Consider the following 72,089-nt stretch of genomic DNA (forward strand, 5'->3'; position numbering starts at 1 on the left):
TGCCTCTGTGGTGCAGGGTTCATGGGTTCTGGGTGCTAACCTAGCACTGCTGATCAAGCCATGCTTTGGCAGCATCCCTCATAAAATAGAGGAAGATTGGCACAGACGTTAGCTCAGCGACAATCTTCCTCAAGCAAAAAGAGAAAGATTGCCAATAGGTGTTAGCTCAGGGCCAATCTTCTGCACAAAAAAACAACACAAAACCCCTTTAATTGGAGAAGTATATGGCTTACTAAAAAGCTTAAAACTGTCACAATTTGGCTCTCATTTGGCAAAATCTGTAATATTCAAGATATGGTGAGTGTTTAAAAGAGTTTATAGATTCAGACTTGAATGAACAGGGCATGTGAATCCCATAAACTCTTCAAAATTGACTTCTTGCCTTGATCTATAAATGTCCCTGTGTAGAGCCACTCGTTTGGAGAATCTTATTTGCCTCAATCTGACTAATGGTCACCCTAGTCCTGCCCCAGAATACTGTCATATTTGTCTTGGGTCAATCTTATATGCATCGAGTTTTGGAGCTCCAAAAAGATTGAGACTAGAAGTCACTGAGCTTACTCAGGGGATTGTAAGATTGGCTTTTTCCTGCTTTGTTAAAAGTGTGTGTGCAGTAGAGTTTAATCTGATGCTTGCTTTCATTATAATCTATAAAGGAGCTTACGGAGGAGAAGCTAATGTTCACACACCATCAAATATTGTTTACCACCTATATTTACCAAAAGGACACAATAATTGTGCATTACAAATTTTCTCTTTCAGCTTGAAACTGCATGTGTATTAAGGCATATTTTCCATTAATTAAACACAGATAGAATTTTGCTTAGGGAGCTTTTCTGAAATATAAGTGTTTTCTAAGAGATTTGAGACCAGGGAAGTTATATCACTTGACGATATTCCATGATTCTAATTACCCAGGAGGAATTTCACTAAAAATTTATTTCACATCTCATCTTTTTAATGTTTTTAGTGTTTCATATATATATATATATTTTTTTTTTAAAGATTTTATTTTTTCCTTTTTCTCCCAAAGCCCCCTGGTACATAGTTGTATATTCTTCGTTGTGGGTCCTTCTAGTTGTGGCATGTGGAACGCTGCCTCAGAGTGCCTTGATGAGCAGTGCCGTGTCCGCGCCCAAGATTCGAACCAACGAAACACTGGGCCGCCTAAAGCAGAGTGCGCGAACTTAACCGCTCGGCCACGGGGCCAGGCCCCATATATATTTTTTTAATTATACTCTTTTTAAGAAACAAAATACAGTGTCAAGGTTCTTACCTACCTTGATGTTTTATGCTTTGTAATTACTGGCAAACTTCTTAATCAGTCATCTGAAATATTTGTAACCACATACTTCCAACACAACAAATTTACTTTTAGATCTCACTCAAGATTGGACACCAATCCTTTAGATATGTCTAAATAAAAAGAATGCTATTAAGACCAGTGAACTTTTTTTACATATCTTCCAAGCATGTTTTTGGAGATTTGGAATCCTTACATTATTCCCTAACTCATGGAGTGGATTAATCTGTTTTTTGTAATCTGTTTCATTTGGTTAATTTTAATTCCACACTAGGTTCATTCTATTTATTTACTTATTTTTGTTATCTTTACTTATTTATTTTTATTGAGGTATAATTGACATATAACATTATATTAGTTTCAGGTATATAGCATAATGATTCCATATTTGTATACATATTTATTTTAATTTATGTGCTCAAACCATAGGATATTATAAATAAACCTCTTTCCAAGTACAGCTTAACTCTAGCAGCACTGGACATTTCCAAAGCACTTTCAACAGTAATCTAGAATTTGCTTGTGACAATTTCCAAATCCATTAAGTTCCTAAGAGAGTTGTGTATATATGTAAACTATTATCACTTCACACAGCAAGCATTCATCAGAAACAAGAGCTGAAACTTGTTCCTGGGTTCCTCTCTTTGAACGATAAACTGATGAAACTGTAGAGAAAGATATCTCAAACAGTTCATAAAGATTCTTATCAAACTGCAGACCTAAGTAGGAGTGAACGTGTCCAAACATATAGTTTGAAAATATTAACCCTTTTTATATAACTTACTTTACTATTAATCACTGGTTGATCCTAATCTGTAGTTCAGAATTAACATCAAGAAGTATTTCTCCTACCTAACCCCAAAGGTACTGAGAAACAGCACCAGAATGCAAGTTGCTGAAGAGCCAGATTATAACTAGTTCAAATATTTATCATTGGTGCATAACACAGGGATGAGTATAAATGATGTTAGGTGCAACCTAACTAAAAATAACCAAAACAATATGGAAAATTTATTCACTTAGCCAAGGTCCAGGGATAAAGTAGCTCTAGAGTGCGTTAGTTCTTCAGCAAAATGAAGTCATCAAGAATCCAACCTTTTCTCCACCTTTTTGTTCTGCCATGCTTAGTATGTTGGATTTCTTCGTGGGTAAAAGTGGCTATTTTGTTTCCAGCCAACACTTGCAGACATAACAATACTAAGTGTGAAAAATAATCCACTTCTTCCCAGGTGTCCCTTTTTAAAAGTTAATGAATCTTTCTTCAAAACTCCCTAAAATACTTTTTTTCTCTTTAGCATATTTCATAGGCCATAACTAGGTCACACGCCCACTCCTAAAATAAGCATTATGGAAGAATTTACATTATTGATTTACACATCTTTGAGGGGTGAAATCTCAACACAATTAGGGTTTTGGAAACAAGGGGTTAGGGAGAATTTTCCACGGGCAACCATGGGTATCTGCTACAGAATCTAGTAAATATTTGTTCTCTAATACAAATATTCAGTCAGCCAGCCATGTACCAGGAATCTGCAATAAACTAGTAACTATGCAAGCATTTATATGAGGTTTTAAAATAAAGGAGGAAAAGAAAAAGAATTAGCACCTATACCAAGAACATCATAGTTTAAGCCAAGTATTTTTGCACAGCTAGATTTTACAATTACAGTGGAGAAAGGCTCGAGTCCTGTAATGTTTCTGGATTCTACATCCTCTATTTTCCCCTTGAGGGTCTTTATCACACAAGTGTCTTAGCAAGAGAATCAGCTTCCATTAAAAAAGAAAAAAAAGTAACTCTAAAAACTTGATGTAAAAGCTGGCAGACACAGACCCTTTCCAATCATCCCTGGTCTGTAAGTCCTGAAAACTCAATTATATGCATTAATTGTTGAATATTTTCAGCTTTTGAATGGTGTTTCATTCATATGTTTAACCAGAGAATACTCAATACTGCGCATATCTTTTGTCATCAGTGTAAGGGGATTGGTATGGGGTATGATTTCCAGGGCTAGGTAGTTGCTGTTGTTTTCTACTCTGATTTTTTATATTATCATTTTCCATTTTAAATATAATTGTTTAGTTCTACCTTATGTGAAAAGAGACAGAATAAGGATAGGAATATATGCAGTAGGTGATGACAAGAGGCAGGGCAGTAAGGAAAGATTTTGAGAGAAAGCAAAGAGATGGGTTTAAGTAAGCAAATATTTCAGGTTAATCATCCTTCTTAGTCTTTGACTCCTAGTGTGGTCCCAGGTCTGGTCCACAAATTGCTAAATATTAACAAAGAGAAAATAGAGAAAGTAAGAGCGAGACTTTAGAAACGCGTGGCAGCAACAAGCAAGTGAATCTCCTTATTACAGACCAGTTGTAGATCTGTTCAGGTGTGGTTGAATTTATGTGCTGAATAGCAAGTCGGATGAACAACATATATCGGTGTGCCATGAATTGGACACTTAAAAATTAAGAACAAAAACAGAAACTTACCTTCTATCGCAAAGAACCTGAGAAGGCTTACTTTAGAAAACATAACCTAAGAAGACAAAGGCACCATCTAGTCTTAAATATAACTGATAAGAATGTGTTTATGAATTAATAAATGAATTACATAACAGTAGCTGTGGCTGTAAGACATAAGACAGCATACATCATTTCTAGGTAATGAGCAGAGACCACTCAAAGGTCAAACCAATTGTGTTTCTTTCCAACTTGTAACAAAATATTTTCAAGTTACGTGACTGAGCCCTACCCCTAAAGCTTTTGTTCCAATAGTTTGTGAAGTAGGTCCTATCTAGGTGATTAAATAAAGAAAAAACAACAAACACCTCTGTGCTTATGGTGCTGGAGACCACAGCCTGAGGCTCAGTGCGCTACATACACATGTGTGTCTCCACATGATATTTGGTTGTTTATTGTTGGAAAAGAAAACAAGCTGAATTTCAAACAGCTGGAGAAATTGTTGAATGAAGAACAGATCATTCCATACAACAGGATACTGAGGAACTAATGAAACAATTTCATTATGAGCAATTTCTAAACGTATTAAACTGATATCTTATATGTGTGTCAATTTCTAAACGTATTAAACTGGGCAGATATTGTTGAGGTATTGATCCAAGGTACAGAGTAATGTGCAAACAATAAATTGTTTGTGAAAACTAACAAAAATCTTATATGTGTGTATTTGTGTAAACATCTACACATATATTTGGCTGTGCATGTGGCAAGGTGTGGAGTGATGTAACTCTTCTGCTTACATTTATTAGCTCAGAAGAAAAAGAATGGAAGGAGAGAGTAAGGGAGAATTTATTAACTTTCTTTTACACATTTTTGGAAGATTTTATTTGTTACAAAAAGAGCATATTACTATTTCAATTTGAGAGTTTTTGTTAATGTTTGTTTATCTCAAAATAATTTTAAACTTGTAAATTTGCAAGAAAAGTACAGATAATTTCTATTTATTATTATTCATCAATTGTTAATATTTTGACACAATGCATGCTGTCTCTATCTATACACATGCACACAAACACACGTGCATATTTCCTAAGGACAATCTGCTTTCTTTTATATGACAATGATCAAAATCAGAAAATTTAACATTGATATAATGCCGTTATCAACACACACCCATCTGCAAAATTCAGCAATTTTCCCAGTGTTATCTTTCAAAGCATGTTTCCCTATCTAAGATCCATTCCAGGATCTCAATGCTACATTAAGTGTGTTAGCTCTTAAAGTCTCTGATGATATGAAAGTGTTCTAGTCTCTCTTTGTACTTCGAAACACTTGTATTTTTTTTTTTTTACTTTTTTTCCCAGTTTTACTGAGAAATAATGAGACACCTATCTTTGACGATTGCAGGTCAATTTTGTAAAACGTCATCAAAATTAGGTTTGTCTGATGTTTCCTCTTGGCTAGACACAGGTTATACATCATAGGAACATCATACAGATGACATTACCCATAGAGTTAACTTAGATCACTTGGTTAAGAAGGTATCTGTCAGGTTTCTCTACTATAAAGTTACCATTTTCTTTTTATTATCAACAGCTAATTTGTTGGGTGGGGAGATATTTTGATAGTATATGAACATTCTCTTCCTCATTAAATGTTCACTCACTAGTTTTAGCATCCATTGATGTTTCTTTATCACCAAAATAGTTTCAAAATGTTGACTTTTCAACTCTATCATTTTTATACATTTATTTATTGGTGTCCTACTGTAATTTAAAAATTTTAACAATTTTTAATAAAGCAAATAACAATAACAAGCAGCATAACACAAATCAAGTGAGATTTAGTCCAAGAATCCAGGATGGTTGAACATCCACAAATCAATCAATGTGACACACCACATTAACAAAATGAAGAATAAAAATCACATGATCATCTCAATAGACACAGAGAAAGCATTTGACAACATATACCATCCATTTATGGTAAAAACTTTGAATAAAATGAGTATAGAAGAAAGTACATCAACATAATAAAGCCCAGATATGACAAACCCACAGCTAATATCATTCTTAATGGAGAAAAACTAAAAGCTAGCCCTCTAAGAACAGGAACTAGACAATGATGCACACTTTCACCACTCTTATTTAACATAGTATTGGAAGTCCCAGCCAGAGCAATCAGGCAAGAAAAAGAAATAAAATGGATTCAAATTGGAAAGGAAGAAGTGAAAGTCAAACTGTCACTATTTGCAGATGACATGATTTTATATATAGAAAACACTAAAGAATCCACTAAAACACTTTTAGAAATAATAAATGAATATGGTTAAGTTGCAGGATACAAAATCAACATAGAAAAATCAGTTACATCTCTATACATTAACGACAAAGTGGTAGAAAGAGAAATGAAGAATACATCCTATTTACAATTGCAACAAAAAGAATAAAATACCTATGAATAAACTTCACCAAAGAGGTGAAAGATCTGTACACCGAAAATTATAAAGCATTGTTGAATGAAATCGAAGAAGACACAGAGAAGTGGAAAGATATTCTTTGCTCTTGGATTGGAAGAATTAACATAGTTAAAATATTCATACTTCCTAAAGCAATCTACAGATTCAATGCCATCCCTATCAAAGTTGCAACATTTTTCACAGAAATAAAACAAAGAATCCTAAAATTTATATGGAACATCAAAAGATCCCACAAAGCCAAAGGAATCCTGGGAAAAAAGAGCAAAGCTGGAGCTATCACACTCCCCAATTTCAAAATATACTGCAAAGCTATAGGAATGAAAACAGCATGGTACTGGCACAAAAACAGACACACAGATCAACGGGACAGAATCAAGAGCCCAGAAATGAACCCATACATCTACGGACAGCTAATTTTCAACAAGGGAACCAAGAACATGCAATGGAGAAAGGAAAGTCTCTTCAACAAATGATGTTGGGAAAGCTGGACAGCCACATGCAAAAGAATGAAAGTAGATCCTTATCTGACACCATACACAAAAATTAACTCAAAATGGATTGAAGACTTGAATATAAGACCTGGAACCATTAAACTTCTAGAAGAAAACATAGGCAGTACACTTTTCGACATTGGTCTTAGCAGCATATTTTCAAGTATCATGTTTGAATGGGCAAGGGAAACAATAGAAAAAATGAACAAATGGGACTACACCAAACTAAAAGTCTTCTACACAGCAAAGGAAACCATCAACAAGATGAAAAGATAGCCTAACAATTGGGAGAAGATATTTGCAAATCACATATCTGATAAGGGGTTAATACCAAAATATACGAAGAACTCTGTAAGGCTGAAAGCCTAGCTGGGGCTAGGGCAGCAGGATATTGCACCGAGAGACGGAAGAAATGACCCAGAGACTGCAAATGAGACATATAGGTTTATTGGGACTGACTTACAGGGAGTATCCAATGGCGGCCTGCTGCATGGAAGTGTGAACCCACTACTGCCCCCTAAGAGAAGCTTGCTTAAGTAGGCAGAGGAACAAAGGCTCCATGCTTGCCAAGGGCTGTCCTTGGTATGACCAGAGTTCCCAGGAACAGTAGCTCACATGAAGGGGCTTTGTGTTCCTGTAAGACATGATGTTCTTCATGTGGGATAAGGGAGGATCCAGGCTGGCCAGGCCCAGATCGTTATGAATCCCAGTAGCTGAGCTGCCTGCTCAGAAGGGAGCCAGAAGAACACATGGTTGCAATGGGCCTGGGAGTTTCTTCTGAGCAAGCAAGGTTCAGGCCCTACAAACTCATACATCTCCCACAAAAAAACCCCTAACAACCTGATTAAAAAATGGGCAAAAGATATGAACAGACATTTCTCCAAAGAAGATATACAGATGGCCAAAAGGCACATGAAAAGATATTCAATATCATTAACTATCACGGAAATGCAAATCAAAACTACAATGAGATATCACCTCACTCCTGTCACAATGGCTATAATTAATAAGACAGGCAATGATAAGTGTGGGAGAGACTGTGTAGAAATGGAAACCCTCATACACTGCTGGTGGAAGTGCAAACTGGTGCAGCCACTGTGGAAAACAGTATGGAGATTCCTCAAAAAATTAAGAATAAATCTACCATATGATCCAGCTATTCCACTGCTGGGTATTATCCAAGAAAATGAAAACACGAATGCATAAAGATGCTTGCATCTCTATGTTCATCACAGCATTATTCACGATAGCGAAGACTTGCAATCAACCTAGGTGCCCAAAAAGGGACAAATGGATAACGAAAATGTGTACGTACACAATGGAATACTACTTAGCCATAAGAAATGATGAGATCTGGCCATTTGTGACAATATGGATGGAACTAAGTGAGATAAGTCAGTAGGAGAAAGTCAAATACCATGTGATCTCACTCATAAGTGGAAGTTAAAAACAACAACAAACCACGTAGAAACAGAGATTGGATTGGTGGTTACCAGAGGGCAAGCGGAGAGGGAGGAAGGTGAAAGGGGACTAGGCACACGTGTGTGGTGATGGATTGTAATTAGTGTTTGGGTGGTGAACATGATGTAATCTACACAGAAATCGAAATATATAACAATATACATTTGAAATTTATATACTGTTATAAACCAATGTTATCACAATTTAAAAAAATAAGAATACTATTAAGCCTCCTGTTAAACACACACACACAAAAGAAAAAATAATAGTAACAAGTGGCATAACACATATCACAGGTTGTTGAGGATTAACCAGGTTTAGGACCAAGTGAGGTCAGGGATCAGCAAACCCAAGCCTTGGATCAAGCCCTGGCTGTAACATGGTGACCTTCAGCACATCGCTTAACTTTTGTGTGCCTTTGTTCCTTTCTTGCCAAAATAAGGTAAATTACTGATAAGGCGCTATTCAGAATTATGATTCTATGAAATCTGCTGCAATTGATTCATTTCCAGGAATTACTGCACTGAAAAAGGTAGCTTAGGTTTAAGAACTTTAGATGAAAAAAGATGGAGGCAATTTGCCTCCTTACTATGCTTCAATGGCCATGACTTCTCATGTGGCATTATGCACAAAGGAGTGTGATTCTGGGTAACGAGGGCATAGTATAATTTTTCAGACAATTGATCAAATTACACCTTTTGTACCAGAGCCAAAACAGTAATTTGGAGAAACAGGGGCAATCTGAACATTCAAATATTTGTTTTAAAATATTACAGTGATTTTTCCTCCTAGCCCCTCCATGCTTTTAAAAGATTGAATTGCATATAAAGGAAGCATTTACTGTGAAAAATAAACCTCCTCTCCATGTAGAGGATAACAATAAAGTGATATCACACCTCAAAGGAACGTCTTGTTAGCAATAAAGTTTAAATTATCATCCTACAAATAAGAAAGCTGATACTCCACATAATTATACAGCTAGAAGGAATCTTAGACATCAGAGGCCTAAACTCTTTATTTCACAGATGATGAACTGAGGTCAGTTGAGATGCATTTTTAAAGGTCATGGAGATGAGAATGCAGATTCTTTGTTGTCTAGTTTATGCCAACTCTAACGTTCTGTGCTTCCGATCATAACTAAAGCTTAAACATTATAAGGTTCCAGAGACAATATTTTACTATAAATACATTAAGTCCTTTCCCGAGTGGCATGATATAAAATGCAGCAAGGTCTAACAATCCCCCAACCAGATGACATATTTTTTTCTGAAATTCCAAAATTAGAGTTTCATTTTTTGAAAATTCATTCTATTTATTTCTACTCCTCTCTGTTAAAATTCTTACATTTTCCTATGAAATCTTCATTTCACTGGGACTTGCTAATTTATTAACAAAATATTGTATATTCCTCAAGGATTGTTGAAAGTCTTCTTTATATCGCCTTTATCATTTTTAATGTTTGCTTTAGTTTGTTAACCCTTTCTTTTCCTTGATTAGCCTACAAAGATAATTCATTATTTTGGTCTTTTCAAAACAATAACTTTTGGATGTGTTTATTAAATGTATGGATTTTAATTAATTTTTAAATTTTATGTGCAGATTTCTTCTAACTTTCCTCAGCTTTAGCGTTATTTTTCTAAATAGTGTCGAATATCTACTACACTAATTTTCACACATTCTCAAATGATAATATACCTCATATTAAATTATGATAAAACTCTGAATGTAGCTTTAGCTGTGTCTCACATGTTTAGAGAGACATCTAATTGTCATATAGCTTACAAATTAATAATGATCAAGAATACAACTTTCGGTGTCAGATGGGTTGAATCCCAGCCCAGTCCTTACTTCCAATTTATTATTTAGAGAGTTACTTTAATTTCGAGCCTTAGTCCCACCACCTGGAATGTTTTGATATTGATGGTAGACGTAGAGAAATAAGTGTGAGCTCTCCATTGCTTCTTGGCCTTTTGGCTAAGATCAAGTGTAAAAATGTGAGCTCTAGAACCAGACTGCTAGGATTAAAGTCTGAGACCTGTCAGCTATTAGTTCTGTGACCGGGACCATTTACATAACTGCTCTGTTCTACAGTTTGCTTATCTGTAAGATAGAGCTGATAGTAGTGCCCACCTCATAGGAGAAGTTTTAAATGTGTCAGTGTAGACAAAACATTGTAGAACATTATAATGAGTACACAATAAATATGTTGATAATTAAATTAAATAGTCCAGGAAAACTTTGACTCACATTGCCGTGCATGTAGCAGACATTCAACAAACGTGTTATAATTTTTACTGCTAACAATAATTTCTCACACATAGTAATTAAAATTTTTCTTCTTTCTTTTCTCCTTTGCCTTCCTTTCTTCCGTCCTTCTTGCTTCTTCTTTCCTCCTGTCTGCCCACCTCCTTCTTCCTCTCCTACCCTTCTTCCCTCCTACCCTTCTTCACTCCCTTCCTTCTCTTCTTTCTTCTTTCCAGTGTGTGATCAAGGAAGCAAAACTGGAATAAGTGTCATGAATAAGGGATTTGTTATGGAGATTTGATACCATACAACTGTGGAAGCTGGTGGAAACATTCGTGGAAGGTTAGTGACAATGTACCTGAAGTCAGCATAGGTCAGTAGGGCTGGCAGTCAGGAAGAAAAGATAAAAGTAAAGCAGGGGAGTGAAGACAAAAAAACTGGAATCCATAAGTACCAACTAGAACTTGTAGCCATTTCTCATCATCAGCTCCAACCTCAGCAAGAACTATGAGGCTTCCCAGGGGATGTTTTGTATTTCAAACTTGCTGCCACTTACTCTCATTGCATACTGACAATGCAATTTCCCCTTCATTGTCAACATAGAAGACCCAAACCAGGGCAATATCCCAATTTTTAAAGTTGGCTACAGAAGACTGTGACTTTGATTTTGCTAACAGAATCTCCCATTTGCTGACTTTGATGAAGCTGCCATATTGGAGAGATGCATATGTCAAGGAACTAAAGACACCCTCAAGCCAAGAGCCAGTAAGGAACCAAGGGCCTCAAGTCCAGCAGCCCATGAGAAACTGACTGCAGCCAACAACCACTGAATGAGCCCAAAAAGATCTTTCTCTAGTTGAAACTTGAGATGTCTGCGACCCCAGTCAACATGTAGTGTGTAGCCCTGTGAGAAACTCTGAAGCAGAGAACTCAGATAAATCATAACTGGACTTCTGACCAAGAGCAAAAGTGAGATAATAAATGCACATTGTTTTAAGCTCAAAAGTTTGGGAGTAATTTACTGTACAGCAGTATATAACAAATATACTTCTCTTAGCACTAAACCAGTCGTGAGGAATGCAGTGAGGTGAGTTTATAGAGAAAAGAAGTTTTTCAAAAATAAGACTTCTTTTTCAGTTTATGTGAAGCATCTTTAAATATACCTGGAAATGCAAGACATAAATGTTAAAGGAGTAATGAGAAAAATAGCAGATAATTAAAAGGCAATTAAGACAATTGTGTTGCAGCATTATTCACAATAGCCAAGACTTGGAGGCAACCCAAGTGCCCATCAACAGATGAGTGGATAAAGAAGATGTGATATATATATACAGTGGAATACTACTCGACCATAAAAAGATGAAATTGTGCCATTTGCGACAACATGGACAGACCTTGAGGGTATTAGGATACACAAAATAAGTCAGACAAAGACAAATACCATATGATTTAACTCATATGTGGAAGGTAACCAAACAAACAAACACATAGGTAAGGAGAACAGATTGGTGGTTCCATAGGGGAAGTGGGTAGAGGAGGGCAAAAGGGGTAAAGGAGCAGATATGTATGGTGATGGATCAAACTAGACTAGTGCTGGTGAACACAATGCAGTCTATACAGAAACTGAAATATAACAGTGTACTCCTGAAATTTATACAATGTTATAAACCAATATGACGTCAATAAAATAGTTAAAAAAAATTAAAGAATATGCATACTAATACATTCAATTCCCCATTGATGTCAAATAGCAAGGGCAGATAGACAATTCATATCCCTCCTCTCTCCTCTACACTCTCCCGTCGAATTCAATTATGTCTTTAAAAGAAATGTAAAGAATTGTGTGCATGTGGAGGAAGAGAGATAACTTAGTACTTTGTAAAATAATTTTTAAAATAATCTTCACTGAGGTGTGGGTCTGCAGAGCTCCTCTTGCTGTCATACAGGACGTGGAACTCCTCATTATGGTTGTAATTTGCATCGAGTGAGCGACAGGGCTGAGCATCTATTTATGTGCTTACTAAACTTTTAATATATGAAATACTCAAGAATTTCATGTTTTTTTAATATGTGTTGTTCATAATTTTTATTGACTTGTGAAGTCTTTTTTATTTTCCCGAGTGCAAGTGTTTTGGAAATATTTGCATTGTCTTCTCATTTGTGGCTCACTTCTTCTAATAAGATCTTTCAATGAATGGAGGTTTTTAACTTTAATAAAATTCATTTAATCCTTTTTTCTTTAGGGCTATTTTTTTATGTCTTATTTAAGAAATAGTTGCCTACTTAAGGATATGAAGATATCTTCCTAATCTTTAGTGTTTTACCTTTCTTTTTTAGGTCTAATAAAGTGATTCTGCAGTATGATTCTAGCACAATTTATTTAAAAATCGTCCATTCCACCATGGAATTTCAGAGAACATTTGGTATAAATCAAGTTGCTTCATATGTGTAGATGTTCTTCTGTACTCTCATGTCTGTCCTATTAATTCATTCACCTATCCTTCCACCAACAGTCTGTTTTGTTGCTATAGTTTTATAATAAGTCCTGAAACGTAGTAGTATTATTCTTCCAAATTGTTATTCCTCTTTAAGATTATTTTGGTCATTCTATTTTCTTTGCATTTCCACATAAAATTTAGAATTCAGCTTGTCAATTTCCACCTAAAAACTGAAAAGTTTGCAGAAAATTTCCATCCTAACAATAAAGAGTCTGCCAAACCTTATATTTCCCCATTCACTTGTCTTTAATTTTCTTCAGCAACATTTTTATTAAATTTATGGATAGATATTTGATTTTTTCCTTTTATATTATTATAAATGGCATGGTTTTAAAATTTCATTTTCCAATGGTTCCTTGTGGCTTTACAGTAATATAAAATTTTTTGAGGTATTGATCGAGTATGCAACAAACTTCCAAAATTTTCTACGCTAATAATTTCTTTGTATATTATTTTGGATTTCACACTTAATCACATTATCTGTGAACAAACACATTTTTGTTTCTTTATTCCATTCTAATCTTCATTATTGCACTTACCTTTAGTAGAATGCTGAATGGAAGTAATAGAAATAAATGTCCTTATTCCTAACCTCAGAGACAAAGCATTTCATTTTTTAATTTCATATTATGTTAGCTATGCCTCTTTTTGCAACTATTCTTTATAAGAATAAGTGTATTTCCTTCTATTTCTGTTCTGTCGAGGTATTTGTCACAAGTAGATGATAAAATTGTCAAATGCTTTTCTCGTCAACTATGAGATGATCATTTGGTTTTTCTTCTCTATTGTCTTAATGTGATGATTATCTTGGTTTTTTGAATGTTAAACAACCACTTTGTTCTGCTGTATAATCTTTCTTTCAAAAATATTTCAATATATTTGATTTGATACTTTTGCTAAGGTTATTTGCATCTACATTGATGAGAGAGAATCATTTTCAGGGTTTTTTCTTGTAACAAATTTTGGTGTTGATTATGCTGGCCTCACAAAACAATTCAGGAAGTGTTACATCTTTCTCTATTCTCTGAAAATGTGGCAATCTGTATAATATGATCTATGCTCCACCTCTTTCTCTCTTTCCAAACCTTCCCCCTGGCCCTTTTGGAATACATGGTCCTACAGTAGAAAAATTCCTTATCCTTATTTTTCACACAATATAAAAATACCTTTTCTTTGAAAGTCTTCTTCCACTTCTTACCCTATCTGAAAGCTGTTTTCTACCATGAAGATACTCTTCCACTGCAATACTCTCACTTGGAGATTATTTTTATGCCCACACCCTTCATATCAATGGCGCTGAAGTAGTGTTTAATTGTTCCTTTTTTTTGATTGACTGTTTCAGAGCATTGTCCTTCCATACCTCACCTCTCTCCACCAAAAAGCAAAAATAACAATACAGCAAATGTTAAAAAGCATTGAAGCTCAGGTTTTCCTATTATAACACCTGCTGTCTCTCCTTGTTGCAATCTTCATCATATAAAGCACAAATATAACAACTCTCTATGTGTCACAACTTTGCTCATAAGACTTACATAGTTCCCAATTGCCTGCAGAACATTCTACAGAACTTTTAGTCAAACATCTAATCTTCTCCATAACTTCATCCCAGACTAACTCTATAATGTTGATCTTTCGATAATATCCCAGGAGCAAGTTTATTTTATTTCTCTAAACACATGTAATTATAATATATCCTTACTCATGCCATTTCACTGGAATATACTCTCTGTTCTGCCTATCCAGATGCTGCCCATCATTCCATACATAATTTTAATGTGATCTCTTCAGGAAGCTTTTTCAAGCATTTTAAAACAAAATATTCTAGTTATACTTTTGAACTCCTGTGGCAGTGACATCAATCAGTCATTGCTGCTTATTATTAGTTAAATTTTCTTGCATATCAAATTTTTCAACCACATTATATATTCTAGAAGAAGAAGTTCTCTCTTATTTCTCTTGCCTAAAAGAGTGCCCATGATATATTATATACACAAAAGATATTAGTTACTGAAATGAAAGTGAAAAAAGTGATTACGTTTGTTTTCAGGTTTTAAATCTTAATAAAGCTCATAGAGCATTCCAAGTATAAGAATCAGGGTTTTGGGCTTGACTGTGCCACCAACTTTCTGCATAGCATTAAATAAATATTTCCATCTATGTTCTTCCTCTGTGAAATGAAGTCGATTAGCATCCATCTCTATATACTGCATAACCTAACCAGATACATCCTTAGAAAATTTAAAAATCCAATTTAAAAGGAACAATCTCTTATGTAAAAAGAATAATTATTTAGCTTAAAATTTAACCAAGGACTAGTTGACAGGAATGTCTAAATATAAATATGACCTTTAGAAATCATAAGGAATACCAAAGTAATTATAGAAGGGAACACAGTGTATTTTATTACCAGTGTTAAAAAGAACATTTGCATTTCTTCCCAATTGTGGAGTTTCTGAGTAATTTTATTCTGTTACTATTATTTTCCCCTTTTTTAAAAGCCTTCTTTACTGGAAATCTCAGAGGTAAATAACTAAAGGAGAATTTTGGGGAAAATGTATTTTCCTATGCTCCAGTACCCAGTGTAGGAGAGGAAAAATTATTCCTTTACCCTGTAGTTTCTTCTGGCCAGTCTAAGAATTAAATTGACATAAGATGGAGTAACAGGAGAAAATCAAACACAGTTTAATAACATGTACACATAGAGGAAACTAGGAAAACTGAGTAGCTCACCAAAATGACCACAGCCATCTCCTTAAATAACATATTCAGCTGAAGACAAAGAAAGATGTTGAGAGTTCTGGTTTAGGACTTCAAAGGAGAGGCAAGTAATTCACATGGAGATGAAAAAGCAAATGTTTGGTAAACAAATGTTTCCTATACCTTACAAAAAACAATGGGACATGGGGAGGATTTTGATTATGGGAGGCCTTGCTAGGTTCCTCCCTGTCTACCACATCCAGTTTGTATCATACTCTAGCTATCTTATGGTATTAACTCCTTCCTGAGACAGGCCTTCTATCTTAAGTTCTTTTAGGCAGTTAAAGGGAAGGTCAAATTTTCTTTCTGAGTCTTTTGTTCTTAAAAATAATCATGCTAGAAAGACACATTTTGGGGTGGCAAATTCTGATCTCTCACACTAGGAGAGACAGAAAAGAGAGTAGATTTGGCATTAAATAAATAAATAAAAGTGAGATTTTCTGCAAAAGATTTCTTGATGATAATTTTGTTAAATGTTTCACTCTCAAAACAAAAAGGAACTCCAAAATACCCCAAAGAGAATTTGCTCAGTAATTATATGATATTTCTGTAGAAAACTTATTTTAATGCAAATTGTAAAAGAAAATACTTTCTAACTCTTTGTCACTTCAAAGCAAACAACCAATGACATTCAAGTTCTAGATACCGTAGAGGCCATATTGATTGTACATATGTGGGAGTCATGTGGACAGATTGGATTTGAATAGCTATGCTCACTTGGGGTCTGGGTGGGAAAGAGACCAACACAGATACTGAATATTCAGACAGTCAAGAAACCAAAGGGAAATGGAAATTTTCTTCCTATTACTTTGTTGCTGAGTGAGTGTTCCAAAGACTGAATAATAGCATAAAGTCTGCTCACATAATTGGGTAAATGAGGGCAAAGAAAGCTCAGATGCTATTTTGTATGACAAATAGAAATGGAAAGCAATAGGATATATTGGAGTATATGAGGAAGCCATTTGCTACAAACCTAATTCGGCCTGACTGTTTTTCCAAAAGGGCCTGACTGTGGCCATTGAGCATGTATTCTATATCTGCTTTAAACATTTATTATGGCAAGAACAAATGGCCTTAAGATAAAGGTGCACCTTCCCCCCACATTGGCATTTCCTTAAGGATAAGCATCTTATCTTAGGCTAGGAACTGATTGCTGTGCTAACCTTTGAGCACCCAGCTCACCTGTGACCACCCAGCTTGAGACAGCAGACCTGCCACCCTGCTGTATTCAACAAGACAGCAGACCTACTTGCTGTGTCCATCAATGTCTGTGCTGACAGAGCAGTCTCACGACTATTGTAAAAGGGGCATTTCAATCATATGTAAAACATCCTCTTTGGGGGTATATAACCACTCTGTACACTCCACTTCTTTGGTGCCCTTTCTTCCTTCAGGAAGATAGGCCCCAGGCCATGGTCCTCACAATTTAGCTCAGAATAAACTCACCCAAATTTTCATTTATAGATTGGTTATGGATTATTTTCGTCGACACCTAGAATGAATAAAAGTTATTTTGTTATATGGAAATAATTAGTGTGGAATTAGAGAAGGGAAGATAGCTAGGTGGATGTATCATTATAGAACTTGACAAAAGTTTAGGATTACATTTTTGGGGGGGAAGATTAGCTCTGAGCTAACATCTGCTGCCAATCCTCCTTCTATTTGATGAGGAAGATTGGCCCTGAGCTAACATCTGTGCCCATGTTCCTCTATTTTATATGTGGGATGCCTGCCACAGGATGGCTTGATAAGCAGTGAATAGGTCTACACCCAGGATCCAAACCTGCAAACGCTGGGCTGTCCAAGTGGAGTGCACGAACTTAACCTTTATGCCACCAGCTGGCCCCTTGGATTACTTGTTTTCACCTTCAATAAAGGAGTGAGTTGCTTAGATGCATGGACATGTGACTAATATCCAGAAGCTTTACAAGAGAAGCTTACAATTTAAATGTCAAATTGGTCAAACATATTATGTTTTTACCATCTTCCAGAAAACATGTTGGCTGCTATTGAGGGAGAATTGAGAGACAGTATAATTTTAAAAAGAATTTCAAAATTGAAAATTGTAAATACTTGGAATTGATTATGTATAGATTGATTATAATTCCTACAAAAACCCCAATAAGGTTCTTTTCTAGAAGCTGATATAAATTATTCAAAATTCCATCTGAAAAAGTAAACAGAAGCTTATAGATGAAAAAGCAGCATGGCTGAATCTTCCTGCTACATAATAAAATATATTCTAAGGCAAAAATAGTTCACAAATTTTCAGGCAGATCATTGAACTAAAACAGATTGCTGCGAAATTTACCTCATGGTAGCTCATAAAATGTCACAAATGTAAACAATTTTTATCTTTTTGGCTTTCTGCCATAAGATGACATTAGTAATCAATAATACATTGAGACTTGGAGATTTCAAATAAATGGACTAATAGCCTATTGAGACCTAATCTATTCATAGGTAGAGGCTCTCCTGCTTATACAAAGCCTTAATATATAAAAACAGACTTTTGTAACAAATAATTCAGTGAGGAAATTATAGTTTACCAAACATGAATATCGTGGGGGAATCTAAGCCAGGTTTCTTAATATATTGGATATGAAAAGACATGAAGAGAGAGATAGAGAGATGAGCAACCACAACTGAAAACTATTAATTTATGGATTAAAGGCTTGGTGATATCAGCAATTCTAATGAGAAATGAGTCACCAGAATTGGTTCCTCAATGAAGTCAGCTATGGAAAAGTCAATGTGGAAAAGGGAAGTATTTGGAAATCTTTGCTACTCAGACACTTATTAAATATTTTCTTTTGAGCACTCATGGGTTTGCATATTAAACAGAACCTGATTTGATTGTGAAAAAGATAATCCTTAAATAGAATTCAATTACTCATTCCATAGATTCCAAAGGGGCCCGAATTCTTGGGGTGTGCATTGCAACCTGTCTTTGTTCATTTATTTTGTTTTTCTAAATGAGAGTATTTGTAGATGTGCAATTCTTCAGTTCTCTTTATTGTTCTTTGATTGGGCATTTTTTTTGTTATAACTCAACAGACCCCCAAATATTTAATTCTCTCTTTATGTACTTTCCATTCATTGCTAGAATATTTTATCTTCTCAGCAGAGTTAGAAGAATCTGCCAGTGACCCATTTGTATGCCTGAAATTACAACAGTTGACTTTCAGTCCTCCGACCTCCTTCTGGTTATGTTGAATACCCGTGTGTCAAAGAGAGTTAATGACAGCAAGAGCATATAAAACAGAGCTCAGAGTAGAATGTTCTCTTTAGAAATGTTCTCTTTGGGGCCAACCTCACTATTTACAGCTCATTAGTGTTACTGACATCCTGTTCTCCAGTTTCTAGCTGCCTGGACTTCTAAAATCTGCCTACTCCTTCCTGCTCCAAGCAAACTTTTCTGAACTCAGACTTTTCCCTTTTAAACCAAGGAAAATAACAGGAAATTGATGCAATCCTCATCTCCTACTCTCAGAACCTGCCTTGTTGGTCTGGTTTCTGGATTTGTCCTGGTCTAATCTTATTCCTGGGGGGGGGGGGGGGGAATTCCTCTACTCTCTAGGTCCTTCTGGTTGATCTACAAATTAAATTGAAATGAGATAGAATAACAGGAAAACATCAAACAGAGCTTTTTAATGTGTATGGGTGGGAGAAACCAATGAAAACTGGGTAACTCATCAGAATGCCTGAGGTTTCCACCTTAAACACCATCTTCAGCTAAAGACACAGGAGGATGTTGAGAGTGGGAGACTCAATTATGGGAGATTACTAGGAAAAGCACAGTAAACAAGAGTAAACAAGGTTGCTGGAAACCCTGTAAAACAAGGTGCCAGGCCAATATTTCCAAGTAGCTTTATTTCACAAAGTCTAATCTTTGTTCCTCAAAAGATGTCTGGTCATATCTGAGTCTATGTATGTTTTTCTCAAATATGACATTCCAGTCAAAGTTTTGGTAATATAACCAATGTTTCCAATTATGTCTTATTATAAAGGTGATTAGATACTTATTGAACTTATGCAAATAACTATGTAGCCATGAAAATAACAGTATTCATTCACTAAGAGTTTTCAAATTCTGGAGGAATCAGGCAGGGAGAAAAAGATAATTCTGCAATTAATCAATTCTACATTCAAAAGTATAACTTACCAAATTGCTATGTGTCATAGTTAAGATTAAGTGAAAAATGTTTCCTTAAATCTGAAAAAATAAAACATTAAAAAAATCAGCAGTATTTTAAACAAAAAATCATAAAAATTAAAATCATCCTTATCAGTTAATTTAGCCCCATGTAATCAACTTTTGATCTTGATCTTTTGTTAGCAGTTTCATGAAGTCATCAGTTTCTCCATAGGAGTTCTGTAATTTATTTTTCTACATAGTTCAGTTTTATGATCTGAAAGTATATCAGAAACCTGTATTCTAGAACAAGTATGAGTCCTTTCCATGAATCTCTGAAGATGAGAGATATTTGCAAAAGCATGAGAGTAAAACAACTGTCTGTAAATGACAAGAGTCTTCAAAATGGCAATTGGCAAAGAAATTTGGTTATTTCTGTGACATAAAACACTCCACAGTAATAAATAGAATTATGACTCATAACTAGGACAGATAAGAATTTTAGGAATATTATATAATTTTTAAAACACTTGTATCAATACATCTACTGACATGATATCATAAGTCCCTATGAAACAATGCTTAGTTATCCATTTAAAGATCGTGACAGTTAAAGATGTTTAGGAGAATACAGAAGATTAAACAGCTATAAGAAAAACTTTAGCATCTGTGATTAAAGACTTGATAAAAACAATACAGGAAATTTATCTTGATAATACATGAAATCCCTATCCTTCTGGTAGACTACTCAAAGAAAAAACATTCTATAATTTCCTTACCAAGAGCAGACTAAAAGTTTAAGAAAATTATCCTTTTGAGAGATGGAAAAAGCCAGATCCTAATTTAGTACCAGCTTACTTTTGGTATTAAAACTTATTCACTCAATTAAATTTATTTCGATCTTAGCCAACTTGACCATGCACAACTCTTTTCTCAGGATTTCTCCTCCACAAACCTCTAAAACTTTTTTTTTTACATTCATAATTTTTCCCATGCCTTCTTTTTTCCCTTCCAGTACTTTAGGACAAATTTATTCTTTTTAACCAAACAAACAAAAATATTTTCATTCTTTATACCTTCTTTACTGAAAACATATCTTACTTTCCTTGAGTACAAACATCTTTTAAATTAATTTTTAGTAGCTTTAATCACATATATAGATTAAAATTCTTAACCCTTAGAAAGCTTAAGTTTTAGTGTAAACTAAGAATTGAGCAATTATGAACTGTCTTTTACATTAGCATTCTGTGGCTTGCAAAACTTATAAACACTTTTTGTAATTTCTAGAAACATGTTACTTTATAGTACAATCCTTTATTAAAATACTAGATATATTTACCAATAAACCCAAACATCTTTTAGTTTCTCTGTAAGAGGAAGCCAAAAGTGCATAAGGTTATATTTAATAATTAATGTCTAATATTTTATCTTATTTGGAAACGATCTACATACTGAATAAATTTTTATCATTTAAATTAACCTAGCAAAACTTCAAAGTTTCAGTTACCAAAGAGATTTTGGAAGTTATTTTAAATACACATTACTGCTAAAAGTTTATCTATAAAATCTTATATCATTTACATCTAAATCATTTGTCCTGAACAATTACGTTTATATTACCCACGAAAACTTTATGAGATGTTAGACAAAATCATCTATCGTTCTAAGACATTTTTGCTGACAAATTTGTAACAGGGATAATGGGAGTTTATTTCACTAGTAAACCCTGCCTGCATGTTTGCATCATATCCAATGCTGATAACTCTAAGAACACATCTATTTTATTTTTTTTTTGAGGAAGATTAGCCCTGAGCTAACTACTGCCAATCCTCCTCTATTTTTTGCTGAGGAAGACTGGCCCTGAGCTAACATCCATGCTCATCTTCCTCTACTTTATATATGAGACGCCTACCACAGCATGGCTTTTGCCAAGCAGTGCCATGTCTGCACCCATGATCAGAACTGGTGAACCCCAGGCTGATGAGAAGCAGAACATGCGAACTTAACCACTGTGCCACTGGGCCAGACCCCACATCTATTTTAATCAAACCAACAAACTTAAACAAGCATTCATTCACCAAAGATTATTTTTTATCACCTTAACTTGAAAGTCACATTTGGGTTAGTTACTATTATATTTAGAAATAATTTATGTAAGCACATACTTTAAGCCAATTAAACAGACCTCTTAATTTTTGACCATACTATCCAGAGGTAAAATACCACACATTTACAAAATATAGATATAGACACACATGACCACACAGGTAGACACAGACAGAGACCTTATAGCTTTTATTTAATTTCTGTTATGAATCAGGTAGAATACAAAGCTCACTAGTTTATGAGAAACATTTGCATCTCAAAGAATGGCTCTCAGATCCTAGAGAAGATGGGAGCAGAAAATTTACATCATAAAGACACAGGGAAAGCAGTCAAGTTTTCTTCAAGATGGAGTTTCTGGGGCACTTTTGCCTTATCAGTTTCTAATGTCTCAATCTTTTGTCTCAATCAATATCTAGGGGCATTTTGAGAGGAACAGGGGAGGTTTTGAGATTGGCACGTGAACTTTGAACTACTTTCCAGAGCCATACCTCCAGCCTTACAGAGATTTTTAAGACAAAGATGGTTGCTTCCAGTTCCCCAAAGAACCAGATTATAGCCTGAATGACAAAATGGAGTTGGCCCACCCTTCCAGCAACATTTTTCCAATTGCTTCTGTATATCAGGGAAATTTTTAGCTTAAGAATTGTACATTCTAAAGCTTCAGAACACTGTATAGAATCTGAAAAAGTCTGCACAAGACATTTAATACAGGTCCTTTTTCTGTTTCTAAGAGTACAATTTAACGCTAGACCAATTTACTTGGGGCAGGGAAGGGGCCCTTATTATCTTTTTATTAGCACCTAATATTAGCCTCTAGTTTTTATCTCATACGATGTGGGCTCAAACAACCTTATTGCCTTCCCTTTAGCATGTTTAGTTAACACTGGCTGAAGGGCAGATTTATGTGCTCTTGCAATCAGCATGGGAGATGTTCCCCTGTGAATCACAATGTCTATGCCTACAATACAATCTATAATACAATCAGGCAAAAAGAGATACAATCACTTCAGATAAAGCCCGTAAATATGTCAATTGTCCTACAAACATTTTTGGGGGGTGGGGGGTGGGGGTGAGGAATATTGGCCCTAAGCCAACACCTGTTGTCAATTTCCTCATTTTGCTTGAGGAAGATTGGCCCTGAGCTAACATTGTGTCAATCTTCCCTTATTTTGTATGTGGTTCACCACCACAGCATGGCTTGATGAGTGATGTAGGTCTGCACCTGGGATCCAGACTCAAAAACCCCAGGCAACTGAACCAGAGCACGCTGAACTTTATCACTATGCTACCGGGTCAGCTCCACCTTTTCCTACAAACTTTTATCTGAATTCTATCAACTCACATACCTCTAATCATAGTTTTCATCAGGATTTTATCAATAGGTCTCAGTCTTACAATTTTGGAAAGGGGAAGAATTCCCAGCCAAACATAATGTCCAATTTTAAAACACACTCAGGCAAAGTTGACATAATTTCTCTATAAAAGATCAGCTCAAACATTCAAAACTTTACAATTTTATCAAGACTTATACTTGTATATTTTCTCAATTCAATTGCAGCCCCAAGTCAGGGTCTTAAGGCTTTTATTTTATTATCTTTTTAGCTTGGCTTTTTCATAGGTACCAATAAAATGATTATGATGAGAGCTCTCAAAAAAATTTTTTTTTCCAAAGTGGAAGTTTTTCCAATTTAAATGATCCATTATCTGGTCACATTGATGAGTAGGATTGTAACAGCAACTCGTATCAATAAGCATAACCATGTATGCAAGAGGTGTCAGCAAAAGAGATCCAGAGAGTTCACTCCCAAAAATAGTCTAGGAAAGCAAAGGCCATTGTTGCAAAACAAGCAACAAAGGTTGACACAACAAAGGCCCCTTATGAAAGCAACTGGGACCCCCTTATGACAAAGTCCCCTGAGAGCTGACACAGCCAGACAAATAGTGCATCTCAGAATGCCAGTCTATTCCACTGGCTACCAGGATGCATGCCAGTATATGTATCCTCCAGATGGTGGAGACCAGAAAGGTCACAAAGCCAAGCTCTTAAGACGTAGAACAAGACAAAAGCAAAAACCTCATCTCATATGCACATTAACAGCTTTAGCTAAGCCTTAGGTGTCTTGGAGCCAAATGAATAGCTAGGAGAGAAGTGCCACAGGATTGGGGAGTGTGTGTAGTTTTACATAGCACCTCATCATTGCATGGATATTTTCCTGAAGTTGGCAAGGGATGTGTGTCATCTACCCCATTCTGTGACCCAACTTATCCTGTCATGAGAGACTTCTTGAGGTGGTGAGTGCCCTAATGGCTTTTAACTGCTTGACCCATGCCCACCAAATTTGCAGCCTTTTTGGCTTCCAAGATGCCCATAGCAGCAGTTTTCACCTCATGCACATATTCCCAGACAACAGACTTATGGAGATGTCTATGTCTTGTGACAAAGGACAAAAAAAGACAGCGACAAGGAAAAATAATAGCTATCTCTGGGAGGAAAAGGATCAATAAACCAATGAGTACTCAAACCAAATCCTACAGTTACTGAGTCCAAGAAGCTAGCTTCACCAACATTTTCTTCTGCTAATCTAAATTTAGAAAATAAAAATAACCTCACCACTCTCGCTTCCATTGGACACTGCAGGCAGAGATTTGAGAGACTGATGTGGTAAGAATTCTTATCTTCTGCTGGCTCTTGTCACTGGTTGAAGATCTCTCAGCTGTAGCAGTATTTCAGGAGACAGCAGTGTCCAGCCAGTGAAATTTTATCCCATTCTCATCACTGAACTGTAGGGGAGGGACAGAATTCCTCTATCCTCTAGGTCCTTTTGGCTGGGCTATGAATTAAACTACCATGAAACAGAATAACAGGAGAAAATCAAGCAAAGCTTTATAACATATATACATGGGAGAAAGCCAGGAAAACTGAGCAATTCACCAGAATGGCTGTCATCGCCACTTTAAATACCATCTTCAGCTAAAGACACAGGAGGATGTTGGGGGAGTCAGTTATGGGAGATTGCTAGAAAAAGCACAGTAAACAAGAGTAAGGTTATTAGGCAGATTTAGGTCTTCTTTCTAAAGACAACATCTTCCCTGTCTTCCTGGTACAGAAAGGGAGATATCTTTACAAATGGAATTTTGCTTACAAATGTAAATGTCTCTTGCAAAGAATAACTTCTACTTGATTTTCAGAGCTTTTCCAAAGTTCCCAGTTTTTTGTTTTGTTTTGTTTTGATTTTTTTAATGAGGGGCATTGGCCCTGAGCTAACATCTGTTGCCAATCTTCCTCTTTTTGCTTGAAGAATATTGTCCCTGAGCTAACATCTGTGCCCATCTTCCTCTAATTTGCATGTGGGATGTGAACACAGCATGGCTTGACAAATGGTGTGTAGGTCCACACCTAGGAGCTGAACCTGCAAACCCCGGGCTGCCAAAGCAGAGTGCAAGAACTTAACCACTATGCAATCAGGCCAACCCCCTCATATGCAGTTTATTTTTTAAAAATAGCCAGCCAAAAATAATCCTCACACCAGAGAGACACATCTTGAGGTGGCAAATTCTGATCCCCTACAGTGTCAACTATTATTTAAATCAACTACAACTACTACCTCTATTAAAATCTCACTAAAATATCATTTTGTACCAAGTGTCATGCTCTATAAACAATAGCTCATTTTGTCTACATGTTAACCCTGAAATACAGGTTTTATATCTCCACATAGAGGAGAAAACTGTCACAAAGATTAAATAACGTGCTGTAAGACATATGTAAATGATGAAACCAAGACTCCTGTCCAGGTATTCTGATTTCAATACTATTCTCAATTTACCACATTTGCAGACCAGCTCAACAGGAAACCTCATCAATAAATCCACAGGCCAAAAAAGGGATTACTCATCTCCTTACTTTGTGTGGGCCTCAAATTACCAGGTTCCAGAGAGAGCAAGTCAACAAATTAAAGGTATTAGCAAATTTGAAAGGGAAATTAAGGCTTTATGTTAAGTACCAAGGATTTTAACTATGTGAACAAAAAATTAAAAATTGAAATATATATACATGTACATATACATACTTGTGTATATATACATATAAATATATGTGTATGTGTACATATTATATATGTGTGTATAGAATTTTACAATTCAGACCAATATAGGAACACTTGCTCATTCATAGGCTTATAATTTATTGGCCTATCTCAACAGACAAGTTAAGAATAACCACACTATCTTATGAAGCAAAGCAACAAAATTAACTGATGGCAGAAAAAAAAAGCATGGAAGAAAAATTTTTACTTTTCTATTCATTCACTTACCATTAATTATTTCAATATAAAATTCACCTTCATAAAAACTTAGAATTGTGTGTATATAACTAAAGGAGATCTTTGGAAACTGTAAAGAACGTCATAAATATAAATGAAATTACTTTTACCTGATAATTTTGTCTGTACATAAATTTTTGAAAACCGTGGTATTTTTCATTCAATAAACTAAAAAGATAATATCCTCAAAAGTGCTAGTTACTGATTTTAATTAATAATGTTAGAATTTGAGCCTATTTAATGAGAAGCTTTTTATTTAACTTTGTCACCCACTAAATTTGCACATATTTTAAAGCATTAATTAACTAGCTAATTTACCAAATTAGCTAACTTTTCTTTCCTTAAAAATTTTTCATATTTTGCCTTCAAAAAAGAACTATACCTTATATTGGTACAAAATCTCAGACAGTCATTAAGTTTTTATCAAGATCTAGAAAATGTCAAGCATATATTAAGATTTACCTATGCTGGTAACATATTTTTCAAAATTTTCTGAATTATTTTGTGATGCTATTCTTTTCTCTGAAATTATTACTTCACAATTAACGTTTTGATAATAGTATTTTGTTTTAGGAGACTTGAAGTGGAGTTTAAATTTGAAATTGGCTATCACAATTATATTCACCTTAATGGCTAAATGTTTGTACCCTCTGACACTGGATACTGAATAATGGGGAAAAAATTTTCAGTTTGCTTTGAGTATTAGCTTTTCTCAAGCTGTTCAGTTTGGTGCACGGTTGTTCCCCTCACTTGGCTTCAGTCTCCGCTTCTGCAAAATGAAGATACACACAACAGACACGGCTGCTGTAAAATTACATGAGATCACATATATGCCAAATATCTGCCAAAATGTTGCTTAGCACAAAAAAGCTAAAAATAATAACTGTTATTGTCATCATTACCATAATTAATTTTTATTATTTTATTAATAGTCTGCCAGGACAATTTAATTATTCCGATTTCATTTTTACCAATTACATATTAATTTGGCTTTTTTTTGTTGCCTCAAATTCAATGTGGAATAAGGTAAGACATAAGAAATAAATTAACTGATTCAAATTTGTGACATACACTTGCAATACATTTTTTTCCTGTCACTACCATAATAATCAGCAATTTTCAAATTAAGAGCCAGTTTTTAACAGAATATCAGAATGTTTTTGGTTCATTAACTTATTCAAAAAAAGACTAATTAAACAACATTGTGTAACATTAGAAATTAATCTATTTTTCCTCTTACATACCTTCACAGTGAATTTTAGGTGGCTAAATATAAAATACATACATTCAGAGCTATTATAAAAATTTTTATTTATTTGTACCATCATTCCCTCCACTGTCATAAAATGGAAGCTGACAAAATGAAATATTTTGTGATATTTATCTAATTCTATTATCATCTAATATTTTCAAATCTGAGTATCATTTCGTTGGGAGCAGTAATATCTGATAGTGTATCCTTTTCTATCGATGTTGTGTCTCTCTTTATTTTTCATATTTTTATCTTGGCAAAGCTGAATTGTGTAATTGTTCCTGCCTTCCAATAACCTGACAATTATTATTAATGATCTTGATATTCACAATATTTTTCCCTACTACATCATAGGAGACAGAGATAGATATGTTAATATAATCATCAGTTTCTGAAGGAAGCTCCCATCTGTCTGCAGCAATTCAGGCAATATTAGAAAATATGCTGTGCTTTTTGAAATTAAATAGAATTCAAGCTCTTCCTTCCCCAATGCAAAACTACATGTATGGCATTTGAGAAGTTTCCACTTGCCGCTATATTAAAATATTTCTGGTCTCTTAGAAGAATATTTGCTTCCTAAAGAGTCCATCCTCTAGGCTAAAATGACAATTTTCATCCATGTGAATTTTCCCCTATTTCATGTTCAGCTTGATACTTTGAAACTTTGACCCCACGTATTCTTGACTGCCAAGTGATGGAGTGATCAGGAAATTTGCTCTGGAACTGTAAAATCTGGCACTACTACATATGTATTTTCTATTTCAGAATTATTTACTAATGGAGTAAAACTAGCTGGTGATTGGCTTTCCTTCACATGTTCTTTCAGTGGACTGACCAAACCCATTGCTCCCAGGCCCTGAAAACTTTCCTTAAGCTACTCTCCACCTTGCTCTTGAATATGCCTGTTAGAGCTTTGAGACAGGTCAGAACTTGTCTTTTACCTCATAGTCATATTTCCCTGGCATTTCCCTAACCCCTCACCCAAGTCTCATAGTCAGCTCTCCAATCTGATCCTCTGCCGTCTGTGTACATGTGATTTATTTATGATACAAGAAACATTTAGTAGATATTTGCTGAATGAACACATAAGCAAAAAGCTTATTTTAATATGTACCTCTCTCCTAAAATAGTTTATAAATTGTGTCAGAGAAAAAAAAAAGGAAATTCATTTTTGCATCCTGTGCACCTAATACAGTGCTTGAGACATAGCAGGGGGCTCCAAAAATGCAGATTATGAAAATGACGTAGAGTAAAGCGTTCTCTTTCCTTTCCACTCTTCAGTCTGTAACATTTAGGCGTAGGCTTTTGGGGTGATGAAAAATGAAGGCCACTTAGGGCTGGCTGAAGAGGAAAGAGAATCAAGAAGGATTTGGACTGGCCTTAAAAAGGTCGTTCAGACCATTGGTTTGTGTTATCAAAGTGAATGGCGAGGTAAAGACAACCTCATGAAAACTCTGAAATCCTGTAGATATAATCTGAACTTTCAGATCCTGAGCTTCATACACTTATTCTACACATGAATGTATACACATAATCAGTTGAAATTTTCTTTCCTTCTTTTGTTATGAAAATCACTTAGTTTTACTGTAAAAAAAATGTTGCTTATTACAGAGCATTTGTAACATAAAGGAGCAAAAAAGAAGAAATAATCATCACACCACTAACTATAAGTAGGAACTCTAGACATCATTTTTCCGTGCATATATATAGATAGAATATTAAATTAAAATTTATTTGAATCTCACCCAAGTAAAACAGAAAGGTAAAAGAAAAAGAAATTAAGTAAAATGTAGAACTATTAAATATCTTCTCATAAAAGATACTACTTCCCTAAAGTTTTCTCTAATGTGAAAATATTATGAAAAACATGAAGACTTTGGAACATTTTTTTATCAATCATTTCAATTCTCTATAGTAATTCGTGACTCTCTGCTATGAAAGGTGAGGGCATTAGTATTCAGATTCTTTTTCCACCTTCACTCCAGGAGCTGCTTCATTCTTGCTACTCTGATTGTGTTTAGTTAAATCACTGTTTTTATACTGCCAAATTTTACAACAGAAATTTTCTACTGTAAAACGGTATAATTTCAACAGTCGTAGATATTAACTGCCTATTTCCTGAGTTATTCATATTCAGAACCTATGCCTGGTCCTTATACCTGATATATATTATACTTAGGCTAGACAGAATATTTGTTCATTCAGAATTTGGCATGTATAACTTTCTAATATTACCTTCTGACGTTCAATGTTGTTCTAGAGAAGTTGGAGGCCAACTTGATTTTTTTTCTAACTGTAAGATTTATCTTTTCTACCTGACTTTATTCCTTCATTTAAAGAAAAATCATTCATTTAATTAGGCTGTGTTTTGGTGGTGATTGTACAAGTTTGCTGGAACATCTGTTCTTTTAATAAGCAGACCCTATTCTTTATTTCAGGGAAATTTTCATTCATTATATTTTTAAATATGTTTTTCTATTCCATTTGTTTATTTTTCCACATGAGCAAAAAAGCCATCTTTTTGTTTGATTAACTTTGACGTCTTTTCTGATTGTCTTTCTCACCTGTATTCACTGCAATTATTCACAGCCTTTCTCTGTGTCAGTAATTTGATTGTTCAGGCACATGAATTCTTCTAATTTACACCTTGATCTTTAATTCTGTTTGGTTCTTATTGTTCCTACTGGTGTCTCTTGGTTTGTCGCCTTATGTCTAACTTCTTTATTTTTCCTTATCTCATTTATTTTGAAATCATCTTACCCTTGTAAACTTGTAAAATTGAAATTATTAGTATGTTGTTCTGTACTTCCATAAATATGAGGAATATTTCCTTCTTTTTACCTGAGTTTTGTTTTCTTCTTGGCCAGGAAATGGTCTGTCATCATAGTTATGTGCCTAGATTCTAGAACCAGACCCAAACCCCAACATTTTCTTATTGGTAGATTTAATTAATTATCTAATTAAATTTAGATATTTAATTAAATTATCTTCTTGTTTAATTATTTGATTTAATTCAGTTGTTTAGTTAACTAAGTTATTTCATCTCTCAGTTATCTTGCTTTGTAAAATGGGGAACACCTCATAGTTTTTGTGAAGAGGAAATGGGTAGCATAGGAAGTTTATGTAAAGCAAAACAACTTTACAAGAATCTCATTTTTTTCAAGAACTATTGAAGCAGATAATGTAAATCCCGCCCCCCCCAAAAAGAACAGGTTACCACTAGAAAATAAGTGAGGAAAAATACAGAGATGAATTGCATAAATATCATAAAGCACAGAAGCCAAGATCAGAGAGCAAACTAAAAGATTCTAGAGTAGTAAATCACAATATGGCAAGATACATGCTCCTATTTCTTCCCCTCAGAAGGCAAACTGGTACCCTAAAATTCTAGATCCTGAGAACTTTCACTAATAGTCCCATGTCTTTTAAATAGAAAACTTTCATTCTTTCTGTGATGGGAGAGAAGTGAAATGGACCCAAAAGGAAAAATAGGTGAAACAGATGTGGCAGAATAAAATGCATATTTTCCTCTTCCTCCTAGTAACAGCTCTACTACATTGCCTAACATCCCTTGCCGTTAGGCGTGGCCATGTGACTAAGTTTCACCCAAAGGAACTTGAGTGGAACTGATTTGGACCACTCTAGTCCAGGTTCTTAGAAATACCCTTGTTTCTGTTTCAGGTTAGATGGAGAGGAGACCGCTCCAAGGAAGACCTAGAGAAACTACAGGTGGAAGTCAGGAGAGTCTCCGTCAGCCCAAGTTCCAGAAAGATGACACAGAGCAGGGGCCACCTCTATGAAGCCTTTATTCAGTACTGTAAAAGGAGGAAAAAGCGACTGCAACAAAAATCATTTTACTGTATTTGAGGGATTTACAGTTTTTATAATTTCCAGCCTATTTGTTATAAAAGTAAGGCTATTTAACTACAATTCATGTGAAATTTTAAAAAAATGGTGTCTCTGCCCCTCTGAAATCAATGAAGTTTCCAGAGCTACGTGCTGCTTTGGGAACTCATCTGAACCCTGGGGCTATACCCCGTGGGGCAGACTCCATCAACTCTGAGTGGCCAACCCTAACATGTGTCATCCACAGAACCTGAGGAATGAGGGATGGGCTCAGGTATCCTAAAAAAAATTGCACACCACTTAAGATGAACTTTCTCTACCCCCTGTCATTCCTTCAGATTACAGAAAAAGTAGAAGAAATAACCAGCCCGCCCAGATGAAATCTGAGAAGGAAAGGAGTCTGGGTATCTAAGGAATGGAAAGGATGTCAAGTGGGAGAGAATCATGAGTAAGAAGGAGAGGTGTGCCTGAGTCAGAAATGATATTAGAAAAACTGGAGTGTGCTGATCACATATGGTCTTGTAGATTTTATTTTTAGATATTATTATAGACTTTATTTTAGATTTTATGCAAAGAGCTGTGGGAAACACTGAAGAATTTCAAGAAGAGAGTAAGAAGACGTAATTAATATTAACAAAAACTTACATTTCAGGGGCTGTCAAACTTGTAAGTGGGAAAGTCAGTTAGGAAATCATTATATATGATAGTAAAAACATCATCTACTCTTAGAAAATGACCTTCGATTTAATAACTACAGTATCCAGAAGAGGCCAGAATCAGTTTTAAACCTGTAACCTATCAATAACAGTTCACTTCAGTGAACAGGCCTCTAAAATCCATTCAACTAGTCATGGTCACACACAGACTCACTTCAATAAACACATTTCTAAGACTGACGTCGACCTCTTGCCACGTCTGTAAACAACACAACACCATGACTGAACTCATCAATATAGTGCAGTAATTTAAAAAAAGTGTTTAAAGACACCTGCATAACCCATTAAGTAGCTAGGATCTTTCAATGGCTGATTTTTTTTACAACATTCCTATTGTTCTGTGGATTCTTTTAGATAAAAACAACAAATCTATTGTGTAAATGACAACGGATTGGAATTATTATTTTTACATTAAACAAATTTGTAATGGGGAGTATGAATCAAGTGATCTTGGAAAGTAGGTGGGAAGCAGAGGTCAACATAAGCAGGACTGGGGCCTAATCTCTTAGAAGTGGAGAAGTACCCACTACTTAGAAGTGAAGAATATTTATCATTTAGAATCTCTAAAAATAAATGGATCTAAAACAAAAAGAACAAGTTTTCATAATTAGTAAAACACATACTTAATAATAGGTAACAGAATAAGGTGTATGCTTAGGGCAATTTCCATATCTTATCTTTGCCTACAAAATAAAGGTGTTATTTGTTAGCAAGTATACAAAACTCTCCAGTTTTATTCACTGCCTCCTTGGGTCTTACCCATCTTGCAAATTCAGTTTATGGCACAGTGACTAACTACAACAGATACTAGGTATGTGTTGAATGAATAAAGAGTCGAATTTTTAAATTAATAACTTAAGCCATTCTTTGAAAACGTCAATGTTTTAAATATCATTTTCAGAGTCTCTGAATAGGAATTGCTAGGAGATGGGTGTGAGTATCTGTATTTTTACAAGTTCCCTAGATAATTCTTAAGTGCAAGTAAACACTGAACTGTAATATGTGTCCTTTGTGGATAGTGACTATATTTATCTTGTAATTATGACTTATCTTGGGGTATTTGGGACTTTTTCTGTGTCTTTGGAGTTTATATTTTGTAAACCTACAATTCTATTCCATCATATATTTGCATGACTATCTCTTCAGATCTCAGGACAAATATTTCCTCAAAACAAACACCTCTGTTACCACCCCATCAAAAGAAATGTGCCTGTGGTCAAATTTTGTTTTGTTAATATTTTATTTTAAGGCAATTATAACTGTCTGAAATATTTGTTTCAATTATGTGTTTATTTTGTTTTTCTTTTCTCCTGCTCTAATAAAATATAAGCACTATGACAGCAGAGACAATAACTCTCTTTCACTACTATATCTCTAGTCCTGGCATATAGTAACTACTTTAATGAGTTGAATAAACAAATTAGTAAATACATCTTGCATGAAGAAGATAAAAATGATTGAGTAGGGGAAAATAGCTATAACCCAACCATGATTGAGTGATTGGTCCCTGAATATGTCTGTGACTATTTAGATCAGGAGAACAGCACTGAGATTGTTTTTATAATCTTTGAAATTTAACTTCTCTAATATTGCCTAACTGGTTGCTCCTTTTAAAAAAATTATTTCCTGTTTTATTTATAGTTTGAGCATTACCTATAAGCCACCTCAAATTCTCTGTGAACTAAGGCAGGGGAAAAATAATTAAAGATATGACTGACAACCTGGAGGAAAAGGAAAAAATATAATTATCAATCAAGTGACTTTCTCATTCTTCCATCATTGTCTTTTCTGAAACATTTTTGCGATTGAAGTTAAGATGTTACTAGCTTAAAATACATTATTATAACTTTAAGATATTTCATGTAATTGTAACGGTAACCACAAAGAAAATCTCTATTGAATATATACAAGGGGAAATGAGAAGTGAAGCAAAACATGTCACTATGAAAAGTCAATGAAATACAAAGAAAAGAAGCAAAAGAAGAAAGCAAGTATAAAAAATAAGCAAGACATACAGAAAACAATTTAAAAAATGGCTACAGTAAGTCTTTCCCTATCAGTAATTACTTTAAATGTAAATAATTAAACATGCTAATTTAAAGACATATAGAGTGGCTGAATGGATAAAAAGAAAAACAAGATGCAAGAGACTGTTTTGTCTACAAGAGACTCACCTTAGATATAAAGAAATACAGAGGTTGAAAGTGAAAGGATGGAAAAAGTTATCATACACAAATGGTAACCAAAAGAGAGAAGAGATCACCATGTTTATATGACACAAAGTAGACTTTATGAAAAAATTGTCACAGAGACAAAGAAGGGCATTATAATGATAAAAGGATCAATTCACCAGGAAGATATAACACTAGTAAATATATATGTACTTAACATAAGAACCTCCAAAATATATAAAGCAAACATTGATAAAATTGAAGGAAGAAATAAACAATAACACAAAAATAGTAAGAGACTTCACTACCCCACCATCAGTTATGGACAGAATAACCACACAGAAGATCAATAAGGAATTAGAGGACTTGAACACCATTATAGATAAATTGGACCTAACAGGCACATACAGATACTCCACTCAACAAAAGCAAAATACACATTCTTCTAAAGTGCATGTAGAAACTTCTCTAAGATAGACCATGTGTTAAGCCACAAAACAAATCTTAACAAATTCACCATTGAATCACATGAAGTTCTTCTCTGACCACAGTGGAATGAAACCAGAAATCAATAGCAGAAGGAAAATAGGAAAATCCACAAATATATGGAAATTAAACAACTCAGTCTTCAATTACCAATGAATAAAAGAGGATATTACAAGGGAATTTAGAAAATATCAGGATAAATGAAAATAAAAACACAGTATCCCAAAACTTATGGGCTGTAGAAAAAATAGTATTAAGAGGTACATTTCTAGCAGTAAATACATATATTAAAAAAAGAAGAAAGTTCTCAAATCAACAACTTAATAATATACCTCAAGTAACTAGAAAAAGAAGAACAAATCAAGCCAAAATTAACAGAGGGAAGGAAATAATAAAGATTAGAGAAGAGGTAAATGAAATAGAGAATAGAAAAATTATAGAAGGAAGAGTTGGTTTTATGAAAAGATCAACAAAAATTATAAATTCTTAGCCAAGACAACTAAAAAAAAGAAAGGAAGGCTGAAATAACTAAAATTAGAAATGAAAAAGGAGATATTGCAACTGATGCTACAGAAATGAAAAGGATTATGAGACTAGTATGACAATTATATCCCAACAAATTAGATAAATGAGAAGAAATGTATAAATCCCTAAAAACATACAACTTATCAAAGCTGAATCATAAGGAAATAAAAATAATCTGAACTCTGGACAGGTTTATAATTAGAAAGGAGATTGAAACAGTAATTAAAATCTCCCAACAAAGAAAAGTCCAACACCAGATGGTTTCACTGGAAAATCCTACTCAACATTTATAGAAGAATTAACACTAATCTACCTTTAACACATAGAAAAAAAAAAAAAAGAAAGAAGAGAAAGAAGGAAACATTTCCAAACTCATTGCGTGAGGGCAGATTACCTTGATAACAAAATCAGATAAAGATATGACAAGAAAAGAAAACTACAGACCTATATCTCTTTTGAATGTTGATGCAAAACTTCTCAAAACATTAGCAAAAGAAATTCAAAAACACGTTAATGGGACTATACACCATGATCAATGGGATTAATATCCAGAATGTAAGGGTGATTCAACACACCAAACAAATCCTTGTAATACACCACATTAACACAATGAAGGGTAAGAAACACATGATCATCTCAATTGATGCAAAAAAAAATTCAATTGAATTTAATAAAATTCAACACTTTCTCATATAAAAACACTAAACAAACTAGGAATGGAAAGAAATTACCATAGCATAATAAAATCCATATACAAAAAGCCCCCAGCTAACGTCATATTCAAGAGTGAAAGATTGAAACTTTTTCTCTAAAATCAGGAAAAAGGATACCTACTCTCACCACAACTACTCAATATAGTACTGGAAGTCTTTGCCAGAACAAATAGACAAAGAGAAAAAATAAAGGGCATCCTAGTAAGAAAGGGAGAAGTAAAATTATCTCTGTTTGTAAGAGATGTGATCTTATGTGTTGAAAAGTGTTAAAGATTCCACACACACACGCACACACAAATTGTTAAAACTAACAAAAGATTTTAGCAAAGTCACAGGATTCAAAATTAACACACAAAAATCCACTGTGTTTCTATACACTAACAGTGACTAATCCAAAAAGGACAATCCCATTTACAATGGCATCAAAAGGATAAAATACCTTGGAAAAAATTTAACCAAGGCAGTAAATGACTTGTAAACTGAAAATTACAAAATATTGCTAAAAGAAATAAAAGAAGATACAAGTAAATGGAAATACGCCATGTGTTCATGGACTGGGTGACTTAATGTTGTTAAAATGTCTGTATTATCCAACGCTATCTACAGACTCAACGCAATGCCTATCAAAATCCCAACACCATTTTCTACATAAATAGGAAAAAATCCTAAATTCATATTGAGTCTAAGGGACACTGAATGGCCAAAACAATCTTGATAAAGAACAAAATTGGAGGTCTCACACTTCCTGATTTCAAAATATACTACAAGCCACAGTACTTAAGATAGCGTGGTATCGGGATAAAGAAACATATGTGGACCAATGGACTATATTAGAGAGCTCAGAAATAAATCGTTTTGTATATGACCAACTGATCTTTGACAAGGGTATCAAGACTATACAATAAGAAAATGACAATCTTTTCTTCAACAAATGGTGCTGGGGAAACTAGATATCCACATGCAAAGAAATGAATTTGGAATATAACCTTACACCATATATAGGAATCAACTCAATATATATTAAAGACCTGAACATAAGACATCAAATTCATATAAGAAAATATAGAGAAAAAGCTTCAGACTTTGGATTTGGCAATAATTTCTTGGCTGACACCAAAAGCAAAGGCATTAAAAGCAAAATTAGACAAGTGGGACTATATCAAACTTAAAAACTCCTGTCCAGCAAAGGAAATTATCAACAGAATGAAAAGACAACCTACAGAATGGGAGAATATATTTGCAAATTTATATTTGATAAGGGACTAATATCCAGAATATATACAGAACTTCTATAACTCAATAACATAAAAACAAATAACCTGTTTAAAAAATAGATTAAAAACTCAAATAGATAATTCTTCAAAGAGGATAATACAAATGACCAAGCATATAAAAAGTGCTTGACGTTGCTATCAAGGACATGCAAATCAAAACCACAATGAGATATTACCTCACACCTGTTCGGATGGCCACTATCAAAAGAATAGAAAAGAACAAGTGTGGCAAGGATGCAGAGAAATTAGAACACTTGTGTACTGCTGGAGATAATGTAAAATGGTGCAGCCATTGTGGAAAACAGTATAGAAGTTTCTCAAAAAATTAAAAAATAGAATTACAATATAATCCAACAATTCCACTTCTTGATATTTATTCAAAAAAATTCAAAGTAGAATCTTGAAAAGATATTTGCACACTGATTGTTCACTGAAGCATTATTCAGGATAGCTGAAAGGTGTAAACAACCCAAACATTCACTAACAGATGAATGTATAAATAAACTGTAGTATATACATACAATGCAATATTTTACAGCCCTAAAAAAGAAGCAAATTCTGTCGCATAATACAACAAGGATGAACCTTGAGGACATTATGCTAAATGAAACAGGCCAGTCACAAAAGGCCAAACACTCTGTGATTCCACTCATATGAAAGATCTTAAAGTAGACAAAATCTTATGAATAGAAAGGAGAAAAGTGGTTGCCAAGGACTTGGGAGAAGGGATGAGGGAATTTGTATTTAATGGGTATAGGGTTTCAGTTTTGCAAGATGAAAAGCTATAGAGATCTACTGTGCAACAATGTGCATATGTTTAACACTACTGAGCTATACACTTAAAAGTAGTTAAGATGGCAAATTTGATCTTATGTGTTTTTCACCATAATATAAATAACTTATTTTTGATGTGAAATTCATATAACATAGAATTAACCATTTTAAAGTGCACAATTTGGTGGCATTTAGTTCATTGAAAATGTAAAACCACCATCTCTCTAGTTACAAAACATTTCCATCACCTCAAGAGAAAACTCTGCCCATTAATTAATCAATCCTCATCCCCTGGAAAACACTAGTCTGTGTTTACTCTCTATGGATTTACTTATTATGGATATTTCATATAATCTAATCATACAACATGTGACCTTTTGTGTCTGGCTTCTTTCACTTAGCATAATATTTTCTAGGTTCATTCATGTTGTAGCATGTATCAGCACTTCATTCCTTTTATCGTGACTGAATAGTATTCTATTGTATGTATATAGCACATTTTCTTTATCCATCATCTCTTCATGGACATTTAGGTTGTTTTCACCTTTCGGCTATTGTGAATAGAGTTGATATAAACATTGATGTGCAAATATCTTTTTGTGTTCCTGTTTTCACTACTTTTTGATATATACATAGGAATACAATTGCTGGGCTATATAGTAATTCTATGTTTAACTTTTCAGTTCTACCAGCAAAGAACTCCCTCAGCTTTTGTCCATTTGATAAGTACTAATTTTTTCTCTATATTTAAAGGATAGTTTTGCTGGATATTGAAATTTTGGTTTACACGCTTTTTTTTTGGCATTTTACATATGTCACCCCACTTCCTTCTGGATTCTACAGTTGCTGATTAGAAATTAGCTATTAATATTATTAAGGATTTCTTGAATGTGGCAAGTTGCTACTCTCATGTTGTTTTCAAGATTCTCTCTGTTTTTCAACGGTTTGATTATGATGTACCTGCATTTGATATTATTGCATTGATCCTGTTTGGTTTTTTGAGCTTTTTTGGATGTGTAGATTCATGTCTTCCATCAAATTGGGAGGTTTCCCATCATTAATTCTATCTTATTCTTTTAGCCCTTCTCTCTCTCTGCTCCTTCTGAAACTTCCAGGATCTTTTGGATACTGTCTGATCGGTGCCTTAGGCTCTGTTCATTTGTAGTCATTCTTTTTCCTTTCTGCTCACCAGACTTGTTAAACCCAATTGTCATCTTCAAGTTTGCTGATCCTTTCTTCTGTCTTCTGAAACCTGTTGTTAAATCATTCTAGTGAAATTTTTATTTCAATCATTAAACTTTTCAGCTCCAGAATTTCTAGATCTTTTTTGTTATTTCAATCTTGTTATTGATACATTTTTTTCATACATTGTTTTCCTGGCTCCCTTTATTTCTTTATCCATGGTTTCCTTAACCATTTGAGCATATTTAAGACAGCTGATTTAAAGTTTTTGTCTAATATATCCAATGTCTGTGCTTCCTCTGAACTAGTTTCTATCAATTTAATATGTTCATGTGAATGGACCATACTTTCCTATTTCTTTTTATACCTTGTGAATTTTTTTTTGTTAAAAATTGGGCATTTGGAACGTTTTAATGTGGTAACTTTGGAAATCAAATGCTCCAGGAAATAAAATTCTACCCCATAATTTGCTGTTGTTAATGGTTCATGGCTACAAAAATCTATTTGTTGAATTTTACAAACTATTTTTGCAAAGACTGTGTTCCTCTGCTGTGGGGTTACAGAAGTCTATGTTCCATTATCTCAGCAGTGGGCTTGACAGAAATTTCCATATACATCTGGAGTAAAAAACAAAACAAATCAAAACAAAAAAAAAAAACACCCTCCCAAATTTTTCAGATTGGCTCTGAGCTTGGGCATCTCTTCAATGTGTAGCCAGGCCACCTAGAACTTTGTCTTATCCTTTATCTCTTGCTTTTGAAGAATCCACAAATCATCAACTGTGCATGCCTAGGGTCTTCTCAGGTCTATTCTGAGCCTGCTTCAAGTCCTGGGCATTCACATTGCACTCCATCTTGCCCAGTGAACACTGTGATTCTTCTGAGCCTTTATTTCTTGAAGAAACTTCCTCCTGAGTTGCTTCTTTCCCAGGTGTTGGAATTGTCTTCTGCTTGCTCCATTTACTGGCCCTTGACCCAGGCAGGCACAGTCAGCGTACGTCTTTAAATCTTTTGACAGATGCTGTCACTGCCCATAAAGCCACTCCAGCCTGATTGGGATTGGAGGACAGAGAAATAAATGTTAGCCTCTGCACTGGTCCCTCAGAGAAGCACCTGTGCTATACACTGAATGTTTATATGCTCCCCCCAACCCCAGCCAAATTCATGTACTGAAACCTTATCCCTAATGTGATGGTATTTGGAGGTGGGGTCTCTGGGAGGTGATTAGTGAATGAAGGTGGAGCCCTCATGAATAGGATTAGTGTCCTTATAATAGAGACCCCAGAAAGCACTCTTGCCCCTTCCACCATGTGAGGATACAACAAGAAGACAGTAGTCTACAACCCAGAAGAGAGTTCTGACCAGACCCTGACCATTGGTAGCCTGATCTCAGACTTCCAGTCTCCATAACTGTGAGAGATAGATTTTTGTTGTTTGTAAGTCACCTCATCTATGGCATTCTATTATAGCAGCACAAACTGACTAAAACAACAAGACAGATCAAAACATGCAACCACAATAGTTTAAAAATAAGATCCCTTAGTACCCAGCACCAGCAAGTTGCACCAGAAATGGGGCCAACATCCCCATGGCTTCCATCCCTGGTGTGCTGGGGAGGTAGGGATGATAATTAGATGAGTAAAAATTGTTCCAACACTCACTTATCAAATTTCAGCGGTCCTTTTACTCATTAAGCACTCCCCTGGTTGTTTTAAATTTTGGGTTCGATTAGCTTCCAGAGTTCCACAGTTGATTCTGTTAGCCTTACAAGCTTATGGCTGTTTCAGTGGAGGGATCCATTATTTAAGCACCTTACTCTGCCATTTCCTGAGACATCACTCCATCTGATTATCTATTGGTCTAAGGACTGCACCTTTTTTCTCTCTCTCTGATGCACAAAGCTTAGCTTTTGGAAAAGACAGATTGTACTTGGCTTACTTCAATTCATTATCATGATTAGATAAAGCAATTTGAGATAATGGCCAATTAATAGATCAGCAGTAGCATTTCCATATGCTAAGATAAATTAAGGTATCACCTAGGGATATTATTCACATCTCTGCCCAGAGCAATTCCTTTGCATTACTGTGTTTGTCAATTGTGGAGAGGCCTGGAAAAGTGTTTTTGGTAGTTGATATAGTTATATCTTTGTCATTATGCTTTAATTTCCATTTAATATAAATCTTTGAATTCATTATGTATTGCATGGTTTTTGAGAGCCACAAAATGAATTAGAAGAAAGTTATGGTTCCAAATACAGTATTTACTAAGCTATATCATCTTTAGACTTACTTCCTCCTTCTAAAATAATTTTTCTTGTTTTATGTATTTTTTTAAATTTTTCTGTGTGGCACATTGCCTTTCAGATCAGTGTTAAAGAAACCATATTAAAACAAAAAAATTAAATTGAAAGAAGGAATACACAGAGGAGTGAAGGATCTTTTAAAAGGCAAATTAAAAACAAAATGCAAAGTCAGTTTCATCCTTTCAACTGTAGTTTTATATCTGAGTTGCTTTGAATAGACCCACATGTAATCACATATCCACTTTATCATGGGGATAGGAAAAAACAAGAAACAGTCTCCAGGAAAGGAAGCTGTTGTCTATATCCACCCTGAAAATTATGAGGCAATTTCTATTCAGAGTAGGGGAGTACTGGCAACTTTCATCTCTACATTGGAAATGTCTGACTTTTCCAAGTGTGAACTGTCAATCAATTAATGCTAAAAATAATAAAATAACCTAAAATATAATAGCTATCTTTTATTGCTAAATATGGCACGTATACAAAATAATTCATACAACATATATACAAATTTTAACAAAGAATAATAAATGCCTGTCACATAGCTTGAAAAATACAATAAAATTTATATTTTTAAAGCAATGATATTTAATGAAAAGGGTCTGTGAGTATATTTCTAAGGTCTTTAAACTTGGATAGAGGAAAAATTACATCTTTATATTTACTAAGCTGTAACCAAAATGTAGCATTTCCTTCAATTGTAAATTTAAACAAAAAGTGAAGAAAATTACTATTAGAAGTACCTAAAATTTAGTCACCAATAGAAATTGAGAATATTTTCATAGTCAATTGCACTTGTTCCAGATATCTAAAAATGTTAATTATATTCATGACTTCATCAAAAATTACACTAGTTATTAGGCCCTGTGCCAGGAGTCATGTGGTCACAGTCGTTCTGTCTTCAAATACTTCCATGATGTAACTGGCATTATGTTACACAAATTGGCATGCAGGAGCCATTTAGCCACAGTGAGATAAATTTGCATCCTCTCACATTGGTGACCCAGACATCTAAGTTTACTTCAGTGTTTCCTGTCCACAGTTGTGCAGTGATCAATAATTGGAAAGAAGTTAATTGTTTCTTTTCCTTTCTTTTAAAATTTTTGTTTGTGAATTGGGGCACTTCAAATGAGAATTTTAAATTTTCCAATGGGATACTTCCAAGATGAAGGGCCTCTACTTCTTAAAACCTTTTCTTGAAGCATCCAGTAAAATTACTTAATAGATTGCCAAAAAAAAAAAAAATCCATAGTTTTTCAGAGAATTTAATAAAGCCATGTATCCCACATAAAAATTTCACACTGATTGGTGGACTGGAAAAGAGGAAAAGGTTGGAAAGTGATTCCCTTTTTAAATGATTTTTATGTTTCAATTGGTTTACCTCCAAATATATTCCATCTATCTACCTATCTTTCTGCTAGCCTGTCTATCTATCTATCAGCTATCGTCTATCTATCCATCTATCTACTTCTATATAGGCTCCATATTTATATCAACATTGTTCTAAATACAGTTCTATATCTAGTTGATTTACCGTTTAACTTTCTGAAATTTCTCATGGAGGTATTGGCAGCCTCACTACTCCACTTCAATATGAAACTGGCTAAAGCTTTCATGGTAGCCATCTCCCTTTAAAACAAAATTATTCTTTAGGTGCATCTTGATGCCAAGAAAGAAAAATTCATTTTTTGTGTATTCATTTTGGAAAGTGCTAATGCAGAATACACTTTGAAAATTTTTTAAATAGCTAAAAAGACCTTTCTTGGGTTGTTTTTGTTTTGATTCCAGAATATAGCTTTTAATGGAAATAAAAGCTTCCTCCTCTTGCACAGAGTTCCTGAAATGTTTGTAAAAGCTTCTATTTTCTTCTACTTAGCAGAAAAGCAAGTTCCTCATACGCTTACCATGTGTTGCTTTTTACAGAACTGTGCACTGACATTAAAGATTCTTCCAACAACCCTGAAAATTTTGTCAACAACCATAAAAGTCATCAGCTTTATTATTGTAAAAACACTTTGTCAAGAAACTGGAGCAGAATACAAAAATGTTTTGCTACCACACAATTTACTGGCTTTCAAGAAGACAAGTCTTATTTGAACTAAAGTTCAAGTCCAAATCTTACTTAGACTACAGTCAAGTGCGTCTTTTTCTTTTTAAAAAAAAAAAAACGTAAGCCCACTCTTGGAACTCTTTTAAAGAAAGGATTTTATCCATAGGTTGGCATATCTGATAGATATTTTTAACAATGCAAATGAGTTATATCTTTCAATACAAGGTCGTGAAATCACTATTGTTAATGCTACTAAATACACACACACACACACACACACACACATACTTTCTTTCATAAACTGCCAATATGGAAGAAGATAGTCACTTTTGAAGTCCTTATAAACATTCAAATACTGAAGGAGGAGCTTTACCAGGATGGAGTTGAGATACAAAATTATCTGTCAACTTTGTTTTGAAGGGAGAAATCTGCAAACACTTGTATAAATTTAAGAACTCTTTCTAAAGTTATTTCTATCTTTATGACATTAAAGTTGAAGAATAAATGGCCGCTCCTCTGAGGAGAAAACAGTCGGTGGAGGGGTGCAAAAATGCGGAGCAATAAAACCTTTAACTTGGAGAAGCAGAACCATACTCCAAGGAAGCATCATCAGCATCACCACCAGCAGCCACCACCGCCACCACCAATACCTGCAAATGGTCAACAAGCCAGCAGCCAAAATGAAGGCTTGACTATTGACCTGAGGAATTTTAGGAAACCAGGAGAGATGACCTTCACCCAACGTATCCGGCTCTTTGTTGGCAATTTTCCTTCTGACATCATTGAGGAGGAAATGAGGAAACTATTTGAGAAACATGGGAAGGCAGGCGAAGTCTTCATTCATAAGGATAAGGGCTTTGCCTTATCGGCTTGGAAACACAGGAGATTGCCAAAGTGGAGCTGGACAACATGCCACTCCAGAGAAAGCAGCTCTGTGTGTGCTTTGCTTGCCATAGTGGATCCCTTACTGTCTGAAACCTTCCTCAGTATGTATCCAACGATCTGCCAGAGGAAGCCTTTTCTGTGTTCGTCCAGGTGGAGAGGGCTATAGTTGTTGTGGATGATAGAGGAAGGCCCTCAGGAAAAGGCATTGTTGAATTCTCAGGGAAGCCAGCTGCTTGGAAAGCTCTGGACAGATACAGTGAAGGCTCCTTCCTGCTAACCACATTTCCTTGGCCTGTGACTTTGGAACCCGTGGACCACTTAGATGATGAAGAGGGACTTCCAGAGATTCTGGTTATAAAGAACAATCAATTTCACAAGGAACAAAAGCAGCCACTCAGATTTGCACAGCCTGGCTCCTTTGAGTGTAAGTATGCCATGCGCTGGAAGGCACTCACTGAGGTGGAGAAGCAGCAGCAGGATCAAGTGGACCACAATATCAAGGAAGCGCATGAGAAACTGGAGATGGAGATGGAGGCTACTTGCCATGAGCACCAGGTCATGCTAATAAGGCAGGATTTGATGAGGCGTCAAGAAGAACTTCGGAGGATGGAAGAGCTGCACAACCAAGAAGTGCAAAAATGAAAGCAACTGGAGCTCAGGCAGGAGGAGGAGCGCAGGTGCCGGGAGGAAGAGATGAGGCAACAACAGGAAGAAATGATGAGGCAACAGCAGGAAGGACTCAAGGGAAGCTTGCCTGATGCAAGAGAGCAGGAGATATGACTGGGCCGGATGGCTATGGGAGGTGCTATGGGCATAAACAACAGAGGCGCCATGCCCCCTGCTCCTGTGCCTGCTGGTACTCCAGCTCCTCCAGGACCTGCCACTTTGATGCCAGATGGAACCTTGGGATTGACCCTACCAACAACTGAAGGCTTTGGCCAAGCTGCTACAATGGAAGGAATTGGGGCAATTGGTGGAACCCCTCCTGCATTCAACTGTGCAGCTCCTGGAGCTGAATTTGCTCCAAACAAACGTCACCAATATTAATAAAATTACAGTGTCTAGTTTCCCAAAACCCTTTAAGAAGGACCCTTTTTGAACTAGCCAGAATTCTACCCTGGAAAAGTGTTAGGGATTCCTCCCAATAGTAGTTTCTTCCCTGCCTGTACAACTTACTCTAGAGAGTATGCCGGAGGCAGAGAGTAAGGGAGGGGTGATATTTAACAGATCAGTTCTATGTGGTATTTCATTTAATCAATGCTGTGTGGTGCTTTCCTGAAGTCTCATGTGATTGCGGAGGACCTAGGGGGGAACCATGGCAGAGTGGATCCAGTTAGAGCTGCCATTAATCTTAATCATTCCGTTCTTTGCCCATCCTGTTCTATTTGCTTTCTCATTCTTACACCCCCTGACCGCAGAGACACTGCCACACGTACCACTAAAAACCAAACATTCCCCAGTGACCTTAGCCCCATTGTTCCGATCACTCCCAGCTGGGAATTCAGGCAAATGTCCACAGAGGTCACAGACAACATGCATACGGTTCTGTTATATCCCTTATATTAGCCCTTCATGTCCTAAGGAAGACATTTGCTCTTAGAGATTTTCATTTTAGTGTATCTTTTTAAAAACCTTGCGTTAACTTGCCTCCGTCTTTTACTTGGGTAAGGAGAATCCAGGATTGGCCCTTTTGTGTCTATGATGTTGCTGTTCCCAGCTTTTCTGGTAGGCCTAGTACAATCTTGGGAACAGGCTTGCTGTGTGCTGAAGGTCGGACAGTAACTCTTAACCTTCCCTGTCTTAGGTAGTTATGCTGTGCATTTTTAATTGGTGTATCATGTTTGATTTATCCCTGATACCTTTGGAGCTTTTCTGAGAAATGGAACGGTAACGCAGCATCAACTTATTAAAGTACATTTCAAGCCTCTTTTTAAAAAAAGTTGAAGAATAGTTCCTGAATTTTTTTTCTCATTATATAAATTATATGAAAGATATTGAGTCAGTGAAAAGACGCATGGATTTTAGGACAAAAGCTTACTATAAATTGAAGCTTAACACAAAAATTAGTACTAAAAGTGACATTTATTATTAAACTGAAAGTTTACACACAACCAGCTTGAAGAATGCGAGTGTTCCTTGATCCTTGCCTTGTAGAACACACCATGGGAGATTTAAACCCACTTGCAACAATGTATTTGTGAATGTGGGCTTTTGGTTTTATGGAGAAATCTACACATGCATTCTTCTAGAACTAGTAGAGTGTAATTTTTGTATTCACATTGATGACTCATTTGGAGATTATTCTTGTATATGGTGTGAATATAAGGGGGCTAATTATTAAATGATTTTCTCATTGCTACTGCTTGTGTGTATAAATGCATTTGATTTTTACGTCTTATGCACAGAAAATTTGACACACTGTAGTAATTCTAAAACTTTCTCTGCAGATATTTTTTTCCCATCTGTCTAGAAAGTATTTATGGAAAAATAATGTCACTCTTTCAGCCTTTCCAGTCTTTATGGCATGGTTTGTGCCTTCTAATGCAGTGTGTAGTAGTAGGTATCCTTATTTTTTATTTAAAGGAAAAGCTTCAGTATTTCAACGTTTAATTTGATATTAATTTTACACATATACCCTTTATGAAGGTAAGGGCATTTCAATTTCTATTTCTAAATAACTGTCATGAATTTTATCTTAAATCAATATAGATTTTATTACATCGTATGTCTACAGCTGCTATGATGAACATGGAGATTTCCTCTTGAACCTGGTAATATGGTTTATTAGTAGAGTTTCCTAACACTGAAATAAACCTCCATCTCTGGGATAAACTCAGCTTGTTCAAAATAGACTACTTTTCTACCCCTTGCTCAATTCTGTTTGTTAACATTTTTTCATGAATGTTTATATCTGTGCCCCTAAGGTGATTGCCCATATTTTCTCCTTCTCCTACTGAACTTGTAGGAGTTTGGAATTAATATTGTAATTGGCTGAAAAAAAATCTGATCCTTTCAAAGAATAAAATGACCAATCTTTGGTGACAGTATTCAAGAAGACAGAAAAAAGGCACAGATAGCCAGAATCAGCACATGATTACAGATGCTTCTGATAAGACAATAGTACATACAAAATTACACCAATGCATTGAAAATTTAGACAATATGGTTAATTGTTAGAAAAATAAGTCTTACAAACACATATAGGAAGAAATAGAAAATTTGAATTAATATCAGTAAAGAGAATCAGTAGACAAAAATCTTCACCAAGTAAACATAGGTGTAGATGCCTTCATCAGTGAGTTCTACTGAACATTTAAGAAAAACATAATTTCATCTAGACCTAAAGCCTTCCCAGACAGTAGGAAAAAGAAACTACTCCCCAACTCACTTTATGAGGCTCACAGAACCTCGAAGTTGAAACATGGTAAGGACAGTATGAAAAAGATTAATTACAGACTGATCTTACTCACAAACATAGATGCAAAATGTTAGCAAAAGTATTTAACACTACATGAAAAGATAATACATTATAAACAAGTTAGATTTATCCCAGGAATGTAAGCTTGTTTCAACAGTCTCAAATTAATCAATGTTATTCACCATATTAGAACATTTAAAAGGGTTATTTATATGATCATCTTATAGATGCAAAATTATCATCATGATATAAACAATTACAAGACTATGAATACAGGAATACACTCTTAACCTGATTAAATATATGGCTATGTATGTATATATATGTATACATGCATAGGCACATTTTAATCATGTATGTATGTCAGCATTTTAACCATTTACATATAATATAAAATTATAAATATAAACATATGTATGTGTGTGAATGTTTCTATAGATGTAATAAACATATATTTATATTTAGGAGCCTTTTTTTTCATTGGAAAGAAGTCTAAAATGTCCAATCTCATCATTTCTGTTAAATTTACTGGCAATGATATTTTGTAGAGTAAGGCAGAAACAAGAAAAATGTTTAAGAAATTTATAGGGAGAAACAAATCTGCCATTATATACATGGATTATATTACTTTGTATGTAATGTTCCCAAAGAAATTACAAATACATAATCAGGGTCCACCCCGTGGCAGAGTGGTTAAGTTCGCGTGCTCCACTTTAGCAGCCGAAGGTTTCGCTGATTTGGATTCTAGAGGCAGACCTAGCACCACTCATCAAGCCATGCTGAGGCAGCATCCCACATAGCAGAGCCAGAAGGACCTACAATTAGAATATAAAACTCTCCCCTTAGGTCCTCAGAAGAAAAAAAGGAAAAAAAAGAAAGATTGGCAACAGATGTTAGCTCCAGTGCCAATCTTTAAAAATACAACGACAAAAACAAATATATAATCAACATTAATACAAGGATTCAAGAGAACTGCTAGAGAAGAAACCAATAAATATAAGCATAGAGTTCTATAAGCTTAGGCAAATATATTTATCTCTTAATTTTCACCACTAAAATTTCCATTGTGCCTCTTTGAATTTCAACCCCTCCTTCATGCTCAGGCAATCATGAATCTTCTTTCTGTCAGTATAGGTTGTTTGCCTTTTCTAGAATTTCACATAAATAAAATCACACAGCACTTATTATCTTTCTTCAGGCTCCTTACGTTCAGTATTGCTGTTTCTGAGATCCATCTATGTTGTTTAATGTCATTAGTTCATTTATTTTTATTGCAGAATGTTATTCCTTCTTATGAATCTACCAAGATTTGATTATCCAGTCTCCTGTAGATACACATTTGGACTTATTCTAGTTTTCAACTATTATGAATAAATGTGCTATAAACATTCTTATACGTGTGCTTTTATTTCTCTTAGGTAAATACCTAGGAGTGAAATTGCTGGGTTTTATAATGTGTACATTTAATTTTATAAGAAACTGCTACCCAGTTTTTCAAAGTGATATATGATTTTACATTCCTATCAGCAATGTTGGATGTCCCATTTGCTCCACATATTTGCCAACCGTATTAGTGAGGGTTCTCCAGAGAAACAGGACCAATAGGATATACATAGGTGTATAAAAAGAGATTGATTATGAGGAATTGGCTCACATGATTATCGAGACTGAGAAATTCCATGATCTGTTGCCTCCAAATGGGAGGGCTGGGAAATCTGGTAGTGAAATTCCAGTCCAAACCCAAAGACCTGAACCCAGGAGAGACAAGGGTGTAAGCCCTTGTCCAAGGTCAAAGGCCTCATAACCAGAAATGCTGATGTCCAAAGACAGGAGGAGATGGATCTCCCACCTCAAGCAGAGGCAAATTCATCCTTCCTCTTCATTTTTGTTCAATATTCAGACCCTCTGTGGTTTGTATGATGTAGTCTGTATGATGATCACACCTACAATGGTGAGTGTGATGTGCTTTGCACAGTCTACTTATTCAAATGCTGATCTCTTCCAAAAATAGCCTCACAGACACACCTAGAAATAATGTTTTACCAGCTATCTGGGCATTCCTTAGCCCAGTTACGTTGACACATAAAATTAGCTGCCACATCAACACTTAGGCAAGTCAATATTTTTCATGTGATCCATTCTAATAATTTGTAGTAGTAATTCATTATGGTTTTACTCTAAGCATTGCTGTGATGACTAATGATATTTAGTATATTTTCATGTCATTGCTGCTCTTTAATATCTCTTCTGTTGTGAACTGTCTGTTCAATATTTTATCCAATTTATACTGGATTGTTTTCTTATTGTTGACTTGTCAGACCTCTTTATATATTATAAATTCAAGTCTTCTTATAGTACTATAATTGCTTATGGAGGTAGGAACATCTTGAATGCTTTTAGTGTCCTGGGCATTTTCCTTTTATATGCCTGGAAGATGTTTACATGTTTTTTTCCATTAATATCATTCTTTAAACCATACATATATTTTATGCACTCTTCTGTATATCTGTTGGATGAATTCTTACCCTGGTAAATCCAACCAGCAGAGGGAAGGGTGGTAGATGAGGCTTTTGATGCTCTCAGTAATTCAGAGACCTCAGAAATTTCCATCTTGTGCATCTGCCATAACTTTAGTCATTGAAATATTTTACTGAATCCTTAGGGTTCATTGAAGGAAGAGACGATTATCAGTTGTTCCTCATGGGCAAGCTTAGTGGTGGCACATGTCACTTCTACTCACAGGTCATTTGTCAGTCTTCTGTTATATGTTCCTCACTTAAATACCTGGAAGACTGGAAAACACAGTTTAACTGTAATCCTAGGAAAAGAAACAAGCTGCATTTTTCTGGCTTGTGTTTTTGTATTTGTGTTTTTTCTAGTCTCATTCCAGTTTCAATTTGGTCCAAAGGTGGACACATGGTCCAGGTTTGGGCTATTACCTTAACTCTTTATTGAGTTGTGAGAATACAATTGAGTTTACAATGGCAAACCCAAATTAGTCTAAGGACCCTCAAGGCCAGGGCATTTTTTTGGATGATTAGGAAAGAAATATTTTCGTTCTGTTGGAGTTGCAAAGCTGGCATTTTGTATATCTGTAGCTGCAGAAGATCACTACATGAAGAGTGAAGCAGAGAGAAAACAGAACCAAGTCACTGTATATATGAGTGTGTGGGAGTGTACGTGTGTGTGTGTGTGTGTGTGTGTGCATTTGCTGGGGGGTAGACAGGATGACAGAGATTGTAGAGATGAGGCTTGTTGACGTGATCTTCAGGGCCAGGATCCACATGCACCTGCAACCTCGAATATTCAGTTACATAAGTCAATAAGTTATATCCCTACATTTTAAAAATTTCTGCTCCAGCCAGTTTCAGTTGGATTCTTATTGCTTTCTTCCCAAAGAGTCATTACATATAATGCTATACACACACTTTTGAATTTTACTTTTTTATCTGCACTAGTAATGTTGAATATATTTTCCTATGCATTTAAAACTTTCCTTTTGGAATATATAGATCTACTTATTATTGTGAATGTCTATTCAATATTCTTGAATTGACAGACCTTGTCATCATTTCCAGGAAAGTTAAAGTTTCAGACATGAATAAAAAGATTTTCTCTCCTAACAAAAAAATAACAACTTAATACAGTTAACTTTTAAGCTATTACTAAATTTTTTGTTTTTTTTACAAATCACATTTTCTAAAAACAAATGGATAGATTGGAGTAAAACTCTAGGGAAGTGGTTCTCAAAGTAGGTTCCTCAACAAGAGCACCACTTGGCAACTTGTATGAAATAAAATTCTCTGGCCCTACCCCCAGTCTACTGACTCAGAAACTCTCTAGAGGAACCTGGCAACGTGCATCTTAATAAATCCTCCAGGTGATTCTAATGCTGCTAAAGTTTGAGAAAAACCAGAACAGGTACTATGGTGAGGGTCTCTTGCATTTTACAATTTAAGTGCCTAAGTCAACCCACCATGGTCCCAGCCCTGAGAACCACTGCTCTCCAGTGAAAGTCTGAGGCTTTCTAGAATTTATTTCTAAAATTTCCTGCTATTTTTGGTTTCTACCCAAACCACTCAAACAATAGTTGGTCCTGTTCCTACAAAACACTGGCTGGAAATAATTATTCTCAACCTCATAGAACAAGTTGTGAAGAAACATCAACTTATATTTGTAAATATTTCAGCCACTGGAAGAAAGGCAATATGTGTATATATATATATATATATATATATATATAAACATAAATATATACAAATTGTATATATATATCTCTCTAGCTGAAATCTCAAGATTCTCTAAACACACAAACAGTATAGCAATCCACATTTTAAAATAAAATAAATTAAAAATAACAACACAGGTGCTGTGTTTACAGTGCAGCACAAATGATTTAGAAATTTATGATGATTACTTTTTGTATGTATTTGATAAGGGACTTTTTGTATTTTTATTCTACTTCATTCTTATAAAGGTACTGTAATTTAAGCAATACTATCCTCATTTTCCAGATGAGGAATAGTTGCATGTAGAAGTTTTTCGTATAAGGAACTTTTGGAATAAGATTTAAATATATGTCTGTATAACTACAAATCACACACAATTTGGAAAGCATTTATTGTTAGTGGTAATCAATCAAGTGGTAAATTAGTGGAAATCTACTGAAACCCATGACGTACCCTGAACTCTTAAAGAGAAAGAAGAGAGTTACTCCTCTTATGCCCTGGAGATGCACAGATTAGAATTTGTGTAAAACATCTTATTACATGTGTAAACAATTACATAACAATACAAATGGCATTTGATAGGTTCTAAATTGCCCTGTTCCAGTAGCTGGTTGACTAAAAAGACCTTAATTTCAGTTATCATCCACTTCTCATTTAGATTTAGGCTGTTCAGAGTAAGTTCTGTAGAGGATGTGAACATGAATCATACTTTTTAAATAAGGTGGATAGTTGGTGTACAGAGATGAGAATTAAAGGTCCAGATGCCAATGCTTGCAAACAATTAGGGATATAATCAATGTCCCTCCATCGCATGGAATTCAGTGCCACTATGAAATCATAAGGACTTTGGTTTGGGGAGCACCAGTTCACAGTACCCTGCTATAAATGGTAGCACTCTCACGGTGAATACCACATGCAATGCCATGATGACTGCCCTGAAGGCAATATCTCAGGTGTGGAAGTGGTATGTGTGGCTGGTAAAACTGGTTACTAAGTGCATGTAAGGCATCCTTTGGGGACTCTTGGTAATATCAAAAGTGTTTGGGCATTGCAAATTTTCAAATGCTGGAAAAGCAACTTTGGCTTATTGCTATTAATATGATATCATGTGAACCATAGGCTGGTGGAAGAAGGCTGGGGAAACTTGGGTTTTAACTATTTAGATTAATTTATTCCAGGGGAATTGTCCTTCATTCTATTAATATTTCTTGATAAGTCTGCAAAAGCTCTGGGAGCCTGTTTTTAAGCAAAAATTCAGATCTGTGAATTGGTCTTTGATGCCCTCAGACTCTCTTTCCCATAACCTTTACCCTCTTTCAAGGTCAGTTTCAATAGCTTCTTTCTAAGTAAATTTGCAGAAATGAGAATTAATACATTATATCTGACTTTGACTAAATCTTAACTCTAATTATACAATGAGACATTTCAGTTCCTATGAAATCCAGGTATATGTCTGCCTGGCAAGTGAAAGTTGGAGAGTTTTCCTCACTTGGTGGACAGCTAATCTGCTAATCCATAGGTCTGGTCTCACACCTAGAATGTACTCATTCTTTTGTTCTTTTATTTATTGTTTCCCTTCTTGGTGTGAATCAAGACAATATTTGCCCAGAATGTCAAACAGTTCCTCATGAAGGAACTTTTACAGCTTATGCTCTGACATCTCTTTCTGTCATAGTTCCAAACCAGCCCGTCCACATCCTCCATGCGTTTCTCACACTCTGGTGCCCCTAGAAAACAGCACGATTAAAAGGAACAAACAAAGCCTTCCTCTTACATCTGTTTTATTACCAGACAAAGTATCATTTTAATCTCTCATATACCAACATCAGCTCCACTCTTTAAACTTTCTTTCTTCATGCAGCCAATATTTTAGCTCGTTATTTCTTTATTTACTTACCATATCAAAATTTACCTCATTTTCTGAAAGTGTGAGCATTGCAAATCTCACAATCTTACAGTTTATTTAATCACAGCTCATAAGAGTCCTTTCATAAAATATTCTGTGTCTCTATGTTTTCAATTCTTTACCCATGCTGATTGAAATAATTTTATGAGTTGGTCAACACATTAAACATTGATGTTCAATGGATCAAAATACAACCAGATAGTAGTAAAGTTTTATTCACATTTTTCATTGTCAACTATTTCTTGAGATATTATATTAAAATGAAATAAACTAAAATTTTTATTACTTTATTTTCTTGCACATCTATACATTTGTTCAGTTTTCCTTTTCACATTCTATATTGATATGACCGTACAGAATATGCAAACAAATAATCGGAACCAATAAGATATTGTTATAGCTGCTTAAATTAAAATGAACACAACAGCAATAACTCATTCAAAAGAAAACAGAAAAAAATTTTTCCAGTCACAGTAGCAATGAAAAATACGTTACCTAGAAAGAAACTAGATAGAGGGGCTGGCCCCATGGCCAAGCGGTTAAGTTTGCACGCTGTTCTTCGAGGTCCAGGGTTTCACCAGTTCAGATCCTGGACAGGGACCTAACACTGTTCACCAAGCCATGCTGAGGTAGTGTCCCACATAGCAGAGCCAGAAGGAACTACAACTAGAATGTACAGCTATGTACTAGGTGGGGTTTGGGAAGAAGGAAAAAAAAGAGAAGATTTGCAACAGATGTTAGCTCAGGTGCCAATCTTTAAAAAAAAAATTGCATTATTTTAAAAAAACACCTAGATGGGCTGGCCCCATGGCCGAGTGGTTAAGTTCGCGCGCTCCGCTGCAGGCGGCCCAGTGTTTCGTTGGTTCCAATCCTGGGCACGGACATGGCACTGCTCCTCAGACCACGCTGAGGCGGCGTCCCACATGCCACAACTAGAAGAACCCACAACGAAGAATACACAACTATGTACCGGGGGGCTTTGGGGAGAAAAAGGAAAAAATAAAATCTTTAAAAAAAAAAAAACACCTAGATAAATATGGTTAGCTCCTTTAAAAAGAAAGTTACAAAATACTACTGAAAGAAAAAAAATGAATAAAATACATGCCACATTCATATTGGAAGGTTCAATTTCATAAAACACCTACTTTTCCAAAATTAACTTATAAATTATACATCTAATCAATATTGCAATAAAGATTTTTGAGATCCTTGGTTAGTTGATTCTAAAATTTACAAGTAATAACTTCTGTTATGGACTTAAATGTGCACCCCCCCCCCACACACACACCCACACAATTCAGGTGCTGAAGCCCTAAACTCCAATATGACTATGTACGGAGATAGGGCATTTCAGGAGGTAATTGAAGTTCAGTACGGCCATATGGTGGGACCCTAATTCAATAGAACTTCTGTCCTTGTAAGAAGAGGAAGAGACACTAGAGGTCTCTCTCTCTCTTTCTCTCTCTCTTTTCGTGCACACAGCGGAAAGGCCATGTGAGGACACAGCAAGACAGCAGCCATCTACAAGCCACAATGAGAGGTCCCACTAGAAACCAACTCAAAATACCAGTCTGTGGTATTTTGATACGGCAGTCCCTGAGCAGACTGACACAACCCCTGAGGAAAAGCATGGTGGGGGACTCGAAGGGATACCATGGCTTCTTATATTAAAACTCGACAGTAAATGATGTTAGGATAATTCACTAGGCATGCAAAAATAGGTAGATAAATAGACACCCCTTAATACACCACACATGTAAATGAATTCCAAATTAGATTAATGACTCAAAACTGAAAAGTATAACTTGAAGTGTTTTATGTGAATATTTAGGGTAGAAAATGATTTCTTGAACAATATTCAAAAAATATAAAATACAAAATTAAATATTGAGGATATTGTGTACATTGAAATTAATATTTTTCACACAAATAAAGTAGGAAAAGAAAACAAGTACTCAAGGCTTTTTCAATATACATAACTGAGAGAGGATTAGTACTCAGGAGACCTGAAGAAAACTACAAGTCAAAAGAAAAATATGGAAACATATTAGAAAAATGAGATTAATACATGAATAGGGAATCCATGTTACTGGTTAGATGGGTCTCTCAATTTTCTTTGACCAGGGTTAGCAACAAGAGCCACTAGAAAGTCCAGCGAAGGTGTTTTTTGCTGAGGTTGAGCTTGCCCACCTGCCTTTTCCAGCATACCCGGATACTTGGTCCCACCAAAAGGTGAAGTATTCAGGGTAGTTACACCAAAATTTAAAAGCCTGTGAATACAAAATGTTGCCAAGAATGCAAACAGTAAGAATATTCACAAACTGGTGAATATCCACATAAATTCGTAAATCTAATTTGGAGAAAAATTTGGTGATGTATAAGAATATATTCCACTCTTAGGTATATTCTAAAGAGTAGCCTATGTACATAAGTACAAAATTACGGGAATGTTGATTGTTGCACAGTTCAAGAAATTGAAACAATATAAAAGACCTTCAAAATTAAAATGGACATACAATTTATGAAAAGGTTATTCAGTGATATAAGGTGTTTAAAGTTCAGGAACCAGCCTATATACATTAGCATGAATAGGTTTCAAAATAACGTAAAAAACAAATCGACAGAAAAATGCACATATTACCTCATTTATTAAGACTAAAATATTACAAAATGTGTAGGAGTATACATATGTAATGGAAAATGGAAAATAAACACGTGATATAAAACAAAAATTTCTTGTAGAGATTTCCTCTGAGGAGGAAGGGAGGAATCAAAACTATACATTTATAATCTGAAAAAGTTTATAAATGTATTTTTTGACACCCATTTTATGACGTACACCAACTGGTTGGTGGTATGTTAAAATTCATTATTTCATTATCAATTCTTGTCTCCTTTTTGAGATATTTATTTAAATAAACACATTTTAAAATAAAGGTATGAGAGGAGACGTGAATATACTATTTGGTTTATATATTAAATTTTATGAAACGAAGATATCACTTATCAAATATTGAGGTTTTCCTTTTATAGGCCACATATAAAAGCATAGTCTAACAAATATAAAAGTTAGACATATATTATATGCATGCATGTATATATAGATTACATATAATTCATTTTCATTATGTATGTGTGTATTTATATCAGTTTTTTTATTATTTGTTCTAATTTCTCTCTCATAAAGCTGTGTCCTAACAAAACTGTCTTATACCAAAAAGATAGAGTAAAAGTAAGCACCAATCATAATTCTTAAGGAAAAATTGCCTATCAGAATCTTCCAATGACTTTCAGAAAGGATTCATTTACATTCATTTAACAGTAGAAAACTGTGTAGAACAGTACTTTTGGCCTAATTAGATGTTGAGTGTGAAATTTGGATTCCCATTTCTGGCAACAAGCCATTCATTTGAATTGATTTTCAAAACCACATCCTTCTCATCACTTTCTCTTGAGCTATGTGGATTGATTCCAGTGAGTTTCCTTCCCAATCTGGAGTCTCTCTAAGCTCATCTGTCTACGGGTTTTATTTACACCAGAATGAGACAGAGTCGTGTATAGGAGATACTTGGTACAAGGTGAGGAAATAAAGACATTCATCCCGGTGGTGTCAGAAAAGTGTAAGGCAAGCCTGACTCCTATTCATAGTGGGACGCCAGCTTCAATTGTGGGGTTCCTATAATGGATACCCTCTGTTTTGTGGAAGGAAGATTGAAGTTCCTAATGTATTCCACTAGTCTCTACTGACTGGGGATGAAAATTTTAATTCGTTATTAAAAATTCAAAAGAAACATAAGTTTGCAAGAAGATCCAGAAGTTATTGAAAGAAAAATTACTATCTTTCTTGTGCAGCGTAAATGACAAGAAATGTTTTTCTGAGTGTGTGTGTATGTGTTCTGAAAATATTTCTGCATTGAGAATTTGTGCTGTTACGGATTACTCATCTTATGTTTTGCTTCTGATTTTGGTTTTCTTGGTATCACAGCTGTTTTTATCATAACAACATTTCACACCAATCACTTTAAAACTGAGTACTCTAATTCCAACTTGTCAAGGACAAAGAGATGGAATATGAGAAAACTACCTGACTAGTGGCAGATACTTGTGTATCCAGAAATGATATTCACTACTCCCATTGTCACTCAGATGTATAAAATTGTGGCCGTGTTGGCAGTGATGGGTGTTTGAGGCATTATTTTTACAAAAGTATCTCAGATAAACATCTTTAATAAAACTCATGTCTCCCTGTTGGCCTGTACCTCATTATACTGTGATTCTAGGATTCAATTTTATACAAATGCATACATATAATATCTAAATTCCAGTTTTTATAACTGCTTCCTCTTCTATTCCTGTGTACTGTAGTGCTGCTATGTATATTGCCTTGCAACTATAATTTAAATTTCAAGGCAGTATATCTACTGTAAAGACTACTTCATATAACTACCCAAAGTTGGAGACTTGAAGGGGACCCAAGAACTGTGTGCTTGACCAACTTGATTTGGTATATGCACTTTCTCACTAGGAGTTGTTTTCATTTGTGAGAGGGTATTAAAATAATGTCCTTTAAAGGCAAAATATCCCTTAAGTGAATAGCATGTAATTCTTTGATCAGTCACTTCCCATTGGTCTGTAAGATAATTAATTCTATGTGTCAAATTGACTAGGCCATGGGGTGCCCAGATACATGATCAAACATTATTCTAGTGTTTCTTTGAGCATGTTTTTGAATGAGATTAACATTTAAACCAATAGATTGAGTAAAGCAGATTGCCCTCTGTAGTTGGGATGGGCCTCATCCAATCAGCTGAAGGACTGAATAGGGTAAAAAGGCTGATCTTCCTCTGAGTAAGAGAGAATTCTTCCTGTCTGATAGTCTTCCAACTGGGACATGGGCTTTTTCCTGCCTTCAGACTCAAACTGAAACATTGGGTTGGCTTTTCCTGGGTCTCAAGTTGACTTTAAGACTGGAACTAGACCATTGGCTCTCTACTGGGCCTCCAGCTCACCCCACAGATCTTGAGACTTTCCAGCCTCTGTAGTCACATGAGCTAGGTCCTTATAAAAAGATCTGTTTTTTTCTTTATATAAACATCCAATTGGTTCTGTTTCTTTGGAGAACCCTGACTAATACAGTGTGAATGATTTTAGCAATTTAGCCTTCAGTGTTGAAAGAATCCATGATACCCTGACCATGGTCAGTTATCTAAAGCCCCCAAGATAGTAAGGCATAATATCAAAATTTTGAGTAATAAGTTGGGATTACTATATTTCTCTGTGATATCGAGACAGAGAAATTCAGAAGAAACATGGAAAACAAATCGGAGTAGACTGACATATACCAAATTCTTCCTCTTTCTTTAAACCACTGCAGGTAATTATTAGCGAGAAATTTGAGATGCAATTATTAACTATTTCATCATATTGCTCTATTTTAAATTTTTAAGCATTTGTTTACTAGTTTTCAAAAAAAAATAAATAAAGCTTAGAAAATACCCAAATCTGCCAAATTTTGGCAACATTAATCTGTCATGATTGCTCATTATAAATCATTTAAAGAATTTGTCTTATACCCTTTATTCTTATTACCCTATCACCGTGGGCTTAGACTTTCTTTCTTTTTTTTATTTTCCAAAGAAGATTAGCTCTGAGCTAATATCTGCCAATCCTCCTCTTTTTTTGCTGAGGAAGACCAGTCCTGAGCTAACACCCATGCCCATCTTCCTCTACTTTATATGTGGGACGCCTACCACAGCACGGCTTGCCACGCGGTGCCATGTCTGCAACCGGGATCTGAACCAGCAAACCCCAGGCCACCAAAGTGGAACATGCGCACTTAACTTCTGCACCACTGGGCCAGCCCCAAACTTTCTATTGATCTTTAAAGTTGATTTACAACAAAATGTGTTGCTAATATTTGAGAATTATTTCCCTCCACTCAATATTTTTTTTACACATAGTTGTACTATTCAGAGAAATCTCAATTTCAGAATAAAAGTATGACACTGCTTCTTTTTCAATAATTTTTGGCAACACATTAAACACAAAGGCAGAAGTTCAATAAGCATTTTCTTTTCTGTGAATTCTAGTTTACATGCAGATCTTAGACTTGAATATAGGCTACAGTAAAATCTCACTACGTGTGCAGAAACTGCATTTGTAAAAATCCAGAAATAAAAATAATTTAAAAATCATTAACTAAAATAAGCTAATTGATATTTATAAGACACACATTCTTCCTATAATAGCAGAAACACTCATCAAGTACTCACTGAATGTGTAATAATATATACCACATTCTGGACCATAAAAAAAATCCCAATATTTTCAATGGATTTAAATCATGCACCATGTATTATCTGCCTCCGTGAGAATCAAATTAGAAATTAATAAAAGAAAGCTATCTGAAAATCTCCTAATATGGACAAAGGAAGCAATATACAAGTCATATGTCACTTAATGATGGGCATACATTCTGAGAAGTGCATCGTTAGGTGATTTCATTCTTGTGTGAACATCAGAGAGTGTACTGAAGGGGAACAAAATTTGTCACCCCAAAATGTGTCTCTTTAACATGGGGATTACTTTAGGCTAATTATTTTCAAGAATCAAAAGATTTGGAAAGTTTTTCTTATTACCTCTCCCTTCACTGCTTAAAAGAATTCAGATTAAAAAACCCTGTCTCAGGAAGCAAGCTATCACCTTATCCTAACATGAACTAGGTGATAGACAGGCAGGAACCTAGAAAAGCCTGTGTGCTGGGCTCCGCTCTGTGTTCTTCTGTTCCCGTGTGGCCAAACACTTGTTTTCCAAACGATTGCTCCTTTTCACCTTCCTGTGAATTGCCTTCCCTTGAAGCCCTGCCTCTCCTCACCTTCAATATCTTCTTTTGTCTTTAGCTGAGGATGGTATTTAAGGTGAAGACTTTGTCATTTTAGCAAGTTACTTGGTTTTCCAGGATTTCTCCCATGCATTCATATTTTTAAACTTTCATTTGTTTTTCTCCTGTTAATCTGTTTCTTGTCAATTAAATTCTTGGACCAGTCAGAAGAGCTTAGAAGGGTAGAGGAAAGTTTCTTCCTCCTCTACAGTACTTACATGAATCTGGATGGTATATCCTACTACACACCTAGGCTATATGATGCTAATCTTATGGGACTACTGTCATACATGTGGCCCGTCGTTGATCTAAATGTCGTTATGTGGCACCTGACTACCTGTAAATGATCTATGCATCAAGGAATAAATCATGTCAACATCTGAGCCTCAGCTAAAGCAGTGCCTAGAGGAAAATGTGCAGAATTGAAAACGTTCGTTAAAAAAATAGAAAGAGCTCATATTAATGGCCTAAGTATCCATATTAAGAAACCAGAAAAAAAGAAAAGATTAAACTAAAATTAAGCAGAAGAAAATAAATAATTAATATAAAGGCAGAAAATAATGAAATAGAAAACAGAAAAATAATAGAGAACATCAATGCAACAAAAAGATTTTTCTTTGAGGAAATCAGTATAATTGCTAAACCTCCAGCCAGGCTTATCATAATATATGAGAAAAAACATAAGCTACCAATATTAGAAAAAAGGGAGGTAACACCACTTCATTCTGTATAATTCTAAACAAGTCAGTAAAGGACTGGCGTGAAAATCTATATGTCAATCAATTCAAAAGCCTAGATGAAATGAACAAATATCTTGAATGACGCAACTATCAACCTCATTCAAGAAGTAATATATTATCTAAATAGTTACATATGTATGAAAAAACTGATACTACAGATAAAACATTCAAACAAGGAAAACTCCAGTTTCAGAAGACTTCACTAGGGAATTCCAGCTAACATTTAAGGAAGAGACAATTTCAATTCTACAACTTTTTCAGAAAATAGAGAATACTTTCCAGCTCATTATTTAAGGCTGTTTCCCTGAAACACGAATGAGACAAAGACATTACAAGAAGAGAGACTACAGAGCAACCTCCCTGATGAACATAGATATAAAAATCTTTAGCAAAATTTTTGGCAAACCAAATTCAATGATATATAAAAAGACAGCACATTATGACAAAGTGGGGTTTATTTGAGGAGTGCAAGGCTTATTTAATATTAGAAAAAAAGATTATTCTACCACAATATTGACAAAGGAAAATATATATGATCATCTCAAACATTTGAAAAAGTTCAATCTCTATTCATAGTAAAAATTCTCAGCAAACTAGTAATATAAGCAAATCTTCACAACCTGATGAAAGGCATGCATGAGAAAATTACAGTGCACATCATATTTAATAATTTTTTAGGGAAAAACTGAATGTTTTTCCTGTAAGATGAGAAATGAGGAAAAGCTATCTCTTCTTATTTCTTCTATAAAACATTACATTGGAGGTTTTAGCTAGTGCAGTAAGGTAGGAAAAATAAAATCAGATGGAAAAGCAAGAATTAAATCTGTCTTTATTCAAAGATGACATGACCGTCTATGTAGAAAATTCTAAGAGTCTACAAAAATCCTATGACTAGTAATTGTATCTAGCAGGGTTGGAAGATATGAAGTCAAAATACAAATACAAATTGCATTTCTACATACTAGCAACAAATAATTGGAAATTCAAATAACATAAAAATATACAACATTAAGTAATAAATTGAGCAAAAGCTGTACATGGCCTCACAACTAATAAAATTAAATTGATAACAATCTAAATAAATGTAGATATATACCAACCTAATGCATCAAAATGTGCAACATTATTGTATTAGTCACGGTTCTCCAGAGAAACAGAACCAATAGGATATATGTAAGAGGAGACTTATTATAGGAATTGGCTCACACACTTATGGAACCTGAGAATTCCTATGATCTGCCTTCTGCAAGCTAGAGAACCAGTAAAACTAGTGGTGTAATTTAATTTGATCCTAAGGCCTGAGAACCAGGTATGCTAATGATGTAACTCTCAGTCCAAGTCTGAAGGCCCAAGAATCAGGAGCACTGATGTCCAAGGGCGAAAGAAGGTAGATGTCTCAACTCAAGCAAAAAGTGCAAATTCACCCTTCCTGGACCTTTCTTTTCTATTCAGACCCTCAGTAGATTGGATGGTGCACACATACATTGGTGAGAGCAATCTTCTTTACTCAGTGTACTGATTCAAATGCTAATTTCTTCTGGAAACAACTTCACAGACACACCCAGAAATAATGTTTTACTAGCTATCTGAGCATCCTTTGGCCTAGTTGACATATAAATTTAATAAAATTATTAAGATGCCAATTGTCCTAAACTATATATACAGATTCAATGCAATTCCAATTAAAATTGCAACAAGCTTTTGTATAAAAATTGTCAAGCTGATTTCAAAATTATTATGGGATTTCAAAAGACCTAGAAGAGAAAATTACTCTGATAAAGAAGAAATTTGGATAATTTACACTTATTTTATTTTATTGACCTATTGATATGTGCAACAACTAGGATGAATCTCAAACTAATTAAGCTATGTGAAAGAAGCCAAACCTCAAAGTATATACACTATATCTTTTATATAACATTCTAGAAAATGCAAACTAAACTGTATAAGATAAAAGAGATCAAGGGCTGCTGAAGAAGGGTAAAAAGAGGGGAATGGACTGATTAGAAAGAGGCATAAACACACTTTGAGGGATATGTCGTTTATCTTGATGGTGGAGAGGTTCTCATGAGTATAGGCAGTCCTCACTTTGCATGGTAAGGAGTTAATGGAAACTTATGCACATCAGAACTGAGTCCTTGCACTCCATGGTTCCATGGTAACTTGTGTCACAGAACTGTGCTAAGCGAGGATGCTGTTCCAATTCACCTTACTTCCATTAACACTGTATCATGCAAAGAAAGTCTGCCTGAATATATTTGTCAAAACACGTGTTGTATACATTAGATACGAAGAGTTTATTTGATTTTACTTAAATAAAACTATAAAAACTGGGTTTTATTTTTTTCTCACCACTTGACCTTTTTTTTAATGAGATGAAAAGTATCAAATTAGCTACAACTTGAAAGACAATTTTATTTCTTTCATATGAATTGACACTCTTTATGATATGCCATTTCCTGAAAAATAATGGAAGCTGCCTAAGTCTATCTCCACATATAATCCAAAAACCTTCCAGGTCAACAAAAAGAATAAAGAAAACCACCCATAACCCTTGCCCAGAATAAGTAAGAGAGAGAGAATAGTACAGCTCCAAATTATATGTGAGTGATGATATGATCATTTCAGTGCATTTCATTTCACAGCCAGCTGCATTGACATTGTAGAAGCAGGAATTGATCAAGATTTCTCAGGAAGAGGAAAGTCCTGCTCTGAAAAGGAGAAATCTTGTAGGCTGAGGCCAGTTGATCAGATCATTGGCCACAGGGAGATTGAGAAGGGGCACAACTTCTGGGAGGAGGGAAATGATTTGGAAGAGAAAGGCTTCTCTTAGAGCCGTGACAGTGAAGGGAAAGAAGGATATAAGCAGTCAAAACTAAGTTTTCTACATAAACAAACAGAAGAAGTCACAAGTCACAAAATCATCCTTTTCTACCAATAAAACACCAAAAAATTCAAGAAGCTGCATTCCAACAGAAGAGAAGCCCCTTTAATCTATAAGTCAGCCAAACCCCTCACTCCTCTCTATGTTGAAACAGCTATTAGTCTAAGAAAATATAGAACATTAAATATAAACACAGAGTGGCAGAAAATATATAAGCAAAACTACTGCAAAGAGACAACAGAAAAGAACATTTCAAATGCTAGAAATAATCACCTAAGCAACCATGGCAAGTGGAGAAAAACTGTAACATATCACACAAACATAAATTTAATATCATGAAACCAGCATTTGTAGATGTGAATCAAAATTTAAAAATTTCCTGAAAAAAACCTCAACAATGTATGAAAGAAACTTTGACTACACTGAGGGAAAAATGGAAGAGAAAGATGTACACTCTTTTCTAAATGATAGTCTCTTGCAATCTCATTTATTAGTCAAAACTCTGTAAAAATATTGATTTTTTGCTGTAGCCAATAAAAACACAACCACAATCTAGTCTCTAGGGATATGCAACATATATCACGTTTAAAAAGTTTTAGAGGAATTATAATTTGTTATATCTGTACTGGACTAATACCTGATATTTGCTTATATTCAGATTCAAGGAACAGAGATATCAGTCATTTGCATGCCACATATGCCTCTACACTAACATAGGTTATCTCATTTAATTCTCAGGAATTCTTGGTGGTGTGTGTTTTAAATTCTACTTTGTAGATTCAAAAAATGAGAAATAGTGAAGTTAGAATATAGGCCCAAGGTCTCAGAGCTAATAAATGTCAAAGCCAGATTTAAATCCACTCCTCTCTGACTCTGTTCCAGTATTCTTTTCATTTTTCACTGGAGAAACTCAAACAATCTATTATATTCTGTAAATGGTGCATTTCATTAGGTATTCATGTGTAAATAACTACTTTTAAAAAATTTAACTTTTTTATGCATTAGATGCTAGAAAAGTCATAAACATACCAAAAAAAGTTAAATAAAAAGGAGGTTACCATGACAACTCTGAAATTGAATTGTAGGCATAGTAGAGGGGATAGACATGAAAATAAAAATGGAATAGGGCTTCAGCTTCTGCTTAGAATGTAAGAAGTTGTAAAAAAAAAAACTCAATTCTCTCCTAGCAATAAGAACAGGACAGAAAACCTACAAATTATAGTCTGTTTGTTTGTTTCTTAATGTCAATCACAGAGCTGAGGTCACATACACACACAAAAGATGACGTAAAATCCGGAAAATGACAAGACTCTCCTAGGAGAGATGAGATCCATTGCTGATTTCCTCTTTAGTAGAACATTTGAAGAGGAAGAAGAGTTGAGAGTGACTTCATCTGAGCCATAGTCACAGCAAACCTGCTGAAAGTCTGAGGATGGGAAAAGAGAACTGAGAAATCAAACATCTGAGACTTACACAGAACGTGAATCTGCTGTCATCTGTGGCTGCAGGGAGTGACTGAGAAAGACCCCTTTCCATTAAGTGCTGGCCTAATGAGCCTGTTAAAGTCTGAAGGCAGAGCAAAAGAACTTGAGAAACTCTACAGGTACACTTTGGGCCCCTTCTGAATACAAGGAAGCAGCCAAAAGTGATTGGTAGAAACATGAGATGTGAAAGAAGTGCAGGTGCGTGGAGTCTGTTGAAGGCTGAGAGTAGGACAGAGAACTGAAACCAATGTTCCAGGTAATATCATTTACAATTATATACATAAACATATACATAAACAACTTAGGACTTACTGTAACAAAAGATAAATCATGTATATTGATCAGATAATCCAATGTTGCTCAGATGTCAGTGTTCCACAAATTGATCTATAATTCAGCGTTAAAACATCAAAATTCTGGCAGGTATATTTTGTAGTAATATATGGGTACAATATAAAAATACAAAATCACAAATGATATAGGATATGCAAAAGAATGTTGAAAAAAGAATAAATACAGAGGCTTATATTATCAGAATACAGTAATTAAGAGAGCATAGTATTGGCTAATAAACAGATAAATAGTTCGATTGAAAGAGAATCAGGAGTCCAGAGGTAGACCCATCCATATAGAATGAACAAAGAATGCCAATGAAATTTAGTTAGTAAAGGAAAATCATTTTAGAAATAGTGCTGGAATAACTTGCTATCTGTGAAAATTAATAAGCAGAAACCTCATTTCAAATGGAGTTGAGAGGCCAAAAGTGGAGAGCTCTCATGCTCTACAATGATGGCAAAAGGAAGAAGAAAGACCTCCTCTTCTTGTCTGGCAAGAGCTCAGCCAGTGAGACTCTCACGACTCAAACAATGAACTCTCAATTCCTCCAATGGACTCTTTGTTTACAAGAGCCTTTCTCACTTCCTCCTCCCATCTATGAAAGAGTTTCTTCTTTCCTTGTTGCTCAGAACTCACAAGTAGCTCACCACTGTTGCAGATCCCAAATTGCAAATTCTTTCTTAATTCTGAATAAAATCACTTTTGCTGGAGAAATGTTTAAGGTCAACATTTGGTGATCCCTACAGTGATCCAGAGAAGACCCTTGACAACTCTGACGCTAGTGGGAAAACTGGTGTTGGTGCCCACAGAACCCATTGATCTCACTGCTTTTCACTCCAGTTTTGGAGTTTGAGGGTAAGTCTTTCTCCTGGATCAAAGCGTCCGCTTTCTTCTGATTTTGAAATTCTTCAGGATCTATTTGAAGGGTTTGTCCTCTTCTGGTTAAGGCCTTATTTTGTCTGCAGGTACTCAGTTGGCACTTCAGACTGACTTCTGAATCAGGTTGTTCCACTGGAACTGTGTTGCTCAACCTTTGTTTCAACCCCTCTGGAATGAGACTGTTTCATTGGAACTGTGTTGTTCGGCCTTTGGCCTGATTCCTTAGGAACCAGGTTGTTCTATTGGAAGAGTACTGTTTAACTTTCAGCCTAACTCCTTCTGGATTAGGCTATTCAGTTAGAGCTGTGCTGTTTAGCCTTCAGCTTGACTCTTTCAGGATCAAGATGTTTCCTTTGAAGTGTGCTGGTAGTAAGTTGGCAAGCTGTTTGAGCTGTTCAAGCTGTTTGAGTTGCAAGCTGTTTAAACTATTTGAGCTGTTTAGGCTCTTTGAAAAATATTCTTTTACTGTGGAAAAAAACCTCTGAGAAATGGCATCCCCATTATCTAAATATTTTGAGGGCACCTTCCCCCACAAACAGGGACTATGGTCAATTTTATGTTTAAAAACTACAGTTTTTCCTCACGTGAATTTCTAACTAAGTGGACCAACTTATCCAAAGGTAATTCAGAACACTAATGGCCATTAGGGGAAAATTTTGAACTCCCTAAACTTACTTTTCCTCAAACCAAATTGGACAACCATAACTCTAAAATTTCCAAGACTGACTGGAACACCTATTAGTATTTTGAGGCTTCCAAACGTTATCAGGAGTCTAAAATTGCCTCCTTGCAAAATAAAAATTTTAAGATTTACTGAAGCAAGTAAATGATTAAATAAAAGATAAAATGCCTTCCAAAGCCTCATGTTCCCGTCATCCGCACTCCTCACGCTCACGCCCTGCCTGTGGTGCCGTCTTTCTCCATCCCTTCAATACTTCTATATTCTCAATTCCCCTATACTGTCTCACCAAACTTCCCCTTTTCCCTGAACCTCTCCCTATTCTCTCTTCCTCTGAATCTATCAGAACCAGTCCCCTTTAAAATTAAGCCTTCTGAGGATCGAAAGTCTAAACCCTAATTTCGAATATTCCCTGAACTAAAGTTGAAGTATAAGCCATAGTCAAAGATTTTCCCAAAGTAAGCAAAGATCCTCACCGATTTGCTGAGGAATTTAATGCAGTCATTCAAATTTACCAACATGGTTTCTCTGACTTATATCGGCTAGTTCATATGTTTGTCAACAAATTCCAGACTCAACTTTGGATGAAAACTGCAAATTGGGAAAATTGTGAAAGATCTCTAGAGTTATAACTAGGAATCCAACCCACTGACCTGTTATATTGTCAGGCTCAGACAATTGCTAGATGACTTCACTGGGCAACGCCTGGAGCTTTCCAAAAGCCTACTGGTTGGAACAAAATTCAGGCTTGTGCACAAAAACCTGACGAACCTATTCACGACTATTACAATCAACTGTTACAATTCAGATTGATCTAAAGAAAATTTTCCTTTTCCTTCAGAAGTTGGTTCCACTCAGGTATCTCTTTTAACTTTATGCTCATTAAGGGGCTGAACCAGGACCTCTCCCTTCTAGTAAAAAGGATCAGGATGTAATGGGAGACTAGGACCACTCCAGATTTAGTTAATCTAGCAAACCAGGTCTCTCACATCCTAGATAAGTCACCTAAAAGAAAGACCACTTGAAATTCTTAATCTTCAACTCCAGCAAATGAAGGCCCCTAAAAAACCCAAAATTCTGGGGCCGGCCTGGTGGTGCAGCGGTTAAGTGCGCGTGCTCTGCTTCTCAGCAACCCGGGGTCCACCAGTTCGGATCCTGGGCGTGGACATGGCAACGCTTGACAAGCCATGCTGTGGTAGGCGTCCCACATATAAAGTGGGGGAAGATGGGCACGGATGTTAGCTCGGGACCGGGTTTCCTCAGCAAAAAGAGGAGGATTGGCAGTAGTTAGCTCAGGGCTACTCTTCCTCAAAAAAAAAAAAAATTAAACCAAAATTTTCCTTGTTTCTGTATTATTGCAAAGAACCAAGACATTGGAAAACAAATTGCTACAAATGAATATGCTTCAGTCAACTTCAGCCTTTTAATCAGCCTTTCCAATATTCTCCAAATTCTCAATGGCAAGTCTTGGAGGAACTTCAGGGGTTCTTCCCAATCCTCCTTCTTAGCTGACTTGGAGAAACAGTTCTCCAGATTGGGAATGGATCTCTCTGTCCTACTGACACCAGAGTCACGCTCTTGGTGCTTAACACCACTACAATAAAGCAGCCCTTACTTTGGAGTACTAAAATGTTCAAATGGCAGAGATTTCTAACAAACCTCAACAGCTTCCCGTCTCCAAACCTATTCCTTTTGTTTAGGCCCCTTGGGAGACTCATATGCTTTTCTCCTTATTTCCTCCACTCCTATTTGTTTACTATGCTGAGACTTCTTGTAAAAGTATCATGCTGGAATTTCTTTTTCCCAAAAGGGGGAAATAATTCTAGAACTTGACAGTAGTCATCAAAACAGACAATCAAGTGAATTAAATGACCTTTGATGTCTTTTATTTGCTCCATCTCTGACAGTACTAGAGCTGATCATTTGTCCCTATTGAATCAGCTACTACCCTCCTTTTAAGCAAAACCTCCAACTGATATTGGTAAAATTCAGAGAGTAGTTCTCATCAAGCTTCAGATAGATCCCTCAAAAACTCTCCCCATAATTAATCAGTACTCTATAAATGAAGAAGCCTTTCAAGGTAGCTTATAACAGAAGATTATAAGACTCGAGGCCTCATTATCCCTTGTATAGTCCCAGTAATAGTCCTATTTTACCTGTGAGAAAGCCCAAGAGCCAAAGGGAGATTCGTCCAGGACCTCCTAGTGATAAACAACATTGTTATCCCGCAACACCCTTTTGTCCTACCCCTCATATGCTACTATCATCCATTCCCACTGGAGGTAAATTCTTACTGTAATTGATTTATGCAGTGCATTCTTTAGTATTCCATGTGATGAAACTAAACAATACCTTTACGCCTTCACTTGGGGAAAAAAAAACAATTCATGTAGACAGTAATGCACCAGGGTTTTACTGAGAATCGTTATTTATAACAAATTCTGAAGGCTGATCTGGATGATGTGATGTTCCCTCGGGGTTCTCCTTTCTTGCAATATGCGGATGATTTGCTTCTTTGCTCTCCCTCCCAAGCCTCCACGTAGGAAGACAGGATCCACCTGCTAAAGCTTTTAGCATTAAAAGGACATAAAGTCACCAAAGAGAAATTGCAGTCCGCCCAAACCCAATTTTTAAACTTAGGGCATCTTATATCAGAACAAGGGCTACACCTAGATACAAGTAGTCTTCATGGTGTCCTACATTTCCCAAAACCCAAAACTAAGCAACAAGCTGTATTTTCTTGGACTAGTTGGTTATTCCCAAAATTGGATTCCAAATTTCTTTCTCTTGGCCAAACCTCTGTATGTTTTACTAAAGAACAACCACCCTGATCCAGTATTATGGGAAGAACCAGACAATATAGCATTTAAAGCCTTAAAGGAGAGTATAGTGGACCCACCTATCCTTGGACATCCCAGTTATCAGATTCCCTTTTTCCCTTTTGTATATGAAAAGGAAGGGCATGCTCTTGGGATACTCACTCGAAAACATTGGAGCCACCATCATCCCATGGGGTATTATAGCCAACAACTAGACTCTGTGGCACAGAGATCCCCCTTGCCTGAAAATCATTACTTCCACTGCCCTTTTGGTTAAAACCATTGAAGAAATTGTTGAGGGATCCTCTTTAACCATATTTGTATCTCATTCAGAGAAGCCCTCCTGAATTTTCTTCACCCTCAACATATTTTAGCCAACTGCTTCATCTCCTATGAAATTCTTTTGTTGACTGCTCCTCACACAACTCTTTCATGTCTTAGTAACGTTAACCCTGCTTATGGTTTTTGGGCTCTTATCTAAAAAGGTGACAATGGCTAACATTGTGTTCAATATCCTATTGCAACTTCTATTGATATCATTGAAGCACGACCTTTACCTATGGCTACTTCAACTCAATAGGAAGAATTATAGGCTCTTACATTAGTCAAGGGCAAAACTGCCGACATTTATACTGATAGTGATACATTTTCAGAATAGCTTGTGATTTTGGAATATCATGGAAGCAATGTGATTTCCTTACTTCCAGTGAAAATAAAATCAAAATGGCCCCAATGTTTCAGGAATTATTGGATCCTCTTTCACCTGCTGCTTTAGCTATTATTAAGAACCCAGGGAATTCTAAACTTGACTCGCTGGAAGCTAAGGAAAATCACCTTGCTGACATTTCTGCAAGGAATGCCACCCTGAAAGAAACCAACAGCAGGCAAACCTTTCACATGGTCAAAAGGGATATTCCCCAAATGATAACCTAGAAAAACCAGCTAGAGAAGCTCAATATTTGGCCCCATAAAGTGAAAAACAAGAGTAGAAATTCAACAATTGTTGGTTTGATAAAAAGAAAAAGCTGTGGTATGGACTAAAGAACAACCCAGTTTTACCACAGACTCTAGAATTCTCATTACTAACCATCGTGCATACATTTAACCATTAGTCTACTGACAAAACGATAGCATTCATGAGTCAGTATTGCTGGGGAAACATTAACAAGCCCACAAAAAGTGTCTATTTCACTTGTTCCACTTGTCCAAAGTACAATTCACAGAAGCCTGTTTGTATTGCTTCCAAACATTTTAAACTGTCTAATGAACCAATCAAGGTTTGCCAAGTGGATTCCACACAGCTTCCCCATCTCATGGATATAAATCTGCTTTAGTCATGATCTGTATGTTTTCCCACTGGACTGAAGTCTTCCCTTGCAGAGAGGCTACTAATTCTTCTGTGGCTAA

The 72,089-nt window shown here is 35.3% G+C and overlaps 1 pseudogene; it reads left to right on the top strand.

Annotated features, from left to right (window-relative positions):
- Positions 1 to 44,080: 44,080 nt before the first annotated feature.
- On the top strand, positions 44,081 to 45,475 carry LOC124238588 (non-POU domain-containing octamer-binding protein-like; annotated as a pseudogene).
- The last annotated feature ends 26,614 nt before the right edge of the window (positions 45,476 to 72,089 follow it).

Source organism: Equus quagga, chromosome 4, assembly GCF_021613505.1.
Source record: "Equus quagga isolate Etosha38 chromosome 4, UCLA_HA_Equagga_1.0, whole genome shotgun sequence".
NCBI lineage: Eukaryota > Metazoa > Chordata > Mammalia > Perissodactyla > Equidae > Equus > Equus quagga.